This window comes from Lactuca virosa, chromosome 4 (assembly GCF_052849685.1).
Source record: "Lactuca virosa cultivar CGN04683 chromosome 4, Lactuca_virosa_CGN04683_v6, whole genome shotgun sequence".
NCBI classification, from domain to species: domain Eukaryota; kingdom Viridiplantae; phylum Streptophyta; class Magnoliopsida; order Asterales; family Asteraceae; genus Lactuca; species Lactuca virosa.
Window position 1 is genome coordinate 359,149,658 of NC_136429.1, and position 72,089 is coordinate 359,221,746.

A 72,089-nucleotide genomic window follows, 5' to 3' on the forward strand; every position below is an offset into this window, starting at 1 on the left:
ATTTTGTGAGCCAAGGACCCCTTTATATATTATGGAGGATTAGGGTTACATCCCTATAAACCCTAATACCCATGACCTTTCATTTACATAGGATCCATGGGTTAAAAGCTCCATGGACCATCCATGAAAGCTTAGCCCAACCTAAATGAACTTGGCCCATTCCATATATATAAGAGTCCATATTTAATTAGTTCTTTTTGATCACTTAATTAATTCTAAATTAATTCTTGATCACTACTAATTAAATAATATGATTCCATATTAATATATTAGAACTTATAATATATTAATATAAATCATAAATATACTATTCTCAAAAGACTATCCATATAAATTGTGCCGGTGAAGTGCAACCCAAATGGACCATGCCGGGTCGGGTCAAGTACATACCAAATATAGTTATGGACTTAGATATTAATCCAACAGTCTCCCACTTGGATAAGTCTAAAACTATTATTGAGTATGACTTCAAAACCTAAGTGGCAATCGTAGCTCTTAAAGCCGTTGTCGAACTATGACCTTGTCAATGACTTGTCCATTAGATAAGGGATCATATATTCCTCCATTCTAGATATCATATGGACTGAGACATGGATTATAATCATTCTCTCTGTCCATTTTTTGTTTCCCGATTTTCGATTTATGATGGCTGACTGATTGAACAAATCAAATCAATCCTGGCTTGGCCAAGCACTCACATGTGTCATCGCTAAATCATCGAGGGGCCCACATATATCGCTTTTATCCCGAAGGTAAAAGGAATGGATAAACTTCGACTCATATGGCTTGTTCTACTACTTGTTGAATCATACACAAAGGCACGTTTTATAACATCGAGTTACCAAATGCGTTTTCGTGCAATCAATGTATAACCAACTCATAGTAACAACTCATATCTCTAGGTTTGAAGAATATAAGATATTATCGTCTCATGATCACTCGTGATAAAATCCATGAAGTGATTCAAATGAGCGCGGGTTGAATCCAGTACTCAGAACTTATGAGCACTCATGAGTGTTGTAGCACCACTTTGTCCACCAACTTGGACCTCTACAAACCAACCCATGACAGTCTTGATTCATATCTACTTCCAACATATGACCGACTGTGGATGGTTTGAATAACTTAATCATTCAGGAAGAGCGACTTAGTTATTCTGGAAGTCAAAACATGCAAAGTGAAACAAAAGAATAAATGAATCAAATATGGTATCAAACCCTATGAATATAAACAAACACTTTTATTTATCACCATACTGATTACTCATTATTCATTGTTTCGGTTTTATCAACTTTATACTTGAATTAAAAACACTAGTTGTCCCATGCTCGAAGCATGTACACTATGTTTTTCTTAAACAATAGCTTTGCCATACACCAAGTATGCACTCTATGTTTGTCTATGATCCTTACTTTGTGAACTAGATCGATTGAACATAATTTCAATGATTCTCTTTTCACACTCCCAAATCGTTATCGAAAAAATGTAAGAATTCCAAATTCCTATCATTTATCGAAATCTGTTTAGATTTTAAACTTATATGCACTGACCCTCTTGTAATGAATGTGTACAAAGTCACAAAACTTGTCAACAATCATTACAGGGCATTCCAATGAAGATCAACTTCATGAAAATTAAGTCTCATATTCAAAGTACATAACTTTGAACATGCTTCTTGCATTAAGTTTTTCTAATCTTACACAGATAACTTCCACCTATGGAGACAACTCCATATTCTCATTTTGACTATCACTTCTGAATAAGAGATGCCTCTTTTCAGAATATGTCAATATGGTCCTTCCAAAATTAGCACTATACTTCCAACTGTCCCTGAGCAACCAATCTTTGGTAAACCTCAGATTGTCCTCGACAATTGCTTAATCATTTTAGTCATATCAAATTCTAGACCTTTTCCCTTCTTAATGCCTCTGGGCATTTGGAAAAATTTAGAAATGACAAATATTATAGCATATGCAATCGATCCTGTACCCAAAGCAAATGGTACACGATTCATGATGTCTCACATAAAGACATGATTCTAGACCAGTCTTTTGCTATAATATTTTTATTTGCCATGTTTTCAAAATTTGACTATGAAGAGGGATGCCGTAATCATAATCAAATTTTAAGAACGCAATATATAGAATTTCCTTAAGTTGAACCAATCCAACATGAAATTCATATATATATATATTCATGACTAAAGATGATTAAGGTCTCAATCTAAGCCTTTAGAACTGAAATGAAGTATATCCTCTCCCTTAATTATAGCAAAACAACTTTTTCAATCCCTGTAGCCTCACGAATTGAAACTTTTGTTTTCTATAATTAACATTCCTAACTTGCAACACTAACAATAATTATCATGCTCCCATTAACATGATGATTATTAGCATAACACTTATGCTCCCACTAGCTTTGACATGTACTCAGAAATCAGCTGGACTTCTAGAAATCAATACTTTATTGACTTTCTTACCAAAGTTCAGATTTCTGATACGAGATGCTTTGATAAAACTTTATCAAAATCATACACCTTTCCTTAGATAGCATACATGTGTGTCTAAACAATTTCAGAACTATGAAAAGGGATGTCGTAATCATAGTCTCAATTGTTTAGACCTTTTGCCATCTACTTCAAATCTACTTGGTGGAAGTGTTTCCTCACCATCATTTTCATGAATTGGAGAGAAACCTTATGACCCTTAGATTTTATGGTGTATGTGTTCTTATCCATGTGAATCGTCAAAACCATAGTCACAAGACAAGGATAATGACAAATCCAACCTCATATGGACTGAACTTATGCAATCTTAACTTCTTGCCACCTGGCAGTACAGGCCCTGCCATTGCTTCCAAGTTGTTATGCAACCAATTGAGAACTTTCAGAACTCCTATGCAAAGCCAACTTTAACTAGAATGGGCACAGAATATGTCAACACGATAGGTTATAAACCTCAAGTCGTGTGCTAGTGAAGAACCTCAGGTTTTATTCTTGATTAGTTCTTGAAATTCTTTTTAGGATCTTTAAGACTCCCACTATCCTCTTGACATAGAAGATTATCTTGCCAAATATTCAAGAGATAGTGTGGATTCTTTATCAAGACAAACACTTCACACAATTGGCCTAAGTTGGTCTTTGTTTTATCCAAAACATCACAACTTACCAATTTCAAATGTACAAGAGTAGGACAATTTTACTCTTACATTTGACAAGTGTTTTAAACCTTTCTTTAAGATATGTCACTCAAGTTACAGTCTTGGAGTATGACTCTAAGAATTGTTTTGGAACGAAGTATGACTCATCTTCCTGATCTAACCATTTCAACAATTCATGAGTCCTCTTCTTAGTCATAAGAATGCACTAAGATGGCCTTTAGAGGACTAATAATGATATGATTTCTAAATCATTAAGATGATCACAAACATGATACTAAAGTACTCTCCCATCTTTTCAGATTTGAGAAACTTTTATCTTTCTGCCTAATTTGATTCTTCCCATTCGTTCTGCTATACATTGAGACTTTTCCAATGTTTCAGAATTATACTTAAACTTGTAAGTATAACCATATTTACTAAACTTTAGTAAATCAAATAGTCTTAACGAGCTTTGTGGTGGACATGACCAGTGCACAAGAATGTGTACTCGATCCCTTTAGTCCTTCACTTGACTCACACATCCATGTGAACAAGTAATTAGTCTTGATTTTCCAATGCTTGAAAGTTCTCATTCATCATACTATTCAACTTGCATGATTCCAAGTTTCGGTCCAATTGAAACTTGGGTGATGAGGAACTTTCCTGATTTGGTAAATTTAGACACTACCACAAATGAAAGAATCAAATCCATTTTCCAATATTGCTGTCAGTGGAATCATATAAGCAACAATTTTCCACAAATGCCATTGTAAGGATACTTCAAATAAATAAAATTAAACAATTTTCTTTTATTTTAAAACTTTGCGGAAAAACTTATCCTTACAATCCACATGGAAAATTGTTGTTATCTATTCCTTAGCAATATATCATAACTTCTTAAGCAACTGCTCAAAATTCTGATGCGATCGAAATCCACCTTCGCGATCAGAATCAACGTATACTTCCTTTAAGATTTCTCTCTATTCTTTGATTCTTAAAACATCAACATGTGACCCAGTCACATCATGTAATGAGGATCTCAGAATAGAACTTAACAGAGTTAGATAATGGGCTCTACCTGATGTAGAGTCAAACTTATTGACTTTAACATCCTTAGGTAAATTTGGCAGCTTTGCAATCAACGCCCCTTCCTTTGGCAAAATAAACATATGGACCCTTTGGTAATGAGACTATCTCAGACTTAGCCTTTCTCTTTACCATTTGGTCAACCGGGTTGACTATGGCCAATCCCTTTCCATTGGGAAGAGAATGCTTTTTCTGGATTTCCAGTGTCACCATTGTCACTGTCCATAAATTTTTTGGGAAGTTGATCTTCTAATCAAATTTGCTTCACTATCGTTCCAAATCATTGTTGATTCAGCAGCACCAAGCAAATAGATATGATCATTAAGGTTCATGTCATAGTCTGTTTCATAGGAGTCCCAAAGGAACTCACTATGTGACTTAGAAAGTAGTTGAGCCACCAACTTTCTCAAGACTTTGACACCTAACTCTCCCGGCTTGTCAATATGTGACTACATCTCCAATATATGATCACACATAGACATTTGCTTGCCAATAGGGCTTGAGTGACCTTAAACTTTTCAAGAACTTGTGGGTTCGGGAGAATAATTGGAGGAGGTGGAGGAAGTGAAGTTCCAAGAGATTTGGGATGATCATAGATGTCTGAACTAGACATCTTTTGGGAGAAATTCAAGATAGTTGATTTAAAGTCCTTAATATAACACCCAATATGAAATATTAAGGCTAGGACCCAACACAATATTTTATAACTTGGAAGAGGGATGCTGTAATCCAAGCTATAGAATATTTGAAAGTAGGTGAATGACGATTCACCAATTTCCACCAAGATAAACGAAATGTATTATTAGGTTTTAATTGGTTTTGAAACTCCTAGATTATTTTGAGATTCATTGAACTTTTCAAAGGCATGTTTCAATCTCGAGTGTGCCCTTCAGGTTTTGTGACTGGGATGCCAAGGATCACAAAACAAGGTGTGAAGTAACCATGCAAATATACTTGGTACCCTTAATATTTACCCCTCAATCGATGTGCTGGTTAACCACACACGCTCCAACGATACTATGATAAACATTAAGTTACCCTTTGCCTACCTTGTTAAGTCCAGGTTAGTGTGCCGGTTAACCACACATGCTCCACTAACAGCTTAAACAAAGTGCAAAGTGTAATTTTATGGATTAGCACCTTATTCACGTTTTCCTAAGTAACTAAGATTGGGTATTAATAAAAGGTTTAGTTACATAGTATTTATCATTAATACTTTTAATGAAGGGAGAATTACGGTCCTTGTCCTACCTGTTCGGCTAACGACCCTCCACCAGTCAAGGAAGCGGTGGGTGAGAGTGGACACCCATTAAAATGCCATTTTATAGGCAGTAACCTTATACCCCCCTTATAGACCGGCTTCGTGAATGAGGCCTACTAATGGTAAGACGACTTGCTCTTATACATATAATATATTAAACTTTTAATATTATAATAGTATAAGGGTGTATTTTAGATATTTAAAATACTTGGTGGTTTAATCTATTAATTAAACTAGACTTTTAATTTAATTAAACTCAAACCATATATTTATGGATTAATAATACACTTTTAATTAAACGCTTTAATTAACTATTAATAAAGTCCATAAGAGTTAATTTGAACTATTCAACAAAACATCATAATTCCAATTATTAAACTCAAAATTAAAATCATTTAATTAATTGTTTAAGTTATGAACCCAAGAGTTTTAGAATTCAATTCTTTTTTTCATAAAAAACTTTTCTCAAATTCCAAAACTTGAGGGCAAGTTTTGTAATTCTTGAAAACCTTTGGATTCCATAACTTATGGAATTAATGGTGTTTTATGATGAAACTTTCCATGTTCCATAACTTAAGAACAAATTATGGAATTCTTTAAAACATTAACACCAAATTTTGTAACTCCATAAAAACTTTGAATCAAATTTTTTTTTAAAAAAAACTTTCATATCCATAACTTATGGAAGTTTCAAAAACCCTTAAGATCACAACTTTAAAAAAAAACTTTTGAGCTCCAAAATTTTATGACAAAATATGTAACTCCTTAAAACATTTAGATCAAACTTTTAAAACTAATAAAATAATCATATCATTTTATCTTTTACTAAATTTGACCTAATTCAACTCATATAACAAATGATTCAAATTTTACAAATAATTCGTTTTTCACAAAACAAGTAATTAGTTAAAATTTGACAAACGTCATGTTTTTTTTTCCTTTTTTTTTCCAACTTGAAAATAAAACATTTGCATCAATATAACAGAAAACAACCTGGCTCTGATACCACTGTTGGGTTTTGAGCATTCTAACACTCCTATGGTGTACATGCAACCCTATAAACCTTGGATCTTTGTTTTCTCTATTATACATGCAAATATTAACTATTCCAAGGTTTCATCCTAACTAGCATATTATGAAGCACCTATACTACAAAGTTCTAGTTAGATGACATACCTTTTGATGTAGCTTGATGTCTTCAAGCTTTAAGAGCTTAGCCCCAATAGTGTGGCAGCCTCAAATGGAATCACAAATCACCAAAACACATTGGAAGAACTTGAGAGAATATGTATGCACACTAAAATCGGCCCACTCTTATTTTCACACACTTGTGCCAATTTTGTGAGCCAAGGACCCCTTTATATATTATGGAGGATTAGGGTTACATCCATGTAAACCCTAATACCCATGATCTTTCATTTACATAGGATCCATGGGTTAAAAGCTCCATGGACCATCCATGAAAGCTTAGCCCAACCTAAATGAACTTGGCCCATTCCATATATATAAGAGTCCATATTTAATTAGTTCTTTTTGATCACTTAATTAATTCTAAATTAATTCTTGATCAATACTAATTAAATAATATGATTCCATATTAATATATTAGAACTTATAATATATTAATATAAATCATAAATATACTATTCTCAAAAGACTATCCATATAAATTGTGCCGGTGAAGTGCAACCCAAATGGACCATGCCGGGTGGGGTCAAGTACATACCAAATATAGTTATGGACTTAGACATTAATCCAACATCTTCTTCTTTTTGTCATCCCAGAACTTCCGCTTGGAATCAGCGGTTCTGGCGGGTTCTGAGATGGCCAGGATTGTTGTTGCGGCCGGGGTACGAACCCCATGGTCTATAAGCCGCCGTGCCAATCGCTTGGCACTATCAAATGTAGTGGGGTTTGAAGCCAAAACATTTCCCTGGAATGGTGGCATCAGCCCCCATATATATCTTTCTATCTTCTTCCCCTCTGTATGAACCATGTTGGGACAGAGGGCCACCAGTTCACAGAACCTGGCGGTATAAGAGACAATGTCGGAGCCCTTCATGGTTAGGCTCCACAGTTCCTCCTCTAGTTTTTGGATTTCGCCCCTCGGGCAGTACTCCCCAATCATCAGCTCTCTCAGAGCTTCCCAACCCATAGCATTAGCCACTATTAGAGATAGTGACTTGACATGGCTATTCCACCATGTTAGGGATTTATCCTCAAAGGTGCAAACAGCGAACTTGACCTTGCTCCCCTCTGAACAGGAGCAGATTTCAAAAATCGATTCGGTTTTCTCGAACCATTGCGAGAGGGCAATGACTCCGCCAGTCCTTCTGAAGGACTTGGGCTTGCAGTTAGTGAAGTCCTTATAGGAGCACTCTCTCAAGCGCACAGCAGCTTCACCATGAGTAGATTGAACCGGAGTTCCTCCTCCAGTGGAACCAGACGAATGATATTGAGCCATGGCTGTAGCCATAGCCGCGACTACAGCAACATTTAGAGCTGCCATATCGATATGAGGAGCAGGTGGTGTTGGTGCGGGAGGATCGCGTCTTGTTGATTTACGAGGAGGCATCTTTCAACTATAAGTTTACAAAGATGAAGATATTGATAAGAATTTAATAGAACGTTGATGAGAATGACTCATGTACTAACTCTCCATAGTCCAACAGCACAATTGAAGGATGATTTAGTACTAGTAGATGATAGTAATTGGATAATAATTTCCATGAGATTAGATATCTGTCAATAATACTGGAATTACGGATGTAATGAGTTCGGAAAAAATAACCTAGAGGTAGGTCTTACATCAACCAAGATGGGAAAATTTTGACAGACTACTACCTAATCTAGACCTAACGGGTCTAAGATTTACAAAGATAGGAATTTAGACTAGATTTTTTTTTACACAAACTAGGTTATATCCAAAAGAGAAGTCGATGAGACTCTATCGGCGACGAGAACTACTAGAGTGAGTTCTTGAATCCGACAGTAGACGTTCTATGTCCCTCATACGCCTATCAGATCTTGCTTGCTGAGCTCCAAGTTCCCTGACTTCAGCTTGGGTTTCAGCAAGTTCCCTCTGCAGAACTGCATTGCGGACCTGAGTCCTTTCATGAGCAGACTCAAGCTAGCGAATGTGGACTGTGTTAACACCAGCATTGGCGTCAATCTCTATGACTCGGTCGATAGTCGCTCGACCTTGTTCCGTGTTCCGAGAAATCCTATGAACCATGATGGGTAGGACCTTGTCAGCTGAACCTCCCTATGTGAGGTTGTAGAAGCTTCTGTCTCCATTGTAGTGAATGGGTTGACCCTGTTCCTGACTCCATCTATTCAAGTTTGTGGCCCACAGAGGTGTGGGTCCTTGAAATGTTGGACGAGGATTCAGGTTTGGGTCTTGAGCAGCTGGGGGTAGGTTGTTGACTTCTGGTTCTGAGTCAGAATCCTCAGAAAAGCCTTCAGCTTCGTGATCATCCAATGGGATTGGGTGATCATCTTCTGGCTCTTCTCCAAGCCATCCAGCATTGCCGTTGTTGGGGTAGTACGGGTCTCCGGGGATATGGAATCCAGCCATGATATCTACGCGAGAAAAAGGGATAAAGAAATAACTAAATAGACGAACTAATTAGATAATTATAAGATGATCTTTATCAGTTACCTCAACATTTGCGTAGTGCATACAAGTCATATGTAACCAAGACAGGATAGACCTTCGAATAAGTGACCCTAACTCTAAGCCCACAACCAAACAAGGAACAGGAAGTAAAGCAAAGATCACAGATTCTAAGTCTATGATATTCTAGATACATATAACCTTAGTGTATCCACTCAGCAACTATTGATATACTAATAAAGACCTTTAGTTCTCAGATAAGTAATTAAAGTAACACAAAATACTCCTATAGTATTTTAAGTTTATGTTCTGTTCTACTGTTCTCATTGTAGTAGTGTTGGTAAGTTTTTAGACTTGTTGCAACCTCACAACCACACTTAGGCACATGCTAGTCAACCCTCGGATAACATAGTTGATCAGGCAATATCTTCCCAGCTTTGACTATATGTCTCTAAGTCTACCTGTGCTGTCCAACAATCGTAATACTTTTGTTCTGTCCTAGTGACACTGATTTTAGTATGAATGCAGGTATGTATACTTGGTTAAATATTTTATTATTTAAAAGTATAAACTCTTTATCAGAGTATTTTAATCCCGCTGTGTTTATAGTTCGTATATCTTTTATGGGTTAATACAGTCGATTCACTATAAACAATGCTCTGATACCAATCTGTCACACCCCAAAACCGGAACGGCGGAATCGTTCGGGGGTGGAGGACGTCATGTTCAGTATCACAACAATGCAAAGTAGTAAACAAGCAACAACATCATCCATTGCATTAATAATATAATTTCATATAAGTGTGTTCTGTCAAGTTATATAGACACCAAAAATATAAATCAAAATAAATGATGAGTCTTGAACAAGCTCCATCTTCTCAAAACCTGGCACCGGTACCTGTCTACTGGTGACCTGAGAATACAAGTTATTTTGAAAGAGTTTATCAGCTTTAAAGCTGGTGAGATCATAAGTATATTAATGTCTGTATTTACATGAAGTGTTTGTAAGTCTGTAATTGCATAAGTTTGTAATTGTTTGAACTCCCCTAGAAAACCCTATGTTTCCTACTAAAAGTAGCCTTTTACCAAGGCATCTAGTGTCTGTGTGTGTGTGTCTCTTGTAAGAGTGTGTATTTTCCCAAATCCGACTATCATTAACCAAAAATATAGTTTTTACATTATTGTTTATTGTGTGAAGATCACAAAGTAAATGTAATGGGAAAATGAAATAGTACTGTAGTGTTGTATTAAGTAACTACTGCTGTACTAACTACCTTAAACCAATTGTTATTTAAAGTACCATGTGATCGGCCTGTATCCTGCTACCGACTCATAGAAAAACGACGATGTAAGACGTTGTAAGAAATGACGTTTGGCACCCGTAGACTTGCAAGTCCCACTGTAGCGAGCAGCAAGGTGTAGGATAGTCAATCCAGTATAGATCTATACACAAACTCATACGCTCCCCACTTAAGGAGATTCTGGATACAAAATTGTCATGACAGGTAGTGCCATACCCCGTTACGTGGCTCATATAAATGTAATAATGTTCTAGTATATGTATGTGCTAGCTGTATTGTGTGTTCTCTCCCTATCTAGCATGTATTGTTTGTTTCTCATCATAGTATTCTATTGTTTGTTTCTCATCATAGTATCTATTGTTTGTTTCTCATCATAGTATCTATTGTTTGTTTGTTATTGACTCATGTATGAACTGACTCATTGTATGTTTCACTGTTCTAGTAATAGTATTAGTATCTCCCTAAACTATACCTATTATAGTTTACTAGTAATGTTGTTTGAATGTATGAACATGTTTGCGTATACCTTTGCTACCCAGAGGTATTGAACTGAATGAAAGAAGGAACTTTTATATCTATATACATATACATAATATATAACTAGGATTCAAACGACCTTCGGACAAATAACCTGAACAGGAAGTAAGGTGAGCTATCAGTCCACAACCAAACAAGGAACAGGAAGTAAGCCGAATACCCTAAGTCCACAACCAAACAAGGAACAGGAAGTAAGGTGAGCTATCAGTCCTAAGTCCTTTCAATCCTACTTATATAACTATATCTATATAGATACACAAAATATAATTTAAAAGAGTTTAATAAAAGTATTTGATATGAAAAAGAGTTTGTAAAACAGTTTGAAGTAAAACAGTTTGATAACATAGTTTGAAAAGTAAGAAATTCATTTGTTTGGTAGTTATTAATCATATGTGATTGATATAATAACTATAATAGTTCAACTTGTATTCCCCCCCATAAAAGCATTTAAAAAAACATTTAAAAGGTTAATTAAGGGGTATGAACTCACCTGTAGTGAGTGGTTTGGATGATCGGAATGTATAGGATGCTAAGTGTCAAGTGAAGACTTGAACACACACACAAGGATCCTAGTTAACATATAATAACATATATACGTATCCAATTAGTCATAAAACAACTAATTAACCAAGTTTAAGACATCCTAAGACATGTAAAACACTTGATTTAAGTGCTATAAGTCCTAAGGATTGCATCTAAGGGTGGTAGGACCTTGTATTTGAGTTTAGGGTTCAAGGGTAAACTCCTTTGGAGTTTACGGTTTTGTGACCATCACCCTTTGAGTTTACGGTCGTAAACCCATGAGTTTACGGCCGTAAACTCATGGTACTTTTACCATTTTGTGATTTGAAACTTATAAGGTCATAAGAAGCATTCCTACTTCATGTTTAAGCCTTAGGAAGAGATTAGGGCACCATTTCACTCCTTTGTGGAGTTTACGGTCCTTGGACCACTTCTTCTTGGGTTTACGGCCGTAAACCCAAATGTTTTATGGTCTTTTTGATTTTTTAAGTCCTAAGCACATCAAGGTTATGTTCTACACTAGTTTCCAAGGTTTGGTAAGGGACTAGGGCACACTTTGGTACCCTTATTAGGGTTTACGGTCCAAGAACATCTTGGACCGTAAAAACCTTTGATCTTGTGTTTCCTTGGTGTTTTCTAGATGATTAGAAGTGTAGCAAGTCTTATAACACACTAGGGTAAGAGTACTTACTATGTAGAAGCTTGAAGAGGTGCTAAAAGTCCAAAAACACTAGTGTGTGTTCTTGGTGTTCTTGGTGAAACTAAGCACTTGAAGATCTACATAAATGGAATGATTTCACGGATGGAATCACGTAAGGTCACTAGATTAAGTAAGATATCGACTAAACAAGGCAAGAAACACTTACTTTCTTGAAGATCTTGAAGAAAAGTCGGATGATACTTGAGAGAGAAATGAGTTCTAGTTCTTGAAAATGTGAAAAAGTGAATAAAATGGCTAAGTGCCATATTTATACCCCATGGGGTTTACGGCTGTAAACACCTTGTTTAGGCCGTTAACTCCAAACTCTTGGAGTTTGGGGACATTATTGCTACACAAATAAACCCTAGGGCATCCTCTCTCCTGTTATCTCTTGAAGTACTAACTTTAAAACACTCAAACTGACTCCAAAATGCTTAACAGTTAGCAGAAACAGTTTTGACTTCTACTGAAGTGAATGGTTGTACATAATAGAAATTTCGGGTTGTCACACCTGCTTGGTCATCGGTAGTAACATGTGAGTGAATGGGGCTGCTTCGGCAATTTCCCTGTTCTTCTTCTTTCTCTTTTTCTTTTTTGCTTTGAAAGGAATCAATGGAGGAAAATGGATGTTTAGGTTTGATATTTCACAAGGAAGATAGAAGGAAGAAATCAGTAGGTGTTTTGTTATTTTATTCAATAGTAAGAAGAAGAAGGAAATCAGGAGTGGTTGTTTTCCCTTTGATTGACTGATTTCACAAGAACAACACCTCCAATGGAAGTGTTCTTTACTGGAATGAAGGTGAAGAAGAAAGATGTCACACCCTCAGTTGGCGGCAGAAACATCGAGCTGTGCACCATAGGGATATTGGATCACAGTCATTGAACATACATTGAATAGTACAAAATAATATAAAACATAAATGTCACTTTTATTGATAAATAAAAGTGTTACAACGGATTATTAGAATTCCTAAAGGTGCCTTAACAGGTAGGCACAACGATAAACGATAGAGGTCTTCCAGTTGCGTCCTTGATCAACTGCTGCTTTAGGGAGTGCAGGCTTTAGGCTCACGGTTTCCTAAGAATACTTGTGGTTTTGAAAACGTCAACATAGTGTTGGTGAGCTCACAGGTTTTGAGTGTTATATCTTTGAAAATACTTTTTATCCATAACTTTATTGAGTTATAAAAGTATTTTGATTTATATCGTTAAGGTATCTTCTAATAGTATTTTACTACTTCTAGACACTAAACTTTTAACGCTTTACTTTTTATAACATACTACCATTCTCTTTAGGTTTTCTCCTATCAAATCGAGTATAATATAATATTATATGTTGTATTATTATCTTATAGGCACATACCACCTATACTTTATATTCCAGAAGTATGCCCCTTAGATACTTCTATTAGAGTGGTTATATCTTTTATTTTAGAAGTATGCCCATTGGATACTTCTATTAGAGTGATTTTATCTTTTATTCTCGAAGTATGTCCCTTGGATACTTCTATTAGAGTGATTATATGTTTAATACAGAAGTATGCCCCTTGGATACTTCTATTAGAGTGATTATATCTTTTATTACAAAAGTATGCCCTTTGGATATTTCTATTAGAGAAATTATATCTTTTATTTTTCTTATTGAGTGATTTCCTGTAACTATCATAATATAAACCCCTATAATTTTATATTTGATAATTATGTCTTTTAGATCTCATAATTATTTTGTATATATATGTATATATTTTATTTTGCGATTTATATATATATATATATATATATATATATATATATATATATATATATATATATATATATATATATATATATATATATATATCCTAATTATGGTAATTTAGAAACATGATATTTGGCCAGAGTAACAAGTAGATGCGGTGCCATATCCTAAATTTGGCTAGTGCTACAACTGGGTATAATGTTGCTCTAGAGGTTTAAACAGAGTAACAATGATGTATACTAAATATCACTATTTATACGGGCAGAGTGGTGACGGCGTATAATAATTATGGATTTTTATACGGGCAAAGTATCCACGACGTATACTAATTATAGATATTTATACGGGAAGAGTATTGACGACGTATACTAATTGTGGATATTTATACGGGCATAATATCGACGATGTATACTAAATATCACTATTTATACGGTCAGAGTGACGACGTCGTATAATAATTATGGATATTTATACGGACAGAGTATCGACGACATATACTAAATATCACTATTTATACGGGTAGAGTGACGACGACGTATAATAATTATCACTTAGGATTGGCCATCATAATGACTAGACAAATTATCATTTCTTAAAACTAGGCAGAGTAACTACCGATATATTATGCAAACGTATTTATCGCATAACTACTTAATATATTGTTGATAATAATATTTTGTAAAATCGATAAAATAGTGTTACAACATGTATTCTCCCCTACATTTTATAATACGATAGAAAAAGGGGCCGTGAACTTACTTGTAAAATGTGAAACCATTGAAGTAGGGTAGAATCGGGACTCGAGATTTGGAGATCGCCTCGGGGTGGACTGGGCTCGGGAACTAACTTACTAACAACTAGAATATATAAATAATAACTTTTCTAATATTTTGGAAGGAATTCTTGAAGTACAGAACGAGAGGAAGGAAACAGATTTGGGGTGAGTAACAAATGAGTAGCAATAGGCTCTATTTATACTGAGAATGCGCGCCGTGCAAGGGAGATACGCATCGCGCCCTTTCAATGTAGCTCCATTGCTTGTCTGACACGTGTTCATTTCCTGCTGGTGCATCGTACCTTCTTTTAGAAGCAGGTGTGCGCTGCGCGTACCTCTTGTGTCGGGCGCTCTTCTTGAAACTTTAGAAATTCGTATATCCTTCATACAAACTCCGTTTTCGACGTTTTTATATCAACGCGTAGCTCTCGACGGGTACTACAACTTTTCTTTAGGTTGTATTGGCTAATTCCAACTTTTATTTTTTAGCCCTTATTTTTAAATGAGTTAATGATTTTATAAATTCATAACTCTCTCGTACAAACTCCAATTTTAGCGTTCCTTTTACCAAAATTTGTATTTTAAAGAGTAATATGATTATTGTTTTGGTGACTTTACCTCAAAGTTAACCATTCTCTCCGTACCTTTTGATGTTAATAACTTTAACTACGCGGCTGATTTTTATATCTTATAAAATTCATGTCTCCTTCATATGAACTCGGATTTTTACAAAGTTTATATTTTTGGGACGGGAAAGACGCGTACTTTCTAAATATATAATAAAATATATATCTTTTGTCACACTAATTTTTACAACATATGGACGATTCGATTGATTTTTCATATTTTTCTTAATACGAAACTTAAGATTTTTATCATATATGGATGTATTTTACATATTAAGTGTATTGTATTCGATGTTGGTCACTTTTCTTAAATATCGATCGGTGCCAAAAGTCACAATTGTTATATTTTCCCCCGTTTAAGGAATTTCGTCTGCAAAATTCAACTAGGAGTGCTTGACACGAAGACACTATTGGGATAATATTGAGAGTATATTTTTAATTATTATTAATCATTCTTATTGTTTAGTTCTACTGAAAGTAACATGACTCTCTAAAATTCAGAATTGATATAAACAATCACCTATCATTAGGGTATTTCCCTCAGATAATAATGATTTTATTTTATAAACAATCACCTATCATTTACGATAGTCGTGATTATTATTTTTAGGATCACTTATCATTAGGGTATTTCCCTCAGATAATAGTGATTATATTTTATAAGCAATCACCTATCATTTATGATAGTCGTGATTATTATTTTACCTTATAAACAATCACTTATCATTAGGGTATTTCCCTCAGATAATAGTGATTTTATTTTATAAACAATCACCTATCATTTATGATAGTCGTGATTATTAATCCATCAGTCAATTATTTACTGATGTATAGAGGGGAGAGATTACTTATTAAGCTTTTAGAGTGAGTGTGATCTCTAAGTACTACCGATACCAAGAGCGAGAGTGAGAGTGATCCCTCAGTTAAGTACTTACTGATACCAAGAGTAAGAGTGAGAGTGATCCCTCAGTCAAGTACTTACTGAGACTTTAGAGTGTCTATAATAACTGAAAGGTTTCTTAATAATTATTTTCAGAATTTTAAGAGGATCCTAGTATTACCACAAGTTTCTTTTACCTTTCATTATCATCCGTTCTAATGTTATCTAATTATCTGGTGAATACTATCACATGATCCTAAAATTAGACAGTTTTTCGACCGTCTGATTCCTCCTTATTACAGTTAGACTCAGACGAGAGCTGCGGAATAGGGATGAACCATACTTTCTAAAACTATTTAATTCTTGAATCATATAACCTATGTATTCATCTAAAATTAATAACATGCATTTCTTAGATTTACATTTTAGCGTGTTTTTATCTAACGTTTATAAAACTATATCATTATCTAGTTTGCTCGTAAGTTACCAATGGAAAATGCTCTTCCTTGAGCCTTACCCCTTTTATTTGCCAACCTTGGGCATTCTCTTTTGAAGTGGCCCACTTCTCCAAATTCATAACAATTGCAGTTCTTGTCAACACCAATTCCTTGGGTAGTGGCGAGTGGCAGACTCCTATAAGACTTAGTTGTGTGGCCCTTCTTGCAACAATTATTACAGATTAACTCTCTACATGCACCCACGTGATGGTAGTTGCACTTATTGAATAATGGAAGATCTCATGCATACTGCCTTAAAGGAGTGGGTGACGGAATGTTTGCTACAAAGACTTTCCCTATGTCTTGCTTCTCCCATGCTTTTTGCTCTAAATCTTCATCAGACTTTCTTTTGCTATTTTCTTATCCCAGGAGATCATATTTTATAGCCATGGTGCCCTGGCGAATTACCTGATTGGTCAGGGTAAAGGCCAGTCTCTTGGCACTATCGTAAGTAGTTGGTCTGGAAGCCGTAACCAGTCCTTGGATAGGCTAAACTAAACCCCATATGTACCTTTCTACTTTCTTGTCTTCTAGTGTGACAAAACTAGGATATAAGATGGAGAGATCATTGAAGCGAATGGTATAAGCTTCAATGTATGTATCTTGCATGGTAAGATTCCAGAGTTCATGTTCTAGCCTTTGCATCTCTTCTCTAGGATAATACTCTTCAATTAGGAGTTCCTTTAGATCGTCCCAGGAGATGGAATTAGTTGTCCTAACTCCCATGAGCTTGACATGGCCGCTCCACCATGACAATGTTGCGTCCTCCAAGGTACAAGTAACAAATCTAACTTTGCAATCTTCAGCGCAGAAGCTGATCTCAGATACTGACTCTATCTTCTCGATCCAACAAGTCAGTCCTACTACTCCTTCATTTCCTAAGAAGGGTTTGGGCTTGTAACCCATGAACTCCTTATAAGTACATGATCTTGGGTGGCTTCCATTACCACCCTGTGTACTATCTCGTCCGGTTCCTCCACCTTTTCCGGATTCGACATTCCTATCAGCTAGGGCTTCAGCGACTCGTTGAGTGATCAATGCCTTGATAGTTTTTGCACCAGGTTTGGCTGTGCCCTGGGGTTTATTCTGAAGAATATTCTCTGAAGCGTGTTTGGATCTTATTACAGTTATTGAAAGAGAACGTTTTAGTCTATGACGCCTTGTACGGATGCGAGTGGTAAAGGCTAAGCGCATGACTTAGTGTTAAAAAAATATCACAAAAATTTCTACGTTAGGAGGGGAAAGCTTCGATGTACTAAAAGGATATTTCTAGGGGGATAGTGACAATACACCTTTCTTGCATGACCGAACTTCTTATAATCTATAGAATTAGGGCATAACTTGGAAGCCTACCATACTAGGTTAAGGATCTATTGCTAAGCAGATCGAGTTCTTATCTTTATCACATAGGAACTCGCCTTTCGGCGATAACTTTTGCTCTGCAACTTGTGCCTAGAGCTTCAATCCTTTTATCATGTCTTAGCTCCTAACCTTTGGATCATATTAGACCGACTTATGGGTGTAACGCCCGGTTCCTAGTATGTGTTTAATTCATCATTTATTCGTTTTTATATAGAAACTCGACGAGTTGGAGGCCCCAAACTCGTCAAGTAGAGATAGATTGGGACGCGGGTTAAGAAGTCTACTCGACGAGTTGAGAAGCCTCAACTCGACGAGTAGGTATGGCAGAATGAAGCCATATCTTTAAGGGTTTTTCACCCTATTTAAACACCTTAATCCCCATTAGATGGCCTCCTTTACAGCCTCCATTGTCCCAAACCCTTGCCACGAAACCCTAATCCACTTTTGAGAGTTTTGAGCCATTTTTGTGCATTCTTTTTGATTTTGAAGAAGGAGATACTTGAAGAAGGAGCAAGGACGTGTAGCAGGAGAGTAGATCCAGAAGTTGAGCTTCATTTCTGGTTCATCTGAGGTATAAAGCTCCTATCTTTCCTATAGTATGATTAGATCTAGTTTTAGGCTGTTTTCTTCATGATTTGGTCCAAGTATGTTGGCTTTTAGGATTTGGACGTCCCATGTGGGCAAACCCTTCAGATCTAGGGTGTTTAGGGGACTTCATGGCAAAAAGGTGCCAACTTTATGGCTATAGAAATCCCATGCAACTTGTAGACCACCTTTTTGGTCTTTTGAGCCATATAGGCCATGCATGAAAGTAAAGATGGGAGCTTTACGTGATCAAATCATCCCTAGAGCCCAGATCTATGACCCCATGTGTGACAACTGTCAATTCAGGTCATTCTCGGACTCATGCATCTTTATAAAAACCATTCATGCACAACATGCCATGGCCTAGTAGTATAAGTTAGGTCAAAATCTTGCATAAACTAGGATCCAACTAAGATCTAGGACTAATATACTTGACTCTTACGATTCTAGTAAGTTGGTTAACTACAATAGGAAATGCCAATACCATAATTAGAATGAAACTTCAAACTTTGTTACAATTGAAAAAGGGTATAAAACCCTAAAAATAAATTAAAATATTCTAATTTCATTCCAATATGATGGTGAATATCAAACAATGTTCCAAAAACTCTAAAGAGCCCAAAAATCCAAATTTATAAACTTTAAAACCTAAAAACTCTATAAGATTTGTTTTGAACCTCCTAATATCAAATTTATATAATCAAATTATGAGATATAATCAAAGACATAAAAATTTAATTATCAAACATTAATCATAATTTATTAGTTAAAAACAAAGATTTTAAATAAATCAAGAATTACATAAAGAAACATTTTTATAAAAATTTAGGTTTTATAAAAATTGAAGGGAAATTTATTTAATTTGAATTAGGAGAGAGAGGGCCTCTCTTATACTCATAAAATCCGTCACCCTTTCCCCCATGCTCTCTCTTCCCAAAAACTTCAATCATTAAACTCATTCTTACACTTCAACTTCCCTCTTCATTCTCTCTCTCACACTCCACCCTTTCAACTCTCAAACTCTCCTCCTCTCTCTCCAAACCCACGAAAATCATCAGCCAAGAACACCTCTCCACACTCAAATCTTCATCTTCTAAGGTTGTTCTTCAAGGTATTCACGAAAATCCTTCATTTTCCCTTACTTTTCTTTGTTGTTTTAAAGAGTTTTCTTGCATTTCTCATTCTTCTACACCATTCTTAATGAACATTCATGAACATATCCATGAATGTCGAGTTTGATGATGATGGTGGTAGGGTTTCACCCAAGAACAACATGCATGTTGTTTAATGGTGAAATCCAAGGACCAAAACCTATGTCAAACACTAAAGTTCGGATTTTTACAAGTTTTAAAGGCTCATACACCTTATGCATTCAAGTATTTCCTTTACAAACATCACTATGACAAACATATGTCCATGCATGGTCTTCAAACCGTGATGCATGTGATGAACACCAAGCTAAAGAGCTTGATGATCAAAGTACATTGTTAATAGTGCATGTAAATGATTTTGTCTATAAAAATATCTAAAAGTTCTTTTCTGTTCAAAATAAAAAAAATTTCCAGATTCCCATTAAGGTAATATGAACATCTGGAAAATCCCAAAAGTTTTTATCATTTCCTTGATTTATTAAAATTGTTACAAGAAAACAAGGGCATAAATCACATAAAATACCAGAGGTCTATAAATCCTGAATAAATTCGTGGACGACCCCTATGGTGAATAATGAGCTCTCATTAAGTTTCATCGATTTATATTTCTGTTTAGTATGACTTTTGATTTTCTTTTTGTTTGTTCCAATAAATTGCAAAACCACTTTAGAGAGTGTGAAAATTGTATCTAACAATTTTCGCAGCTCTTACCTGAGCTAGGAGACTCAAAAAAATAATTTCAGAATTTTTCATCATGCCTTTTTATTTTTCCCAATTTTTGGTAATTATAATGGCCTAAAGATAGGAAAAATAGTTCTGTTTATCCAAAATTCATGAAAATTTACCAGAACATCATGGCGTACATTAGGAGGTTACATAACAATTTTGAGGATTTTTCTCTACTGTATACTATTTTTCTACTATTTTCTAAGGTTAAATACACTTAAATACATTTAAATACACATAAATACCCAAAACCGGATTATGCAATATGAAAACCATCTTTGGTATTTTTCCCAGGTTATTTACACTGTAAATGATATTACAAAAAATTTTGGTAATTTAATTTAACTGTTATTATTTATTCTCCAATTAATGATTATTTAAGAGGATAAAACAAAGAAAAATGGAAAGACCAACTGAAAAATATTTTTTATATTTTTCACAGTTTCTATAAGTATAATAACAGTGTTACAAAAATTTTGGGTAATTTTGGAAACTGTCTTCTATTTATTTCAATTTTTATTAGAATAAATGCTCAAAAATCATACAATTTGGGTTAAACAGTTGGAAATCAATTTTTATATTTTTCCTAGTTTAATAATGCTTAATAACAGTAATAGAAAAAGTTTGGGTAATTTTGGAAACTGTTTTCTATTTATTTCAATTTTTATTAGAATAAATGCACAAAAATCATAAAACTGGGTTAAACAGTTTAGAAATCCATTTTTATATTTTTCCCAGCTCAAGTATGTCTAATGGCAGTATTATAAAAAGTTTGGGAATTTTTATGCTTTTAATACTATTTTTCATGAATTTATGTTGTTATGAAGGCTTATAAATTTGGAAAAATAGTTAACCATATAAAAAATTCAAGGAAAATTTTCTGGAAAACCTCTATTGTATTTAGAATGAAAATACAAGGTTTGACAATTTTTGGAAACTGTTTGATAATATTTTACATTTTTAGGAATTTAAAACACCTTTAAATGTGTTGAAATACCCTAAATTAATATTACTAAATCTGGAAAATTAATATCCCAAATAGTATTAATTGCATAACTAATAGAATTTCATCATTTCAGAAAGATTGTAACCAATTAATATAAAACCAATATTAGAACATAAATTTGGCATTTCTCTATATGTAGAGTTTAGTATATTAGCATTAGATTTCGACATGGAAACTCACTAGTGTGTGTTTGATGTCGTAGGATCCCGGTAGTAAGGCGTTGGTGTATTCCGAGGCACCACTTGTACCTACTCGAAACATAGTGAGTATTCACGCACTCCCCTATTTTCAGTTTTTATGTTTTGGGGTGGAAAAGCATGTCCCGAAAAATTATTATTTGAATGTTGTATTTAAATTGATTTGTGTCAAACATGATTCCTATTTTATTGCTATATCTCTCTATGTATGTCTATGCAACACGGAACATGAGAACTTATCGTACTAAGGCCCTTCCCTTATCTCTAACCATTAACTCTTTGAGCCAATGGTCATTATGGATAGTGCTATTAGGAGTTGACAACTCCTCACTCGCCCTATTGCTGGAGTGCATGATACCATATTTATCTATGGAACGATAAGCATAGATCTTGATAGGGCTTCAATCATAGGTTTGGTTGAGACTCATTGTTTGCTCATACACATACAAACTCGTTTCTCGTTATAACAATAAACTTGTTATCAATCATAGCAATCAACTTTGTTTCTCATTAAAGCAATGTACTCGTATTTATGAAAAGCCTTATTCCAAATCTTGATTTTATAAACTTGTGAACTCACCAACTATTTTCATAGTTGACGCTCGTTTTACATGCTTTTTCAGGAAATAATTAGTAAGTGGATATAAAGATTCATCATAATAGAGCATGCTGCATCGTGTTGAAGTTATTTATGAAGTTATATTTTGAACAATGTTATTTTGGAAAAACTTGTACTTGTTTCTATTAAGCTATGGGTTGGAAACTTTTGAATATTGCTATGGTGATGTATCTTTATCTTTTGCAATGAAACCGTTATCGCTGTCATATCTTGCGTTTCCGCTTTAGCGGGGTGTGACAGAAGTGGTATCAGAGCTAAAGTTATAGAGAACATCAGTTTTCCTTTAAGAAAACACAACCTATAACCAAAACTTATAAAAATTCTTTTTACATCAAACATATTACTAATATAATTAGGTCGGGAATTGTATCGTTGGACCTCAATTAAACATAGCCTGATCACCTATGTTTAATTAAGGAAAGTTTTATACAAAGCTTGAGCTAATTATAATGGGAATATGTTCAACAAAATTTTTGAGAAAACTTTATTTCAAAAAAATTCAAAAAGGTTAATTTTGGTGTGTGTAAGCATTGCATATTATAGGCATGCATTGTCATTTATTTCATATCTCATTGAATCTATGTCTCAGTTCACTATGTCGACATCGTCATCTTCTCACGCTACCGCCTCAGCTGATGAGTCCGGCTACGTCACTGTTATCCCTCGACGTGATCCCCCCGCCTCGGTGGAGGAAGACCCCTCGGAAGACACGGAAGATACAAGAAACTCAGTGGAGATCAGCAATGACAACGCCCCGAGTCAGCAACGTGAGGCATCGCCTACATCGGTGTTGCCACAGCCACCACTTTATGGGCTTCGTATTCGGAGGACGGCGAGGAAGAGTGTTCCTATTCCAGGAAGGATAGCAACCAGTACAGCAGGACTTGGCACGGCAGGACCCAGTAGGGTGGGACCCAGCAATACAGGACCGAGAGCACCCCCACCACAGTGAGTCATAGGGATACCTGTCAGGCAGCCAGGTATGACCCCGGAGGAGTCCCGGAGAATGCAGTCGATGGCAGCGGGCCTATGTCACAGTCTCGCTGTGATAGCTGGGCATCGGGAAGTTTTGGATGAAGTGTTGACAAGGATGGAAATCCTGTTTCAGCATTCGATGGAGGCTGCTGACACTGCTAGTGCTGCTAGACGAGTGGCAGGTCGTGCGATGACCGCATATTATGTGCTTGGAGGGCTATTACTGATTGTGGTGTTGATGTTTCTTGTTGGGATAGCGATTAGTATTTGGTTCTGATTTCAGTATTTTATTTTATTTTGTCATGAAACGAAAACCCATGTTGGGTGTCTTTTGGGGAAAAACATTTAAAACTTTATTTTGGGAATTGATGTATTGCTTTGGTTTTAAGACTATTTCAAATGGTGATGAGAAGTTTATTTTATGTTTGAAAACTTTTACTATGAGGTCAAACCCTAGAATTTTCTTAGTCAATGGTCGAATAAAAAGATTTTTCTTTTCTTTCCTTTCTAAAATCTATATGCCTAGTATTAATGCAAACCATTAATTTGACAACACTTACGGTTTTCAAAATAGTAGTGAACTAAATATTATACATTATTTTATGTATTTATACGTATTTCTTCTCTTGTGTCTTAGAACCATGTCAGGAAGGCCTAATCGCGGGCGCCCACAGAACGAAACACCCGATATTGCTCAAATTGTAGCACAACAGCTCTTGGAAGCAATCCCAAACATTGTTACTCAAGTAACTGCGGGACTTAATGCTAACCAAGGAAGTAGTGGAGGAAACGGGGGGAAACAATGAAAGAGAATGCAACTACAAGTCCTTTATGGCCTGTAAACCTAAGGAGTTCCACGGAAAGGAAGGTGCGGTCGGGTTGCTGAAATGGATTGACAGCATGGAGTCGGTCCTTCACATTAGCAAATGCCTCGAGCGCTACAAAGTTGAGTATGCAACTTGTCTACTCCAGGATAGGGCATTGACCTGGTAGAATACTCTAGTGCAAACCCGAGGCCGTGCAGCGGCATATCAGCTAACTTGGGAAGACCTGAAGAAGCTACTGATAGAGGAGTATTGTCCCAAGGATGAAATTCAGAAGCTTGAATCTGAGTTCTGGAACCATTCTATGGTTGGAACACAAATAGAGAAGTACACAGTCCGATTTCATGAACTAGCAAAACTGGTACCTCACATGGTTACTCCTGAGGAGAAACGGATAGATCGTTACATCTGGGGTCTGGCACCAGAGATTCGGGGAATGGTTACTTCAGCAAATCCAACTACTATTCAGAGTGCAGTAGGTCTAGCAAATCGACTAACCAATGATGTGATAAGTATGGGAGCATCGACAAAGGAAAACTCTAGTAGCAAGAGGAAGCCAGCAGATCAGGGAGAGAAGAAGTATGGAGGCAAGTCAGGGAGGAAGCAGAAAGTCTCAAGAAACTTTATGGTAAGAGCCCAGGAGCAAGAACCAGTGAAAACTCAGGAACAGAAAGTCATGGAAGTGCAGGAGCGAAAGCAGTACTCAGGACCGCATCCGAAGTGCAATAAGTGTAACTTCCATCACAAGGGAGCTTGCCCAGTGTGCCAAAACTGTAAACAGACAGGCCATTACTCGAAGTATTGTAAGCTGAATAAGGATGGAAAAAGGGCATGTTACGAGTGCGAGAGTGCTGATCGTAGAGCATGTCCCAAACTGAACAAGGGGCCTGGTAACAATGGACAAGGCCAAGCTAGGCAAAATTTCCAAGGAAATCTAGGTGGACGGCCAAGAGGTGTAGCCTTTGTGATTGGTGCAGAAGAAGCTCGTCAGAACCCTGAAGTGATAACAGGTGCGTTTCTCCTGAACAATCATTTTGCATCAGTAATATTTGATGCGGGAGCAGATAGGAGTTTCGTTTCTTTAGCATTTAGACCGTTAATTGACTTGAAATCAAGAAAGATGAGGAATACTTATACTATTGAACTTGCTGATGGGTATGAAATTAGGGCTAATGAAATAATTCCTGGCTGTACTCTGAATTTAGCTGATAAACTCTTTAGCATTGACCTAATTCCTATAGAGCTAGGTAGTTTTGATGTAATAGTAGGAATGGATTGGTTATCCAAAAATAGAGCGGACATTGGTTGTTACGAGAAAGTCATTAGGGTACCTCTCCCCAATGGAGAAACCCTTATCATACACGGTAAGAAGCCAGGAAGAAGTTTAAACATTGTATCAAGCATGAAGATTCACAAGTACCTGAAGAAGAATTGTATTGCATTCATGGCCCACGTGCTAGAAAGAGAACCTGAAGCTAAGCAACTCAAGGAGATTCCAGTGGTTCAAAACTATCCCGAAGTGTTTCCGGAGGAATTACCCGGTCTACCCCCTCACAGGCAGGTCGAATTTCGGATCGACTTAATTCCCGGAGCGGCACCGGTAGCAAAAGCACCATATCGCCTCGCGCCATCCGAGATGCAAGAACTATCCGGACAACTTCAAGAACTTCTAGACAAAGGGTTTATACGACCAAGTTCTTCACCTTGGGGAGCCCCCGTGTTATTCGTCAAAAAGAAAGACGGGTCATTCCGAATGTGTATTGATTACAGAGAATTGAACAAGTTGACAATCAAGAATCGATATCCTCTTCCTCGAATTGATGACTTGTTCGATCAGTTGCAGGGCGCTTCATACTTCTCAAAGATCGACCTCCGATCAGGATACCATCAACTAAGAGTTCACGAAGGAGACATTCACAAAACAACATTTAGAACCCGTTATGGACATTATGAGTTCTTAGTCATGCCTTTTGGACTAACGAACGCACCCGCTGTTTTCATGGATTTGATGAATAGGGTCTGTAGACCATACCTAGACAACTTTGTAATTGTATTTATCGATGACATACTTGTTTACTCGGAAACCAAAGAAGATCATGAGAGACATATGAAGCTAGTGTTGGAGCTATTGAAGGAGCAGAAATTGTATGCCAAGTTCACTAAGTGTGAATTCTGGATTCGAGAAGTACATTTCCTTGGCCATGTAGTCGGCGAAAAAGGAATCCATGTAGATCCGGTTAAGATTGAGGCAATCAAGAAGGGGGAAAACTCCAATTACCCCAAGATTTAAGTGCCATTCACGACACATTCCACGTCTCCAATCGTAAGAAATGTTTAGTCGACGAAGCATTAATAGTACCTCTGGAGGAAATCAAGATCAATGATAAGCTAACCTTTGTTGAGGAACCGATAGAAATCCTTGACAGAGAGGTGAAACAACTTAAGCGGAGTAAGATTCCGATTGTGAAAGTTCGATGGAACTCAAAACGCGGGCCGGAGTACACCTGGGAGCGTAAGGACTTCATGAAGGAAAAGTATCCACAACTTTTCCCATGCGATGACAAACGATGACATAGAATGAATTTCGGGACGAAATTCTTTTTGAGTGGGGGATACTGTGACAACTATCAATTCAGGTCATTCTCGGACTCATGCATCTTTATAAAAACCATTCATGCACAACATGCCATGGCCTAGTAGTATAAATTAGGTCAAAATCTTGCATAAACTAGGATCCAACTAAGATCTATGACTAATATACTTGACTCTTACGATTCTAGTAAGTTGTTTAACTACAATAGGAAATGCCAATACCATAATTAGAATGAAACTTCAAACTTTGTTACAATTGAAAAAGGGTATAAAACCCTAAAAATAAATTAAAATATTCTAATTTCATTCCAATATGATGGTGAATATCAAACAATGTTCCAAAAACTCTAAAGAGCCCAAAAATCCAAATTTATAAACTTTAAAACCTAAAAACTCTATAAGATTTGTTTTGAACCTCCTAATATCAAATTTAAATAATCAAATTATGAGATATAATCAAAGATATAAAAATTTAATTATCAAACATTAATCATAATTTATTAGTTAAAAACAAAGATTTTAAATAAATCAAGAATTACATAAAGAAACATTTTTATAAAAATTTAGATTTTATAAAAATTGAAGGGAAATTTATTTAATTTGAATTAGGAGAGAGAGGGCCTCTCTTATACTCATAAAATCCGTCACCCTCTCTCCCATGCTCTCTCTTCCCAAAAACTTCAATCATTAAACTCATTCTTACACTTCAACTTCCCTCTTCATTCTCTCTCTCACACTCCACCCTTTCAACTCTCAAACTCTCCTCCTCTCTCTCCAAACCCATGAAAATCATCAGCCAAGAACACCTCTCCACACTCAAATCTTCATCTTCTAAGGTTGTTCTTCAAGGTATTCACGAAAATCCTTCATTTTCCCTTACTTTTCTTTGTTGTTTTAAAGAGTTTTCTTGCATTTCTCATTCTTCTACACCATTCTTAATGAACATTCATGAACATATCCATGAATGTCGAGTTTGATGATGATGGTGGTAGGGTTTCACCCAAGAACAACATGCATGTTGTTTAATGGTGAAATCCAAGGACCAAAACCTATGTCAAACTCTAAAGTTCGGATTTTTACAAGTTTTAAAGGCTCATACACCTTATGCATTCAAGTATTTCCTTTAAAAACATCACTATGACAAACATATGTCCATGCATGGTCTTCAAACCGTGATGCATGTGATGAACACCAAGCTAAAGAGCTTGATGATCAAAGTACATTGTTAATAGTGCATGTAAATGATTTTGTCTATAAAAATATCTAAAAGTTCTTTTCTGTTCAAAATAAAATTTTTTCCAGATTCCCATTAAGGTAATATGAACATCTAGAAAATCCCAAGAGTTTTTATCATTTCATTGATTTATTAAAATTGTTACAAGAAAACAAGGGCATAAATCACATAAACTACTTCCAGAGGTCTATAAATCCTGAATAAATTCGTGGATGACCCCTATGGTGAATAATGACCTCTCATTAAGTTTCATCGATTTATGTTTCTGTTTAGTATGACGTTTGATTTTCTTTTTGTTTGTTCCAATAAATCGCAAAACCACTTTAGAGAGTGTGAAAATTTTATCTAACAATTTTCGCAGCTCTTACCTGAGGTGGGAGACACAGAAAAATAATTTCAGAATTTTTCATCATGCCTTTCTATTTTTCCCATGTTTTGGTAATTATAATGGCCTAAAAATAGGAAAAATAGTTCTGATTATCCAAAATTTATGAAAACTTACCAGAACATCATGGTGTACATTAGGAGGTTACATACAAATTTTCAGGATTTTTCTCTACTGTATACTATTTTTCTCCTATTTTCTAAGGTTAAATACACTTAAATACATTTAAATACACATAAATACCCAAAACCGGATTATACAATATGAAAACCACCTTTCGTATTTTTCCCAGGTTATTTACACTGTAAATGATATTACAAAAGTTTTTGGTAATTTACTTTAACTGTTTATTATTTATTCTCCAATTAATGATTATTTAAGAGGATAAAACAAAGAAAAATAGAAAACCAACTGAAAAATATCTTTTATATTTTTCACAGTTTCTATATGTATAATAACAGTGTTACAAAAATTTTGGGTAATTTTGGAAACTGTCTTCTATTTATTTCAATTTTTATTAGAATAAATGCTCAAAAATCATAAAATATGGGTTAAACAGTTGGAAATCAATTTTTATATTTTTCCTAGTTTAATAATGCTTAATAACAGTAATAGAAAAAGTTTGGGTAATTTTCAAAACTGTTTTCTATTTATTTCAATTTTTATTAGAATAAATGCACAAAAATCATAAAATTGGGTTAAACAGTTTAGAAATCCATTTTTATATTTTTCCCAGCTCAAGTATGTCTAATGGTAGTATTATAAAAAGTTTGGAAATTTTTACGCTTTTAATACTATTTTTCATGAATTTATGTTGTTATGAAGGCTTATAAATTTGGAAAAATAGTTAACCATATCAAAAATTCAAGGAAAATTTTCTGGAAAACCTCTATTGTATTTAGAATGAAAATACAAGGTTTGACAGTTTTTGGAAACTGTTTGATAATATTTTACATTTTTAGGAATTTAAAACACCTTTAAATGTGTTGAAATACCCTAAATTAATATTACTAAATCTGGAAAATTAATATCCCAAATAGTATTAATTGCATGACTATTAGAATTTCATCATTTCAGAAAGATTGTAACCAATTAACATAAAACCAATATTAGAACATAAATTTGGCATTTCTCTATATGTAGAGTTTAGTATATTAGCATTAGATTTCGACATGGAAACTCACTAGTGTGTGTTTGATGTCGTAGGATCCCGGTAGTAAGGCGTTGGTGTATTCCGAGGCACCACTTGTACCTACTCGAAACATAGTGAGTATTCACGCACTCCCCTATTTTCAGTTTTTATGTTTTGGGGTGGAAAAGCATGTCCCGAAAAATTATTATTTGAATGTTGTATTTAAATTGATTTGTGTCAAACATGATTCCTATTTTATTGCTATATCTCTCTATGTATGTCTATGCAACACGGAACATGAGAACTTATCGTACTAAGGCCCTTCCCTTATCTCTAACCATTAACTCTTTGAGCCAATGGTCATTATGGATAGTGCTATTAGGAATTGACAACTCCTCACTCGCCCTATTGCTGGAGTGCATGATACCATATTCATCTATGGAACGATAAGAATAGATCTTGATAGGGCTTCAGTCATAGGTTTGGTTGAGACTCATTGTTTGCTCATACACATACAAACTCGTTTCTCGTTATAGCAATAAACTTGTTATCAATCATAGCAATCAACTTTGTTTCTCATTAAAGCAATGTACTCGTATTTATGAAAAGCCTTATTCCAAATCTTGATTTTATAAACTTGTGAACTCACCAACTATTTTCATAGTTGACGCTCGTTTTACATGCTTTTTCAGGAAATAATTAGTAAGTGGATATAAAGATTCATCATCATAGAGCATGCTGCATCGTGTTGAAGTTATTTATGAAGTTATATTTTGAACAATGTTATTTTGGAAAAACTTGTACTTGTTTCTATTAAGCTATGGGTTGTAAACTTTTGAATATTGCTATGGTGATGTATCTTTATCTTTTGCAATGAAACCGTTATCGCTGTCATATCTTGCGTTTCCGCTTTAGCGGGGTGTGACACCATGGCTTATCTTGCATTTTTGATGGCTTTTGGAGTTGGATCTAAGCCATTTTGAGTTAGGGTTAGGGGTCATTTCTTCTAGGATGGGTCTTAAAGGGTAAAGTCGGAAACTTTACCCACCTAGATGTGTATTCGGCCCAGATATGGAATATGGGGCTTAGATTCGAAGAATAATGGCTTAATACATTAAGAAAGCTTAACAAACTGAAGAACTCGTCGAGTTCATAGAGGAACTCGACGAGTTGGGTCGGAGTGTCCCGATTCTGAAAAAGGAAGGACTCGATGAGTTCAAGGACGGACTCGACGAGCTGATTTGGGAAGTCCCGATTCTGTTGATAGGAGGAACTCGACGAGTTCGTAAAAGAACTCGACGAGCTGGATCGAGATTTCAGGGTGTTATGATTTATGGAACTCGGCGAGTTGATGGACCAACTCGACGAGTTGAGTCAACCCAGAACATTGACTTTGACCAGAATGTTGACTTTGATTTTGACTTTGACCAAAGTTGACCCTTAAAGGGGTTATGAGTATGAAAAGGGAATTAAAGGAAATATTTTATGTGTAGGAATTTGAATGGGGTTGATTTCAGAGCCGATGACCATTCAACTACTTTACAACATTTGAGGTGAGTTACCTTCCCAGTAGAAGTGGGTCGAAGGCACCAATGCCGACTCACTAGTACTTATTATAGTTAGATGATTATCTTTGTGATAATTATCTGGTATTCCACTATCTGTTATGCTTTATGTGTTAATGATGATAGGATGTTATGTGGTAGTGGTAGGGGTGAAATAGTCCTCGTAACCAGTTGAAAGAGACCGAAGGGGTAGGCCAACACCTAGATAAGCTAGGCAGTATGTGATTACGCGTTTATAGGCTAGAATGCTATATGGTAGTGGTAGGGGTGAAATAGTCCCCGTATCCGGTTGAAAGAGACCGAAGGGGTAGGCCAACACCCAGATGTGCTAGGAGGTTACCGGTTGAAAGAGACCGAAAGGGGTAGGCCAACACCCATAAATGCTAGGCAGTTACTGGTTGAAAGAGACCGAAGGGGTAGGTCGGGCACCCAGATATGCCTGATAGTGTGTTATTTATATGGTATGCGGTATGATGGGGGAGATCACTAAGCTTTGTGCTTACGGTTTTCAGTTTTGGTTTCAGGTACTTCTTCTTCGAAAGGAAAGGAGCCGACATGATTGCAGCGCATCACATCATGATTTCCTCACATGAGATTCTTGGGAGTTATACTCCGATGCTGTTTTATTGTGACATGTTTTGACTATTGATACATTGGTTTTGTTATGAGTTGATACTATGGAGGTTTTCAGACAAATGGTTTTATAATATTTAAATTAAAAATGGAATTTTTAGCCATATTTTTTGGGATGTTACAATGGGGTTATTTTGATGATTCCCAACTCATCATTGACTTGCGATACGTGTGGCTAGGTATGTCAGAACTAAATGACGTCTTGAGGGAAAAGAATAGGTAGTAAATCCTATGTTGACTTCTAGCCTCTTATCCTCATGATGCGAGAAATCAACTTCCTACTTGGTGGGATTTGTCTCCTCTTCAGCAGGATCGTTCACCTCAAAGGGCCCTGAAGGGTCCTCGGAGGGCTCTTATGATGATTCAGTTGGCTCACTAATTATTTCTAAGGAATCATCCTTCTTGTGGGGTTCCTCGTCAGGGTTAGGGAAACGTATGGGTATCTTTGGTCTTAAGAGGGGATGTCATAACTTGATCTTTCTCTGGAAATGGTCTCGTTAATGCTATCTTCCCTAGATAGTACTGGTTTATATCGTTGGGTTTCTAAACTCTATGGAATTCTCTAGAGTTTAATCTATCAACAACCATATTCAAGATTAGTTAAATGTATGTCTAACCAAAATTAAGCATAAGTGTATAGGCTATGCCTAGTTGTGGTTCAGCCCACATTTCTTGCTAATCTCAGATATCGTATTTGACCTAAACTTTTGAGTCTGGGTTACTATATATTTGGTTGTATATGTTTAGGTGTTTTCTCATAAAAGGACTGAATTTATAAAAATGTTTATCGGAAGTTTTGTTTTTTATTTTATTAATTCTTGTTTTGTACTTCAAGACTATTAAGTAAGAATCGGCCAAGTAGGAAAAGTCGAAGGGCAAGACAATTTTAACGTATAGCTGTTCTGAAATCTAGCAACCCAAAACGAGAATTTCCAGCCTAGGCACCTCTTTCATAAGTAGTCAATCAGTATGGTAATTAATAATAGTATTTTTTATTGTTAGGTTTGAGGACAAACCTAATCGAAGTATAAGCCCCTAGGCTATAGTCGTATATCCTAAGGAAGTACTAGTTCGCTATAGCGAAAGTTCTGATACCAATCTGTCATACCCTCAGCCGGCGGCGGAAACACCGAGCTGTGCAACGTAGGGATATTGGATCATAGTCATTGAACATACATTGAACAATACAAAACGATATAAAACATATTTGTCACTTTTATTGATAAATAAACGTGTTACATCAGATTATTAGAATTCCTAAAGGTGCCTTAACAGGTAGGCATAACAATAAACGATAGATGTCTTCCAGTTGCTTCCTCGATCAACTTCTGCTTCAGGGAGTGCATGCTTCAGGCTCACGGTTCCCTAGGAATACATGTGGTTTTGAAAACGTCAACATAATGTTGGTGAGGTCACATGTTTAAGTGTTATATCTTTGAAAATACTTTTATGCGTAACTTTATTGAGTTACAAAAGTATTTTGATTTATATCGTTAAGGTATCTTCTAATAGTATTTTACTATTTCTAGACACTAAACTTTTAACACTTTACTTTTTATCACATACTACCATTCTCTTTAGGTTTTCTCCTATAAAATGGAGTATTAATCTTATCTATTGTATTATTATCTTATAGGGACATACCTCCTATACTTTATATTCCATAAGTATGTCCCTTAGATACTTCTATTAGAGTGATTATATCTTTTATTACAGAAGTATGCCCCTTGGATACTTCTATTTGAGTGATTTTATCTTTTATTCCTGAAGTATGTCCCTTGGATACTTCTATTAGAGTGATTATATCTTTTATTCCAGAAGTATGCCCTTTGCATACTTCTATTAGAGTGATTATATCTTTTATCTTTCTTATTGAGTGATTTCCTATAACTATCATAATATAAACCCCTTTAATTTTATATTTGACAATTATGACTTTTAGATCTCATAATTATTTTGTATATATATGTATATATTTTATTTTTCGATATATATATATATATATATATATATATATATCCTAATTATGGTTATTTGGAAACAGGATCTTTGGGCTGAGTAACAACTAGGTACGATGCCTTATCCTATGGGAAAATGCTGCTCTAGAGGTTGGACTAGAGTAAGAACGACGTATACTAAATATCACTATTTATACGGGCATAGTGGTGACGGTGTATAATAATTATGGATTTTTATACGGGCAGAGTATCGACGGCGTATACTAATTATGGATATTTATACGGGCAAAGTACCGACAACGTATACTAATTATGGATATTTATACGGTCAGAGTATCGACGACGTATGCTAAACATCACTATTTATACGGGCAAAGTGAAAACGGCATATACTATTTATGGATATTTATACGGGTAGAGTATCGACGATGTATACTAAATATCACTATGTATACGCAGAGTGACGACGACGTATAATAATTATCACTTAGAATTGGCTATCATAACGATTAGGCATAATATCATTGCTTAAAACTAGGCAGAGTAACTACCGACATATTATGCTAACCTATTTATCACATAACTACTTAATATATTGTTGATAATAATATTTTGTAAAATCGAGAAAATAGTTTTATAACATCTATTACCCCCCCCCATATTTTATAAAACGATAGAAAAAGGGGTCGTGAACTCACTTGTAAAATGTGAAAGCACTGAAGTAGGGTATAATCGGGACTCGGGACTCGAAGATCGCCTCGTGGTCGACCGGGCTCGAGAACCAACTTCCTAACAACTAGAATACATAAATAATAACTTTTCTAAGATTTTGGAAGGAATTATTGAAGTAGAGAGCGAGAGGAAGGAAACAGATTTGGGGTGAGGAACAAATGAGCAGGAGCAGACTCTATTTATATTGAGAATGCGCGCCACGCAAGAGAGGTGCGCGTCGCGCCCTTTCGACGTAGCTCCATTGGTTGTCTGACACGTGTCCGTTTCCTGCTCGTGCATCGTTTCTTATCTTAGAAGCAGGTGCGCGCCGCGCGTACCTCTTGCGTCGGGCGCTCTTCGTGAAACTTTAGAAATTCATATCTCCTTCATACGAACTCCTTTTTCGACGTTTTTTATATCAACGCGTAGCTCTCGACAGGTTCTACTACTTTTCTTTAGGTTGTGTTGGCTAATTCTGTCACACCCCCAGCCGTCGGCGGAAACACCAGACGGTGTAATGTCATTCCTTGTAACATAGTTATCAACTTCCTGAAAACACATGAATTTTAAAATACGTCAACATAAAGTTGGTGAGTTCACAGGTTTTGATTCCATATAAAATAACACTTTTTCCCAAGCTCAAAAGTATAGTTTTGAAAGTATCATTTTGACTCTCCAACATTTAGTATATATATTAGGTATAATGGTTCACTTATCAAATAAGTGATATACCTATAAGTTTCACATATTATGAATAGATGATTATAATCCCATACAAACTAAAGTTGCTACGTATAAATCTTATTTCAATTCTATACGAGTAAAACCGCTACGTATAAATCTTTTCAATTCTATACAAGTAAAACCGCTACGTATAAATCTATTTCAATTCTATACGAGTAAAACCGCTACGTATAAATCTATTTCAAATCTATACGAGTAAGTGTGCTAAGTATAATTGTCTACTTAATGAGCAAGTAGTATACCTATAAGTTCCTTGTATTTAGAGTATAAGTCTTTGGGAAACTTATACTTAACATTCATACTTGCATATCGACAAAGTGTAATGCTTCTAAAGTTGTGCTACCATGAGTCCGTAACCGCTGCTAGACATACAAACCTCTGATTAAAAGATATCACACCAATGGTTCCTCCATTGGTGCCACAATAAAACCGCCATTGGTTCCATAAAGGATTCCACCAAGGTAAATACTTCCCCCGTACGCTTCATCGACGCCGAGTCCATATCAATCAATAGGACAGTTCGTCACCCGCAGACCGTTGGGTTGTAGCTAGCAACCATGGGTGGGGTCGTCAACCCGCATAGATCTATAGTCCACCGTAAAACCGATTGGGTTGTAGCCAACAACCACGGATGGGGCGTTAACCCACATAGATCCATACACAACTTCCTCGCTCACACAGGATTAACAGTTACAGGTCAGAGGATTTCCACTAAGATTCCCAAGCTTAGTTGATGAAGGAGGTAGCTCATGTAGACTTTGTCGGTTTCCTATAGTTCTAACAACAAAAGCATTTTCGTGTCTAAAACCCTAAGTTATGCTTTTAAATATTACTCCTAATTTCATAATATTTAGGCAGTACAACAGCTATAACTTGAGGTAAAACCAGGTTTTATCATAAAACCAACAATAACAACATATAGCATACCAAGTTTTATCTTGACATAAAACCAATAATAGCAACATACTTTATAAATTAACATATAGAACTTCCGCATATAACTTCGGAACTGTATCGCACACAACATATATATAGAATCCTAAGTATAACTCAAGATCTACATTAGTATAATAACATGCTAACAAGTTGATAATAGTTGTATATATATTCAAAATATTATATTTAAACAACTATATCCCGGTTAGTATAACTATCTACGTTGATACTAATATACTATCATATAGACATAATATTAACGTATATACAATATTTAGCATGCGTTTTCCCCCGAAAATACCAAAAAGTGGGACCGTGAAACTCACCCTAGTAGCGTGATCTATAGAATTTAAACGGTCAGAGGCTAGTCGTTGTCAGGCTCGGGATGGAAAATGGCCTTCGGAAACGAGAGAGAGAGAGAGAGAGAAAAGAATTGGTGTAAGGATTGAATGAGCCGAACTTGCTATTTATAGGGTGTTCTGGGGCCATTCACGTTGTGAACATGATAGGTTCACGTCGTGAATTTCCATGAGTCATCCCATAGCCTTAACGCGTGTTTTCTAGCTCTGATTAGTGTCTGTTGACTCCTCACGCCGTGAGTTTTCATGCTCACGTCGTGAGTTCAGTCAAATTAGGGTTTCTGACAGCTATATCTTCGGAAGGTCGTAACTTTTGCATACGAACTCCGTTTTTGACGTTCTTTATATCCACGCGTAGGTATTTACGAGTACTACAAGTCTCTTTTAGACTCCAATAGCTAATTATAAGTCTATTTTAAATTCCTCTTATTATAGAGATTTATAGTGTTCGGTTTATCATAACTTCTTCACGCGAAGTCAGATTTAGACGTTCTCTATATTTTTGGAATCGTATGGACGTATACTTTGATTATATCATAAAAGTTCATACTTGTATTAGAATTTATCACGAATTACATAGTAAGTTTGTCACATTACTAGTTTAACAAAATCACATTACATGATTGGTATAATCACATGTGATTGTTATTGACCTATTTTGACTGGTGTTACAAATTCCAACTTTTTATTTTTTAACCCTTATTTTTAAATGAGTTAATGATTTTATAAAATCATAACTCTCTCGTACGGACTCCGATTTTGACGTTCCTTTTACCAAAATTCCTATTTTAAAGAGTACTACGATTATCGTTTTGGTGACTTTACCTCAAAGTCAAGCATTCTCGCCGTACCTTTTGATGTTAATAATTTTAACTACGCGGCTGATTTTTATATCTTATAAAATTCATGTCTCCTTCATATGAACTCGGATTTTTACAAAGTTTATATATTGGGAACCGGGAAGACACATACATTATAAATATTTAATAAAATATATATGTTTCGCCGCACTAATTTTTACAACTTACAGACGATTTGATGGATTTTTCCTATTTTTCTTAATACGAAAGTTAAGATTTTTTTTATCATATATTGATATATTTTACATATTAAGTCTGTTATATTCGAAGTTGGTCACTTTTCGTAAATAACGATTGGTGCCAAAAGTCATAATTGTTACAAAAGAAAACAGGATGTTGTTTTATGGTGTTTCATTGATAACTTTAACTCAGGAAAAGTTTCTAAAACATTTTCTTTGTGTAGTTTTGTATATAAGGGATGTTTACTTTGTGTGCAGCTTTGGATAACTTGAAGTGTGAAAGAAAACCATAGCTTTTAATTTGTTTTTTTACCCATAATTTTGTATATATATATATATATATATATATATATATATATATATATATATATATACATATATATTGTATTTTCTATTTGATTTTGTAGTTGAGTGTGTCATTGGTGTACCTTGTCTGAGACTTGTAAGCAAGCAATCCATTTACTTAATAAGTATGTAGTTTGTATGTGTATTGATGTATTGCTTCAATTATTCATTTATTTGTGTATTGTTTTGATGTATTGTGCTAGCCCATGTATGGGTGGTATAGTGTAGAGTAGAGTTGACCATTATTGTACTTTGATACATATCTATATATTTTAAACATGTGTCTATGTATTAATAACCTTATAAGTCATTTTATATATTTGATATACTTATGTGTACATTAATGTTTTTAAATTATATAACTTTGATGTATATGTAAAATGCGTGTGTTTATAAATAAGTATGACTCAAAGATTTATTATATATGATTGTTATTTTTCGTTGGAATTCATGAATAGCTTATGTATATAAACATATGTATAGGTCTCAAATCATTTAGGAACTAATTCATTCGTACTTTTATAATTATTTTCTAACTTTCTCGATTTGCATGCCATCGATCTCGATATCAAATAATTTTTTTGAAAAATGAAGAATAATGGTCTCGGTTACAAGGATTCCAAAAACCCGAACGAATTAATTTTTCGAGTTGCAGAACTTCGAGAAATCGCATTTAAAGATTCACGTTTAATTGGACCACGAATGTCCAGTTTTTCAATTTTTGCAAGTATTTTTGTTAAAAATATTTCGATTATAAAACTAAATATTAGGTTATATCCTGAGTCCAAAAATATTTTCGGAATTTTCATCTGAGGTGTGCAAGTCCCTCAACGGATAGAAACAGTTTTAGCAGTTTTAAGAAAATCAATATTATATTGGTTTCAGATTCTTAAAACAGTCGTATTTTTTGCATACGAACTCCGTTTTGGACATTCTTTATATTTTCGGAAATAGGGAAACATGTACTACGAGACTAAAGTGTTTCTTTTTCTCACACCTGCTTAATACGAAATTTCAGTTTTTCAGACGCATTAACTAGGGTTGTAGTTTGAGTTATTTGATTTGTTTGCTAGTTTACAAATTTGGAAGTAAGATAATATATGGTATCTTATAATAAGTTAAATTAAACTCATTTGTTTTATATTAGATGCACTAAAACTCAATGACTCAGATTACCAAGAGATTTACCGTGAATTGACTGTTCACAGTTTTTGACCTAAATTCCAGGATGTCACATGATCTTTCAGTCTCGATTCATTCAATAACTTAATCCATGCTTTATTGAAAAGAAGCACGTGTTGATCTACCATGTTCTCACGAGCTTCAAATCCTGACACTTGGTCAACTAGCAAGTTGAATTCTGACGGGATCGCATATTGCTCTTTCGCTGGTGGTTGAATGGATACACCAGCCAAACTTTTGTCAAATTTTCATTTAGGGCCATGAACTCTTCCCTTGACACCGATGGCTTTTTTTTTCTTCTGCGAGGATGGTGGAGGTTCAGTTTTGTTGGTGGAATGGTGTGAGGTGCTTGATTCCTCTTCTGACGAGTACATGTGAATTTTTTTCACTTTTTCATCCTTTTCTTCACTTGGATCAAAGACAAAGAGTGTCTTTTCACTGATTTCCACTTCATCACCATTTGGACCTTCGTTTCTTGGTTCATCGTTGACTCCTCCAGCTTACGCAAAATGAGCTTCATTGGATCTTCGCGTCACATCTTCCATCATCTTCAACCATTGTTAAATTTTCATAAAGTTATGAACGGCCTGTGTGTTGAAAACATATGATGCGAGGTATTGACCCATTATGGTTTCAGCTTCCTTGAATTTTTCTTGCATTTCATACACTTAATCTAATTTGGATTTTCTTTCATAAACAATCTTCTTAAAATTTTCATATCTTACTACTTCCTTTGCTGTCTTTAGTTTTGTAATTTCTCTAATTATCGAAAGATCTTGTATGCCCAAGATTCATTATAGAATCATATTACTAATGAAATATGATCCTATAAGGTCACACCTTATAGCAAGTTACTACAAACTGATTATTTATTAGAGTTATTTTGATTATTAATAAACATCAACACTTGTATTTAATTGGAAAAAACATTATTTTATGAAAATACTATTTTCCAACTTATTGAGAATTATTGTTTCTAGGAAATAGTAATAATAAAGAGAACGAAAACTATTGAAATATCATATTGTATGATTATTCAAGTCATGTATAGATAAGTGAACACTATGAGTAAAAACTTAGTTAATGTATGTAACTAGCTAGTTGAATAAAGTAAAGAGAATTTTTTTATCTCCTTTGACCTTATAGCTGAAAATCAAGATACATGGTCTAGGATTTGTTTTTTATTTGTTTAAACAAATCTCTGTGCATGTAAGGGTGAGGCTTTTGCTTTTGCTTTTACGTATCCTCTTACTTTTGTCTATGATATAAGATAATTCATGATAGGTATGAGTTAGTTCTTGATTGGATTTTCATTCCTCTTTTATTGTGCAAAACCGAGTGCTCTTTGCTCTCAAAGGGCTGCTAAATTATGAAGATGCAAGCCTCTTTATCCATTCTTCCTTTCTTTCAATTGGTGCTAAAGTTGAAGACTAATAAGTTTCTTTCTATTAAGACTTATTTGGCTATGTCTTAATAGCTTAAAAGGAACTTATTAACAAGTGAATTGTAACATCCCAAAAATACGGTCCAAAAATTTCGTTTTTAATTATCAATTGAACCATAGTTATCAAATCATCACATAAAATCATGAGTCATTCTATCTTAAAATATCATAAACATCTGTCAAACATATCAGAGTAAAAATATCCCAGGCTAAAATCATGGTGTGTGCACTACAGTCATCTCCAGCTCTTCCCCTTGCTACCGGAAGTACCTGAAACCAAAACTGAAAACTGTAAGCACGATGCTTAGTGAGTCTCCCCAAACTACCACATACCATACATATAATCACATAATCATATAATAACATATCATGGGCCTTGCCCGCTACATCGGGCCCCGCCCGACATCGGACAATGTCCGACATTGGGCCCTGCCCGACATCGAGCCCTGCCCGACATCAGATCGAAATCCGACATCGGGCCCTGCCCATCATCGAGAAAAGTTCGGTATAAATATAAACATATCAACAAATACACATAAATATCACATAACACAAACATATAAACATTCCTCGGGGCCCCGCCCGACATCGGACCGAAATCCGGAAGCATACAAACATTCCTCGGGCATTGCCCGACATCGGACCGTAGTCCGGAAACATACAATACAGACACATGAAAGAATCATGAAGAAATCAAGCATACAAACATTCCTCAGGCTTTGCCTGGCATCGGACCGAAATCCAGAAACATATAAACCTACATCGGGCACTGCCCGACATAGGACCTTGGTCCGAGACATACTAGCATACATATACGGGCCGACATTGGTGCCTTCAACCCGTTCATACAGGAGGAAACTCACCTCACAATGCTGAATGCAGAATCTCACGGTAAGGAATCTCTAACGGCTGCTCCAAGGACTCCTCGAGCTAACATTACCAAAATAATACTTAGTCAAAATCTAATACTCCTTCTTAGGGTAAAATGACCATTTTACCCCCTGATCTAATTTGGACCATAACATAGGCCCAATTCCATCTAACCTTTCCAAGCCCACTAATGGCCCACTAATGGCCCACTAATGGCCCACTAATGGCCCATTAATGGCCCAATTTTCTAAATTGGGCCCAACTCCTCAAATGGGCCTTCCCTTAAGGCCAAACGTGTCCTTAGCCCAATAACTGACTTCTAATGGCCCACTAAGGCCCAATAGCTAAGAAGTCCAAAGATTGGCCCAAACCGAGGCCCAAATGACGAAGAATCTGAATCCAGTGAGTACGGGGGGGGGGGGGGCGTACTCCTCTGTACACTAAGTGTATAGGCTGCATGGCTTGTACGCTGCGCGTACGGGCTTGTACGCCCAGCGTACTACCCTGTTAAGCCATAAAGTCCAACAGGACTTATTCCCTTAAGACCTTAAGCTCCACACACATATCTGAGTCAACTAAAGTGTAGCACCTGGTTCCTGGTACGTAATTTATTTAAGTAATTTTGCATTTTTGTCTTGGGACTCGACGAGTTGGCGGCCCAACTCGTCGAGTAGAAGCGGGTTAGACCCGGGGTTTAAGTGGTGAACTCGTCGAGTCGGCGGCCGGACTCGACGAGTAGACGCTGTCTGGACAAAAACCCTAATCTGAGGGTTTGCACCCTATTTAATCATCTCATTCAGCCCCCACTCGTCCCTATTGCTCCCAGAAACCCTCCATAGCAAACCCTAAGTGTTTTGGTGCAATATCTAAGGCTTTTGAGTGATTTTTGTGGGTTTTGACCCCAAGGAAGAAGGAAGAGCATAGAAGGATCAAGAGGAGACTGAAGGATTCGAGTTTGGTGCATCATTTGCAGTTCATAGAAGGTATAAAGTCTATACATTGCTTGTTCTTTGGTTAGATCCCTTTTTGGGGAGATTTAGGGCTTTTATAAGCCATTCTTGGTAACCAACCATGATTGCAAGCATGGTTGGGGGTTGAGGCTTCAGATCTAGGTCCATGGAAGAGTTACAAGGCGGAAAAGGGCTGCTTTTGCACCCATGGAAGGCCCCATGCATCTTAAGAGCTTCTTTTTGGGTATTTTAGGCTCAAAGTCCCATATATGCACGTAAAGTTTGTAACTTTACGTGCTAGATCGAGTTTAGGGACCTAGATCTATCTTTTAGACGAGAGTTGTACTCCAGAAATCAAAGAAATAAGACTTGGATTGTAACGACTCGGCGAGTCGTTCTTGGGACTCGGCGAGTCCGAGGCTAGACTTCCCTTTTCTGTTTTGGTTCATGAGACCCAGTTGAGTGAAAGAAAGGTTTTAGAGGGTCCATGGGAGTGACCCAAACACATTGGGATAAGCCATAGTCCTGGAGTTCATAGGACTCGACGAGTTCACGAACAGACTCGGCGAGTCCAAGGCAATCTCCCAACTCTTGAAGATGAACTCGACGAGTTGTTCATACAACTCGGCGAGTCGAGGACAGGACGTGTTCATAGGATGAAGAAGGACTCGACGAGTGTTCATACCGCTCGACGAGTCGGATGAGGGTTCATCTGAGGTTGTGTTAGAAGGAGAACTTGTCGAGTCGTTGCTAAACTCGACGAGTAGAGACGTGGATGAGGACAGTTGAAGAGATAGGGACTCGACGAGTTGGCGGCCCAACTCGGTGAGTCGGGTCAATTGGAAGTTGACTTTGACTTTGACTTGGACTTGGTCAGGGGTAAAATGTTTATTTTACCCTAAGAATAGATATCAGACTCTGATTAAGTGTTTTGTGGGGATTATAGCCGGAGGATTTCCGGAGCAGCAGCAGACAGAGATTTCCCGCACAGATTATCAGCAGCTACTCGTTCGAGGTGAGTTACCTTCCAGTAGCGGTGGGTCTACAGCCACAATGCCGGCCCACCAGTAGGAGTTGTATGTTAGATGATCGTCTTTGTGATATCATCTAGGTTTGCTACTACCTGATATGTTATATGCTGGCATGTTATGTTATATGTGACAGTAGTAAAGTCCGGTTGTTAGGACCGGAGGGTAGGTTAGACACCCCAGATATGTCTGACAGTATGTGATGACATGTTTATATGCTGGCATGATATGTTATATGTGATAGTGGTGGTAGGGAGGGAATAGTCCCCAAGTTCGGTTGTTAGGACCGAAGGGTAGGTCGGACACCCCAGAAACGTCTGACAGTATGTTTACGTTATGATATATGTGATAGTAGCAGTAGGGGGTGGAATAGTCCCTGAGGTTCGGTTGATAGGACGGAAGGGTAGGTCAGCACCCCAAAATGGCTTGACATGGGTAAGTCAGCACCCCAGAATGGCTTGACACGGGTAGGTCGGCACCCCATAATTGCCCGACAGTATGTAGGCGATGTGTCAGTATGGTATGTGGTATAATGGGGGAACTCACTAAGCTTTGTGCTTACAGTTTTAGTTTTGGTTTTAGGTACCTCTTCGTCTAAGGGGAAGGAGCTGGCGGTGTAGCAGCGCATCACACACACATGATTTCCGCATGGGGTTTTTTGGGATTGTGCTCTGATTTAGTTTACTTTGACATTATGAGTTTTCAGATACAATGATATATTTCTCTTTGAAAATGATATGACATGGGAATTGTTTTGGTAATTATGTGGAGGATTACTTATTTAAAAATGAAAAAAAATTGGGCTTAAAATTTGGGATGTTACATAAAGTGTCTTAATCCATAAAGTCGATTACTTGGTGGCTTTCAACCCACTAAATGGACCCAAACTTGAAATATGACAACTAGCTTCCATGGAAATGACAAGAACTCATGCATGACCACAAAAGGTCCTTCAAGATTGAAACTTTTCTATTCTTGGGACTCATATAGAACTAAGGGTGGCAACCCAAAGCCTAGAAATGGGTTTGAACTATAAAAATCCATTCTTGGGACCTAAAAAGGTCCAAAACACCATTAACGTAGATCTAAGCATTCATAAGGAAAGTTGAGAGCTTTTTACCTCAAATGAGTGCTAAACGGTGATGCTATCTCAGATCCTTGAGCTCAAGCTACTCAAGTTCTTCTTCTTCAACTTCTTCTTTCTCCTTCCAAGCTTCAAAACACCACAATGAGCTTCACAACGCCAAAAACACACAAAGATGAAGAATGAAAGGTTTCTAGGGTTTTTGAGTCAAGGTGGCTGGTAAGGAGGCTAGGGTTTGGGACATAATGTTGTATTTATATGGCTTAAACCCTAAAAATTAGGGTTTTGAGTCTACTCGCATACGCTGCACGTACGCGCATGAACCCCCCCTGTTGGGTTTTAGTATACTACAACATCTTATGGTGCACATACTACCCTAAATGCTTTGGATCTATGTTTTCTCTAATTATACATGCAATATTGTTTCCAAAGCATTAAGCCTACAACTAGCATGCAATTGACATAAACAAGATAAAATACTAGTTAGGAGTTTACCTCTTTATGTAGCTTGTAGAACTTGTTGTATTTGGCCTTTAAGAACTTAGCACCTCGAGTGTTGTGCCTCAAACAAGTCACAAACATCATGAACAATTGGAGAATATTGAGAGAGAAGCTAGAGCACCAAAAATCGTCCATATATTTGTCAATCACTCTTTCACACGATTTTGGCTAAAGGAGGGTTACATTTATAGTGTGGGCTTACTAAGCTTTAACTTGTAAACCCAATTCCATTTACTTAAGCCTTTAAGCAATCCACTAATCCATATGATGGGCCTTATGGACTAACTCTTCATGGACTTCCACGTAGAATTAGTCCATCCTAATCAATATGGATCATTGGTCCAAACTATAAATATTACTGATTAACTTAATCAGTCCCCGTTAATTTAATTAGTCTCTTTTGATCACTAAATTAATTCCAAATAAATTATTTATCAATGCTAATTAAATAATATGATTCCTTATAATATATTAATAAATCACAAATAACTTCTTACTCAAATATCCATCCTATCAAATTGTCCTGGTGAAGGCAACCTGAAATGGACCATTCTACTCTCGGGTCAAGTACATACCAATTATAGTTATGGGCTTGGACACCTAATCCAACAGTCTCCCACTTGGATAAGTCTAATAACTATTACTTCAAGTACGACTCCAAAACCCGACTAGAAATCGTAGCTCTCAAAAGCCGTTGTCGAACTCTAAACAAATCAAATGGCGCGACCATTAGATAAGGGATCATATATTCCTCCATTGTAGATATCGTATGAACTGAGACATAGATTATAATCATTCTATCTGTCCATCAATTGTTTCCCGATTTCCGATTTAAGAAGACCGACTAATTGAACAAATCAAATCAGTTCAGGCATGGCCAAGTACTTAGGTATGTCATTACTAAATCCTCGAGGGGCCCACAAATATCACTTTTATCCCCTTAGGGTAAAAGGAACGGATAAACTTCGACTCATATGCTTTCTCTATTTACTCATCAAATCACACACAACAATACATTTTATAACACCGAGTTACCGGTGCATTTTTATATTATCAATGAGCAACCGACTTGTAAACTGCAACTCATATGTCTCCGTTTCAAGAATATAAGATATTATTGTCTCATGATCACTTGTGATAAAATCCATGAAGTGATTCAAATGAGTGTGGGTTGAATCTAATACTCAAATCTTATTACAGGAGTACTCATGAATACTACAGCAAACTTGTGCTATGTCTAACACCTTAGACAATCCTACAGACCCATTCATGACAGTTTTGCCTCAATACCCACTTTCAAAGTATGATCGACTGTGGATGGTTTGAATAACCTAGTTATTCGGGAAGTCAAAACATGTAAAGTGAAACACAAGAATAATACAAATCATATATGACCCCTAAACTTTTGAGTGTAAATAAAGCACCTTTTATCTAATCGTCATATTGATTACTCATTATTCATTATATAATGTTTCGAATAATCAACTTAATACTTGAAATAAAACAATAGTTATCCCATGCTCCAAGCATGCACACTATGTTTGCCTATGGTACTTTCTTTTTGAAATAGATCAATTGAAAACATTTCAATGATGCTCATTTCACAATTCCAAATCCTTATGATAATTGTAAGAATACCAATTCTTGCCATTTACTGAAATCTGTTAGATTCTAAACTTATATGCAATAATCCTCTTGTAATGACTATGCACAAAAGTCACATAGACTTGGCAACAGACATTACAAAGTATTTCCAATGGAGATCAAATCCATGGAAACGAAGTCTCACATTCAAAGTATATTCCTTTGAACATCCTTCTTATATTAAGCTTTCTAACCTTACACAGATTTAAAGAATAACTTCCACTTATGGAAACATTTCCATATTCCCATTTTTACTATCACTTCTAAACAAGAGTCACCTCTTTTTAGAATATGTCAATATGGTCCTTCCAAAATTTTCACAATCTTTGGTAAACCTCAGATTGTCCTCGACGATTGCTTAACCACTTTAGTCATATTTTGTTCTATTCCTTTTTCCCTTTTAACACCCTAGGCATTTGGAACACGAGAATATTATAGCATATGCAATCGATCCTATACCCGAAGCATATAGGACACGATTCATAATGTCTTACATAAAGACATGTCACTTGATCAGTGTTTTGCTACAATATTTCTATTTGCCATGTTCTCACAAATCGAACTATGAAGAGGGATGCCGTAATCATAATTGATTTTGAGAATGCAATTAACATTTCCATATATATAGAATTTCCTTATGTTGAACCATTCCAACATAGCATTCATATACATCCTTGACTAAATTTGATTAAAATCTCAATCTAAGCTTTATGAATTGAAATGAAGTATAAATTCCTCTCCCTTAATTATAGCAAAGCAACTTTTCAAACCCTGCAAATTGAAACTTTTGTTTTCTATAATTAACATTGCTAACTCGCAACACTTAACGTAATAATTGTGCTCCCACTAGCATAATAATTACATTCTTATTAACATAATACTTATGCTCCCACTAGCTTTGACATCTTCCCAGAAATCAGCTGGACTTCTAGAAATCAATACTTATTGACTTCCTTACCAAAGTTCAGATTTCAGACACGAGATGCTTCGATAATACTTTATCTAGGCTTCTCAAACTCATACACCTTTCCTTAGATAGCTCACATGTGTGTCTAAACAATTTTAGAACTTACAATAATAAGTCTAAACTATTTATTCCTTTTGCCATTTCTCACAATTCGAACTATGAAGAGGGATGCCGTGATCATAATCGAATTTGAGAATGCAAATAACACAGTTGCTATCTCCTTAAATTCCACTTAGTGAAAGCGTTTCCTCACAATCATTTTCATGAATTGGAGAGAAACCTTATGACACTTAGATTGTATGGTGTATGTGTTCCTATCCATGTGAATTTGTCAAAACCATAATCACAAGACAAGGTTAGTGACAAATCCAAACTCATATGGACCGAACTTGTTCGATCTTAATTTCTTGCCACCTTGCAGCACAAGGGCCTACCATTGCTTCAAAGTTGTTATGCAAACAATTGAGAACTCATAGAACTCACAAGCATAGTAAACTTTAACTGGAATGGGCACAGTAACAAGAATATGTCAACACGATAGGTTACAAACCTCAAGTCGTGTGCTAGTGTTTAAAAATAGGTTTACTCTTGATTAGTTCTTGAAACTATCAAGATCTTTAAGACTCCCACTGACCTCTTGACATATAAGATTCACTTTGTCAAGAAACATTACTTGACAAACAAATATTAGAGTTAGTGCGGTTACTTATCAAGAAAAACACTTCACAAAATTGGTCTTAGTTGGTCTTTGTCTTATCCAAAACATCACAACCTACCAGTTTCAAATGTACAAGAGTAGAAACATTTTACTCTACATTTTATGAGTGTTATAAACCTTCCTTAAGATATATCACTCAATTTACAATCTTGGAGTACGACTCTAAGACTTGATTTTGAAACGAAGGATGATTCATCTTTTGATTTAACCATTTCAACAATTCACGATTCCTCTTATTATCTATACAAATGCACTAAGATGTCCTTAGAGAATCAATTGTGATATGGTTTTATAATCACTAAGATAATCAAGTACTATCCCTTCTTTTTAGATTGGAGAAACTTTTATCTTTCTGCCTAATTTGATTCTTCTTATTCGTTCTGACATACATCAGAACTTTTCCAATGATTCATAATTACACTTAATCTTGTATGCATAACCATATTAACGAAACTTTAGTAAATCAAAACGAATAGTCTTATCCTTCTTTGTGGTGGACCTAACCAAGTGTACCCAATCCCCTAGTCCTTCACTTGACTCACATATACATGTGAATAAGGGATTAGTCTTAATTTCCCAAAGATGAAGTTCTCATTCATCACACAATACAAGTTGCATGATTCCATGTTTCTATCCAACTGAAACTTGGGTGATGAGAATCTTTCCTTTATTTGGTAAATTTTGACACTACCACAAACGAAAAAATCAAATCCATTTTACAATATTGCTATTAGTGGAATCATATAAACAACAATTTTCACAAATGCCATTGTAAGGAATCTTAAAATAAAATAAAAAAACTTTTCTTTATTTATAAAACCGCGGAAAAACTTTTCCTTACAATGCAATTACAAATGAAAACTATATTGTTATCTATTCCTAAGCAATCTATCACAACTCTTAAGCAACAACTCAAAATTCTGATCACCGAACCATGCTATCGAAATCCATCTCTTCGTGATCAGAATCAACTTATTATTCCTTTAAGTTTCCTTTCTTTTCTTCGATTCTCCAAAACATCAAAATGTAATTACATTACACCATGTATTAAAAATCTCCATATAGGAACTTAATAGAGTTAGATATCGGACTTACCTGAAGTAGAGTCAAACTTTTTGACTTTTACCATCCTTATAATCTTTCAGGTAAATAGTGCAGCTTCGCAACCAATGCCCCTTCTCTTGGCAATAGGAACATATGGACGTTTTGGGTATAATATACTCGACTATCTCAGACTTAGCCTTTCTGTTTACCATTTGGTCAATTGACTTTACCGTGGCCGATCCCTTTCCATTGGGAAGAGAATGTTTTTATGGACTTATAATGTTACCATTGTCAATGTCAATGGAAATTTGGAGATTAGACCTTTCAATCAAATTTGCTTTACCAGTGTACCAAATTATTGTTGATTCAGCAGCAACAAGCAAATAGGTAAGATCGATAAGGGTCATGTCGTGGTCTGTCATATAGTAGTACTTGATGAACCCGCTATATGACTTAGAAAGTGATTGAAGAAGCCAGTCAACAGCCAACTTCCTTGAGACTTCGACACCAAACTCTCCCAGCCTGTCAATAAGTAACTTCATCTCCAAGATGTTGGCACATACAAACTTCCATCTTTTTGTTTTCTTGCCAGTAGGGCTTGAGTGACCTTAAACTTTTCAAGTCTTTGAACTTGTGGGTTAGGGAGAATATTTGGAGGAGGTGGAGGAAGTGAGGTATGATTTCCAGTCCCATTAATGCACAACAAAGGGATTAATCTTTCACCTTGATCACCACATGGGATATCATCTTCATTAGAAGGCTTTTTCCAAAAAAAAAAAGGAAGACCATAGTTGTCAGAACTAGACATCTATGAGGGAGAAGTTCAAGTTAGTTGATTTAAGTCCTTAATATAAAACCCAAAATGAAATATTAAGTCTAGGACCCAACACAATATTCTACAATTGCGAAAAGGGATGTCGTAATCCAATTGTAGAATATTTGAAGGTAGGTAAACGACGATTTACCAATTTCCACCATGAAAAACGAAATAGATTGTTAAGTTTTAATTGGATTGAAATTCCTAAATCCATTGAGATTCATTGAATTTTTCAATGGCATGTTTAAATCTCGATTGTGCTCTTCAAGATTGTGACTGGGATGTCGAGGATCAGAAACAAGGTGTGAATAACCATGCAAATTAGCTTGGTACACCCAATATTACAAATCATCTACTCAATGTGCCGGTTAACCACACACGCTCCATTGATCTATGATTAACATCAAGTTACCTTTTGCCACACATTGTCAGTCCCAAATTAGTATGTCGGTTAACCACACATGCTCCACTAACGACTTAACAAGGTGCAAACTGTAATTTCATGGATTAGCACCATTTTCACATTTTTCCTAAGTAACTAAGATTGGGAATTTATAAGTGTTTAGTTACTTGGTATTTTCATTATACTTTTAATGAAGGAGAATTAATGTCCTATCCTACCCGTTCGGCTAACGACCCTCCACTAGTCAAGAAAGCGGTGGGTAAGACTGGACACCCATTAAACTGCCATTTTATAGGCAGTAACCTTATACCCCCCTTATAGACCGACTTCGTGAATGAGGCCTACTAACGGTAAGACTGACTTGTCTTATACATAAATATAATTATTAAACTTATATTAATATAAGAGTATAAGGGTTTGAATTTTTACTTTTAAAACTCTAGGGTTTGGAATTAAAGTATTCAAAGGTGAGACTTTACAAATTCCAAAACTTGAGGGCACGTTTTGAAACTTGTCAAAACTTTTGGTTTCCATAACTTATGAGTTTAATGTGGTTTTTATGAAAAACTTTTCATGTTCCATAACTTGAGGACAAGTTATGGAAGACTTTAAAACCATTTAAAATGACTCTAAAAAAATGAGACCTTTCATTTTCCATAATTTATGAGCTTTAATAACCTTTTAAAAGAAAACCTTTTCATTTTCCATAACTTGAGGACAAGTTATGGATTCCATTAAGGCAATTAGATCATATTTTTAACTAACAAAAATTATCAAATAATTTATTCATGATCTAACTAAACTCATAAGAACAAGATAATTCATATCATCAATCTTCAAAAAATTAGCCTAATCATATAAACTAATACAAATCTTGAAATTATAACAATTATCTTTAAATTAGACAAGCATGATCATTACCTTATGAAAAAACAGATTTCATGGTTCAAAAAACAGTTTGGGGTAATGATCCTAATCCAATTTCTGGCCAAAATTCGAAATTTTGCACACTGGAGCACCAACTCGGCGAGTACATGAACTGAACTCGTCGAGTTGGTATATTTCTGAGTGGACTCGTCAAGTCACCCAGTGGACTTGGGGAGTTCATCAGTTAGAATGCAGAAAAACGATTTTTTCAGCTTTGAAACTTAAGCAAGCATCAAATATAATAGAAAACAACCCTTGGCTCTAATACCACTGTTGGGTTTTCGTATACTACAACATCCTATGGTACACATACAACCCTAAATGCTTTGATCTATGTTTTCTATAATTATACATGAAATATTTTTTCAAAGCATTAAGCCTACAACTAGCATGCAATTGACATAAACAAGATAAAATACTAGTTATGAGTTTACCTCTTTATGTAGCTTGTAGATCTTGTTGTATTTGGCCTTTAAGAACTTAGCACCTCAAGTGTTGTGCCTCAAACAAGTCACGAACATCATGAAAAATTGGAGAATATTGAGAGAGGCTAGAGCACCAAAAATCGTCCATATATTTTTCAATCACTCTTTCACACGATTTTGGCTAAAGGAGGGTTACATTTATAGTGTGGGCTTCCTAAGGTTTAACTTGTAAACCCTAGTCCATTTACTTAAGCCTTTAAGCAATCCACTAATCCATATGATGGGCCTTATGGACTAACTCTTCATGGACTTCCACATAGAATTAGTCTATCCTAATCAATATGGATCATTGGTCCAAACTATAAATATTACTGATTAACTTAATCAGTCCCCATTAATTTAATTAGTCTCTTTTGATTACTAAATTAATTCGAAATTAATTCTTGATCAATACTAATTAAATAATATGATTCCTCATTTAATATATTATACTTATGATATATTAATAAATCACAAATAAATTCTTACTATAATATACATCCTATCAAATTGTCCTGATGAAGGCAACCCGAAATGGACCATGCTACTCTCGGGTCAAGTACATTCCAATTATAGTTATGGGCTTAGACACCTAATCCAACACCCACATCCAATGCTGCACTATGCCCCGCATATGCCAAGCTTACGCCCAATGTACGTCTTCAGGCAGCCGAATCATAACGGCCCACTCGCTAAGGCCTAACTCAATAATCTATTATTTATCTCATAACCCAACAATTAATTACAAAGATATTAAATAATTATTATTACCTCAAGTCATTACCTCAAGTCACGGGTGTTACAATTCTCCCCCAATTGAATCAGACTTCGTCCTCGGAGTCCATTGCCTTGAACAACTCCGGATAGTGCTCCCTCATCTCCTCTTCGGGCTCCAAAGTCCGTTATGACCCCTTGCGGTTCAACCACTACACCTTTACCAACCCGGAGTCCATTGCCTTGAACAACCCGGACCACCCGAACCAAAACCATGAATAGATCGATGTAGATGGGGCCCAACTTGCCCCACTTCCTGAACCGGATGACACCTTTCCAAGGTGACACCTTCAGGAGAACCATGCCGCCGAACTGAAACTCCAAGTCTGAATGGCGCTTGTCGGCATAGCTTTTATGCCGACTCTGACAGTCTGGAGCCTGCTCCGGTCCTGCTGGATCTTTTTTATGGTCTTGAGTACCACCTCAGTACTCCCCATGTCTCTCTGACTAACCTCGCCCCAACAGATTGGGGTCCTATATTTCCTCCTGTAGAGCATCTCGAAGGGAGGTCGATCTATGCTAGTGTGGTAACTGTTGTTATACGAGATTTCTGCTAACAGAAGATACATATCCCAACTACCTCCAAAATCAAATACACACGCACGTAGCATCTCCTCTAGAGTATGAATCGTCGTCTCACTCTGGCCATCCGTCTGAGGGTGGAAAGCGGTACTGAAGTGAAGACGAGTACCCATCTCGTCACGAAACCGCTTCCAAAATCTGGAAGTGAAACGAACGTCTCTTTCCGACACAACCGAAACCGGCACCCCATGACGTGCCGCCACCTCACGTATGTAGATATCGGCTAGCTTCTCAGCCGATATACTCTCCTGGATCGGGATTAAATGAGCACTCTTGGTAACCGATCCACGATGACCCATATCGAACCCACTCCACGTGAGGTCCTAGGAAGGTTTGTGATGAATTCCATAGTGATATCTTCCCATTTCCACATGGGAATATCCAACGGCTGCATCTTGCCGTGAGGTCGATGGTGTTCGGCCTTGACTTTCCTTCAAGTCAAGCACTGCTCCACATACCATGCTATGTCCCGCTTCATGCAGGGCCACCAATAATCAGGGCGAAGATCCCGATACATCTTCGTCGCCCCGGGGTGGATGAAGAATCTCGACTTGTGCGCCTCATCTATCTGAACCTAGCGTACACCGCCCCAGTAAGGAACCCAGACCCTCTGATGCAGGGTCAACAACCCACGACTGTCATAATCGAATGAGGCCACCTGGCCTACGATCTGCTCACACTTCCGGCGCTCTTCCTTCATACCCTCGATCTGCGCCTTCCGAATCCGTTCCAGTAACGGAGTACTCACTGTCATCCTCAGACATATCTCTCAAATCGGAGCCGCTACTGCCTTGCGGCTAAGAGCATTGGCCACCACCGACGCTGTCTCATGTTCAGATTCGGCTGATCCATCAGGTACCTCAATCTCTTGTCGTCCGTGTAAATCATACAACGAACCCCATATAGGTAGTGTCGCAAAATCTTGAGGGCGAAAACCACAGCCCCCAACTCCAAATCATGCGTCGGATAATTCACCTCATGAGGCTTCAACTGCCTCGAAGCGTAAGCTATCACGTGACCCCGCTGCATCAGCAACACACCCATACCCGTGATTAAAGCGTCAGAGTAAACCATGAAATCGTCGACGCCCTCCGGCAAGGTCAGAATCGGTGCCTCGCATAACCGTTGTCTGAGAGTCTCAAAGGCTGCCTGCTGTTCAGTCCCCCAGTAAAATGTCACCGACTTCTTGTTCTGTTGGGTCAAGGGAACAAAAATCTTGGAGAAATCCTGGATGAATCTCTGATAGTAACCTGCCAGACCAAGAAAACTTCGAATCTCAGATGGAGACCTCGGAACCTCCCACTGCATCACGACCTCAATCTTGGCCGGATCAACCAGAATGCCCTTCTGGTTGACAAGGTGCCCCAGAAACTGCACCTCGCGCAACCAGAACTCACACTTGGAAAACTTTGCGAGAAGTATCACCCTCCTCAATGTCTCCAGCACCTCCTCAAGTGCTCCTCATGCTGCTTCTGAGTCTTGGAGTAAACCAAGATGTCATCGATAAAAACTATCATAGACCGATCCAGCATCGGTCTGCACACACGGTTCATGAGATCCATGAACGCGGAAGGAACATTGGTGAGCCCAAATGGCATCATCACGAACTCATAGTGACTATAGTGATTCCGAAAGGCTGTCTTCGGCATGTCGTCGTCCCTCACTCGCATTTGGTGATAACCCGATCGCAGATCAATCTTTGAGAACCAAGATGCACCCTGAAGCTGGTCAAATAAATCATCAATCCTTTGGAGGGGATAACGGTTCTCCACCGTTACCTTATTTAGCTCCCGATAATCTATATACATCTGATGCGACCTGTCCTTCTTCTTCACAAACAGGATTGGGGATCCCCATGGCGAACTCCTCGACAAGATAAATCCCTTGTCTAACAGCTCCTGCAGCTGTGTAGAAAACTCTTGCATCTTGGGAGGAGCCGACCGATATGGTGATTTGGCTATCGGAGCCGCACCAGGAACTAGGTCGATCCTGAACTCTACCTGCCTCTCCGGAGGTACCCAGGAAAATCGTCTGGGAACACGTCCGGGTACTCCCATACGATTGGTACATCATCCACGGTCGCCTTACCCTTATCCCAAGTATCCATAACATAGGCGACATAACCTGCGCAACCCTGCTGAAGGTAACGTCTAGCTCTCGCTGCTGAACACAAGGTCATCCCATATTATGGCCTCTCACCCTGAATCACTAACCCTCCCCCACTTGGGGTCCTAACTCATATGAGCTGTTGCTCGCAATGAATAACTGCCTCGTTAGGACTCAACCAGTCCATACCCACGATAACCTTATTCCCTCGCAGGGGAATGGGGACTAAATCCACGGAAAACTACTCATCAAACAACTGCAGTTTACATCCCCAATGAACCCTCGCAACCCGAACGATCCTATCATCAGCTATCTCTACATAAAGTAGACATTCTAGCTCTCCTGGAGCTCCCACAAATCACTTGTTGAGCGCGAGCGAAACAAAAGATCGGGTAGCCCCCGAATCAAATAATACCAGAGTAGATATACCGTTCACAAGGAGCGATCCTATAATGAAACACATAACACATAAAAAATAATCAATATAAATAAAGAGATAAGGAGAAGATACATACCCGTCACAACATCGGGAGCTGCACGTGCCTCCTCTGCTGTCAAGTGGAAGGCTCTGCTCTTCGCCGCAGGCGCCTCTGACCGGCCCTGACGGCCGTTGGTAATCCTCAACGTAGCAGGAGCGGGTGCCACCACTTGTCCTGCTGCTGCTAAATTCGGACACTGGGACCTCTTGTGGCCCCTCTGATTGCACTGGAAGCAAATCATATTAGATATTGTCGGGGTGGTGGCGGTAGCAGTACAGTTCCTGCTGACATGACCAGTTCGACCACACTTAAAGGAGCCCGAACTACCTGCCCCGCACGTTCCCTCGTGCAAATTGCCGCACTTGCCACAAAGGCTGCGGCCCTGCTGGATCCTCGATCTGTGATCTGATACCTTGGGATTTTTGCCCGCACTCCCTGTCTGAGCCCCCTTTGGTTTCCTCTTCTTTTCCATCTCCAAATCCAACTCTCTCTCTCTCTCTCTATAGCCCTCGCAATCATAAATTTTAGTGTCTTGCAGCTGGATCGGCTCACAAACTTGCGGATATCACTCCGCAACATCTCATGGTATCGGGCCTTTTTGATCTCCTCGTCTGCCACGTACTGCGGAACGAGAAGGCACCTCCCCCTAAACATGGCGGTAATCTCAGTCACCGTCTCAGTCGTCTGCTGGAGATCCCGGAGCTCCCTAGCAAGCTGTTGCACCTCGATCACAGGTGCAAACTCGGCCCTGAATTTGGCCGAGAAGTCACTCCAGGTCATCGCATCTAAAGCTGCATCATATCCAATGGCATGTCCAACCTCCTCCCACCAATCACGCACCCTATCCTTTAGAAGGCAGGAAGCAACACGGACCTTGTCCCCCTCGGGACAACGGCTAGTACGGAAGGCGTTGGCGACATCATCCAACCACCTGTTGCTAGAAATGGGGTCCCGAGCCCCATGATAGTCTGGAGCTCCACAAGCTCGGAACTCCCTGAATGTCATCGTGTGTGCCCCTAGCATGACCGCCATCTCGGTGCAGAATGCACCCAACCTCTCGTCAAGTATCTCCAAGATGCCCTCCCTGACCGAACTGAAGATCACAGGAGTCTGGTCCAATATACTGCGCGTGACCTTAGATGAAATGAACTCCCTCATCTGTACATCGAGCTGCCCGACTCCTAAGCTGGAGGCTGATCCCTCTCCGACACCTGAACTGCCAATTGGTCTAGTGCGTAGCGTCACCATATTGAAAATACACCATAAAACATCAGAATACTCATCATAACTCGAGGGATCACACACACTACAAGTTCCCTGGATTCATCTCATCCCTCCTTGATTCGAGTACGGATCCTCTACTTTCAGTAGTACGGGCCCATACTACCTTCCACATCTATTCGTACTTTCCTCAAGAGTTGCCTTGACCCCACCAAGTCCCTTGTACTACTACTGATCTTCAGGCTAATCTCATCCTAGGCTTGCCCTAGGGTAATCTCCGACTCGCTCTCCCCCATCAAGTGTACAAGAAGTCCCTGCTATCTCTCCCTAACTAGCTCACAAATACCATTACATATCACTAAGACCAGATAATTCTTCGAATGAGAGGTCCTACCCTACAACGGTTATGATGGGTTTTATGTACTCTAACATCCCTATGGTGCACATACAACCCAAATGCTTTGGATCTAAGTTTTCTCTAATTATATATGCAATATTCATTTTCGAAACCATGAAGCCTAACTAGCATCCAAAGGTGATATTTCAATCATAAAAAACTATTTAGAATATTACCTTTTGATGTAGCTTGTTGAACTTGGCCTTAAAAGAGCTTAGCACCCCAAGTTTGATGCTTTATACAAGTCACAAACACCAATAAACAATTAGAGGACAATGAGAAAGGTTTAGGAGACACAAAATCGGCTAGCCCTTCTTGAAATGCATGTGGTAACCGACTTTAGAGCTTAGGGTACACATTTATAGTGTAGAATTCCAAGAGTCATTTGTAACCCTAATTTTCACACTTAAGCTTCTGATCCAACAATTGATTTAGACTAACACTTCATGGACTAACTTATAAGCTTAGTCCATCACAAATCAATCATGGATCATTAGCCCAGACCATATGTATAACTGATTTACATAATCAGTCCCCGTTAATTTAATTAGTCTCTTTTGATCACTAAATTAATTCCAAATTAATTCCTGATAAATACTAATTAAATAATATGATATCTCAATTAATATATTATTCTTATAATATATTAATAAATAAAAAATAACCTCTTTCTCAAATATCCAACCTATTAAATTGTTCTGGTGAAGGCAACCCGAAATGGACCATGCTACTGTCGGGTCAAGTACATACCAATTATTGTTATGGGCTTAGACACCTAATCCAACAGTCTCCCACTTGGATAAGTCTAATAACTATAATTGCTAATGTAACTTCAAAATCCGATTAGCAATCGTAGCTCTCAAAAAGTCGTTGTCGAACTCTGATGCGTCCATTAGATAAGGGATCATATAATCCTCTTTTCTTCAAAATATCGTGCGGACAAATACATGGAACATAGTCATACTTATTGTCCAGCAGTTTGTTTCTCGATTTCCAATTTGTTTGACATAGAACTTAATTGAACACATCTATTGAGTCCTGACCGGGCCTGACACATAAGTCAAAACAAAATCATCGAGGGGCCCAAGACATCACTTTTAATCCTCTTAGGGTAAAAGGAACATATAAACTTCGACTTATATTCTTCTACTAACTACTCGTTAAATCATACAAAATAATACGTTTTATAACATCAAGTTACTAATGTGGTTACCTATTATAAATGTACAACCAACTCATAATCAACAACTCATATATCTTGGTTTGAAGATTATACGATATTATCGTCTCACAATCACTCGTGATAAATTCCATGAAGTGATTCATGCGAGCGTGGGTTTAGTCCAATACTCAAATCTTATTTCAAGAGCACTCATGAATGTTTGTATCAAACTTTGCTATGTATAACACCTTAGACAATCTTACAAAAACCCATTCATGACAGTCTACTTTCATAACCTACTTCCAAAGTATGATCAACTGTGGATGGTTTGAATAATCTTATTATTCTAGAAGTCAAAACATGGAAAAATGAAGCAATAGTCAACAATTGACACAAGACAGTAACTTTACTTATAAATAAAACCCCTTTTATTCAATCATCAAATGTCAATTACATTTTAGCTATTACAAGTTTCTAAATATATATATCTAATCATTAAAAACTAATATCGTCCTTCAGCCCGATACTCCTAGCGTGCTGAAAGTGCTTCACCCTACTCAGTCCCTTCGTAAGAGGATCTGTAGGGTTCTCCTCTGACGATACCCCCATCATTATGAGGTGTCCTTCTTCTACTCGTTGTCTTATGAAGTGATATTTTCTGTCGATGTGCCTGGATCTACCATGATCCCTTGGTTCCTTGGCTAAGGCAACCGCACACTCGCTGTTACAGAAAATCTCAATAGGCTCCTTTACAGCTAGTACAACTCCAAGGTTTTCGATAAAGTTCTTTAGCCACATTGCCTCCTTCGACGCTTCACTTGCTGCTATATACTCTGATTTGCACGTTGAATCATCTACAGTCTCCTGTTTGGAACTTTTCCAAGTTATTGCTGTTGGATTAGATGTCTAAGCCCATAACTATTATTGGTATGTACTTGACCCGAGAGTAGCATGGTCCATTTGGGTTGCATATCATCAGGACAATTTGTTAGGATGGACTTTTGAGAGAAGGTTATTTATGGTTTATTAATATATTATAAGTTATAATATATTAATATGAAATCATATGTTTTAATTAGTATCGATCAAGAATTAATTTGGAATTAATTTAGTGATTAAAAGAGACTAATTAAATCTATGGGGACTAATTATGATAATTAGTTATATTTATATGTGTTGGGCTTATGATCCATGTTGGACCAAGTTGATGTATGGATACATAAAGAGTTGGGCCACATGAACCATGGATCATAAAACCCATGGGTATGGATTATGGGTTATACCCATGACCCTTGGAATCCTACATATAAATAGGTTACTTCATAGCCAAAATCACCACTTCTTTTCTTAGAGAAATATGGAGGTGTTTTGGTGCATGGAATTCTCTCTCAAGAGCCACCTTTGTCCTAGGTGTGTTGTGATTCCATTTGAGGCATTTCATACTATTGGTGCTAAGCTCTTAAGGCCAAATACATCAAGACTTCAAGCCACATAAAATGTATGTTTCCCTAACTAGTATATTATATGGTTTATGTCAAATGCATGCTAGTTATAGGTTTAATGCCTTGGAAACCATTTGCATGTATAATAGAGAAAACATAGAACCAAGGTATTTAGGGTTGTATGTGCACCATAGGATGTTGTAGTATACTAAAACCCAACAGTGGTATCAGAGCCATGGGTTGTTTTCTATTATATTTGATGCAAATGTATTTTTTTTTCAAGTTCAAGAAAAAAAAGGAAAAAAAACATGAAGTTTGTCATATTTTAAGATAATTACTTGATTTTATGAAAAACTAATTATTTTTAAAATTTGAGTCACTTTACTACATGAGTTGAATTAGGTCAAATTTAGTAAAAAATAAAATGATATGATTATTTTATTAGTTTTAAAAGTTTGATCTAAAGAGTTTTTTGAAACCTCCATAAGTTATGGAACATGAAAAGTTTTTTTTGTGTTACCTTGTTTTATGAGTTAATTTAGATTGATGAAAAATATTATTTGTTAAGTTGTTTTCAATCCATATTAATCTAAAAGAAGTTCATAAAAGGTATTTTTGTAACTTTTCTTCAAGTCACATAAAAGGTCACATTTATGAATCTTAAAACTCATAAAAGTGACATAGGTTACACAAAAATGAAGAGTTTTTTTTTCCATTAAACTATTTTATGACTCCATAACTTGTCCTCAAGTTATGGATGTTTAAGAGTCACTTCTTTAAAAGTGTTATTAAAGAATAAGAGGTTACATAAAAATGAAGAGTCTTCATTTTAATGAACCATTAAACTCATAAGTTATGAAATGAAAGGTTTTGAATAGTTTCAAAACATGCCCTCAAGTTTTGGAATTTGTAAAGTCTCACACACATTAATGCTTTAATTCCAAACTCTACAATTTTAAAAGTTAAAATTCAAACTTTATGGACTTCATTAAATTAGTTAAAGTGTTTAATTAAAAGAGTTAATAATTCCATAAAGACATGGTTTAAGTTTAGTTAAATTAAGAGTATAGTTTAATTAATAGATTAAACCACAAGTATTTTAAATGTTTAAAATACACCCTTATACTATTATTATAATTTTAATTATATAGATATGTATAAGATAAAGTCAATCTTACCGTTATTAGGCCTCATTCACGAAGCCGGTCTATAAAGGGGTATAAGGTTGTTGCCTATAAAATGGCAACTTAATGGGTGTCCACTCTCACCCACCGCTTCCTTGACTGGTGGAGGGTCGTTAGCCGAACGGGTAGAACAAGGACTATAATTCTCCCTTCATTAAAAGTATTAATGATAAATACTAAGTAACTAAACACTTATAAATTCCCAATCTTAGTTACTTAGGAAAATGTGAATTTGGTGCTAACCCATGAAATTACACTTTGCACTTTGTTTAAGTCGGTTAGTGGAGCGTGTGTGGTTAACCGGCACACTAACTCATATTTAACAAGGTAGGCAAAGGGTAACTTAATGTTTATCATAGTATCGATGGAGCGTGTGTGGTTAACCGGCACATCGATTGAGGGGTAAACACTTAAGGGTACCAAGTATATTTGCATGGTTATTCACACCTTGTTTTGTGATCCTCGGCATCCCAGTCACAAAACCCGAAGGGCACACTCGAGATTGAAACATGCCATTGAACAGTTCAATGAATCTCAAAAGAATCTAGGAGTTTCAAAACCAATTAAAACCTAATAATACATTTCGTTTATCTTGGTGGAAATTGGTGAATCGTCATTCACCTACCTTCAAATATTTTATAGCTTGGATTACGGCATCCCTCTTCCAAGTTATAAAAGTATTGTGTTGGGTCCTAGCCTTAATATTTCATATTGGGTGTTATATTAAGGACTTTAAATCAACTATCTTGAATATGTCCCATTGTTGATGTCTGGTTTAGACAACAATGATCTTCCCAAACCAAGCTTTCCTAATGAATATGACTTCCCGAGTTTGGCTCATGGAAGTCATACTTCTCTTCGTTTACCTCCTCCAATTATTCTCCCTAACCCACAAGTTCAAGGTCACTCAAGCCCTATTGGCAAGCAAAGGTCTATGTGTGATCATATCTTGGAGATGTAGTCACATATTGACAAGCCGGGAGAGTTGGGTGTCAAAGTCTAGAGGAAGCTGATGATCAATCACTTTCTAAGTCACATAGTGAGTTCCTTTGGGACTCCTATGAAACAGACTATGACAAGACCCTTAATGATCTTATCTATTTGCTAAGATCAACTTCCTAAAACTTTATGGACATTGACAATGATGACATTGGATATCCAGTAAAGCTCTTTCTTCCCAATGGAAAGGGATCGGCCATAGTCAACTCGGTTGAGCAAATGGTAAAGAGAAAGGCTAAGTCTGAGATAGTCCTATTATCAAGAGCCCATAGGTATCTATTGCCAAAGGAAGGGGCATTGGTTGCGAAGCTGCCAAATTTACCTAAGGATGTTAAAGTCAATAAGTTTGACTCTACTTCAGGTAAAGTCCATTGTCTAACTCTGTTAAGCTCCTATTTGGAGATTCTATTACATAATGTGACTGGGTCACATGGTGATGTTAAAAGAATTAAAGAAAAGAGAGAAAGCTTAAAGGAAGTATATGCTACTTCTGATCGCGAAGATGGATTTCGATCGCATCAGAATTTTGAAGCTGTTACTTAGGAGTTATGACACATTGCTTAGGAATAGATAACAATAAGGTTTTGATATGGATGGTAAGGATAAGTTTTTTCGCAAAGTTTTAAAATAAAAGGAAATTTTTGATTTTATTTATTTTAAGTATCCTTACATTGGCATTTGTGAAAATTGTTGTTTGTATGATTCCATTGCTAGCAAAATTGGAAAGTGAATTTGATTCTTTCATTTGTGGTAATGTCTAAATTTACCAAATAAGGAAAGATTCTCATCACCCAAGTTTCAGTTGGATAGAAACTTGGACTCATGCAACTTGTATAGCATGATGAATGAGAACTTTCAAGCATTGGAAAAATTAAGACTAACTACTGGTTCTCATGGATGTGTGAGTCAAGTAAAGGACTAAGAGATCGAGTACACATTCTTGTGCACTAGTTAAGTCCACCACAAAAGATCGATAAGACTATTCGTCATAATTTACTATAGTTCAGTAAATATGGTTATACTTACAAGCTTAAGTGTAATTCTGAGACATTGGAAAAGGTTCCAATGTATGGCAGAGCGAATAAGAAGAATCAACTTAGGCAGAAAGATAAAAGTTTCTCAAATCTGAAAAGATGGGAGAGTACTTTAGTATCATGTTTTAAGACCATCTTAATGATTTTGAGACCTTATCACAATTCATCCTCTAAGTGCATTCTGATAGTTAAGAAGAGGAGTTATGATGAAGTGGTTAAATCAAGAAGATGATTCATACTTCGTTCCAAAAACAATTCTTAGAGTTATACTCTAAGATTGTAACTTGAGTGACATGTCTTAAAGAAGGTTTAAAACACTTGTCAAATGTAAGAGTAAAATTTTTCTACACTTGTACATTTGAAATTGGTAAGTTGTGATGTTTTGGATAAAACAAAGACCAACTAAGGCCAATTGTGTGAAATATTTGTCTTGATAAAGAATCCGCACTATATCTTGAATATTTGACAAGATAGTCTTATATGTCAAGAGGACAGTGGGAGTCTTAAAGATCCTGAAAAGAATTTCAAGATCTAATCAAGAATAAAAACCTGTAGTTTAACACTAGCACACGACGTGAGGTTTATAACCTATCGTATTAACATACTTTATTTCTGTGCCCATTCCAGTTAAAGTTGGCTTCGCATATGAGTTCTTAGAGTTCTCAATTGGTTGCATAAGAACTTGGAAGCAATGGTAGGCCCTTGAGCTGCCAGATGGCAAGAAATTAAGATTGAGTTCAGTCCATATGAGTTTGGATTTGTCATTATCTTTGTCTTGTGACTATGGCTTTGACAATTCACATGGATAAGAACACATACACCATAAAATCTAAGGGTCATAAGGTTTCTCTCCGATTCATGAAAATGATGGTGAGGAAACACTTCCACCAAGTAGATTTCAAGCAGTGGCAAAGGTCTAAACAATCGAGACTATGATTACGGCATCCCTTTTCATAGTTCTTAAAATTGTTTAGACACACTTGTGAGCTATCTAAGATAAGGTGTATGATATTGATGAAGTTTTATCAAAGCAATCTAGTATCAGAAATCTGAACTTTGGTAAGAAAGTCAATAAAGTATTGTTTTTCTATAAGTTTAGCTGATTTCTGAGTACATGTCAAAGCTAGTGGGAGCATAAGTGTTATGCTAATAATCATCATGTTAGTGGGAGCATGATAATTATGATAAAGGTTGCAAGTTAGCAATGTTAATTATAGAAAACAAAAGGTTTCAATTGGGAAAAAGTTGTTTTGCTATAATTATGGGAGAGGAAATTATACTTCATCTCAAATCTAAAAGTTTAGATTGAGGTTTTAAATCGTATTTAGTCAACGATATATATATATATATATATATATATATATATATATATATATATATATATATATATGAATTTCATGTTGGAATGGCTCAACATAAGGAAATTCTATATATGGGTCCATTATTTGCATTCTAAAATTCGATTTAAAACCTCAATCTAAACTTTTAGATTTGAGATGAAGTATAATTTCCTCTCCCTTAATTATAGCAAAACAACTTTTTCCCAATTGAAAAAGTTGTTTTGCTATAATTAAGGGAGAGGAAATTATACTTCATCTCAAATCTAAAAGTTTAGATTGAGGTTTTAAATCGAATTTTAGAACGCAAATAATGGACCCATATATAGAATTTCCTTATGTTGAGCCATTCCAAAATGAAATTCATATATATATATATATATATATATATATATATATATATATATATATATATATATATATATATATATATATATATATATATCGTTGACTAAATACGATTTAAAACCTCAATCTAAACTTTCGATTATGATTACGGCATCCCTTTTCATAATCTGAATTATGAGAACTTGGCAAATTGAAATGGAAATATTATAGTAAAAGACTGGTTTAGTCTTTATGTGAGACATCATGAATCGTGTCCCATATGCTTCGGATATAGGATCGATTACAAGTGCTATATTCATCCTTTCTAAAATTTTCCAAATGTCTGGGGCATTAAGAAAGGAAAAGGTCTAGAATTGGATATGACTAAAATGATTAAGCAATTGTCGAGGACAATCTGAAGTTTACCAAAGATTGGTTGCTCAGGGACAGTTGGAAGTATAGTGCTAATTTTGGAAGGACCATATTGACATATTCTGAAAGGAGGCATCTCTTATTCAGAAGTGATAGTCAAAATGAGAATATGGAGTTGTCTCCATAGGTGGAAGTTATATGTGTAAGATTAGAAAACTTAATGCAAGAAGCATGTCCAAAGCAATGTACTTTTAATATGAGACTTAGTTTCCATGGAGTTGATCTCCATTGGAATACCTTATAATGACTGTTGACAAGTCTTTGTGACTTTGTACATATTCATTACAGGAGGGTCAGTGCATATAAGTTTAAAAACTAAACAGATTTCGATAAATGATAGGAATTTGAAATTCTCACATTTTTCGATAAGGATTCGGGAGTGTGAAGTTAGAATCATTGAAATTATGTTCAATTGGTTTATTTCACAAAGTAAGGATCATAGACAAACATAGAGTGCATACTTGGTGTATGGCAAAGCTATTGTTTAAGAAAAACATAGTGTACATGCTTGGAGCATGGGACAACTAGTGTTTTTTAATTCAAGTATAAAGTTGATAAAACCGAAACAATGAATAATAAGTAATCAGTATGGTGATAAATAAAAGTGTTTATTTGTATTCATAGGGGTTGATACCATATTTGATTCATTTATTCTTGTGTTTCACTTTGCATGTTTTGACTTCCAGAATAACTAAGTCGCTCTTCCTGAATGATTAAGTTATTCAAACCATCCACAGTCGGTCATATGTTGGAAGTAGATATGAATCAAGACTGTCATGGGTTGGTTTGTAGAGGTCCAAGTTGTTGGACAAAGTGGTGCTACAACACTCATGAGTGCTCATAAGTTCTGAGTATTGGATTGAACCCGCGCTCATTTGAATCACTTCATGGATTTTATCACGAGTGATCATGAGACGATAATATCTTCTATTCTTCAAACCTAGAGATATGAGTTGTTACTATGAGTTGGTTATACATTGATTGCACGAAAACACATTTGGTAACTCGATGTTATAAAACGTGCCTTTGTGTATGATTCAACAAGTAGTAGAACAAGCCATATGAGTCGAAGTTTATCCATTCTTTTACCTTCGGGATAAAAGCGATATCTGTGGGCCCCTCGATGATTTAGCGATGACACATGTGAGTGCTTGGCCAAGCCAGGACTGATTTGATTTGTTCAATCAGTCAGTCATCATAAATCGAAAATCGGGAAACAACAAATGGACAGAGAGAATGATTATAATCCATGTCTCAGTCCATATGATATCTAGAATGGAGGAATATATGATCCCTTATCTAATGGACGCGTCATTGATATGTTCAGAGTTCGACAGCGGCTTTAAGAGCTACGATTGCTAGTCGGGTTATGAAGTCGTACTTGCAATAATAGTTTTAGACTTATCCAAGTGGGAGACTGTTGGATTAGATGTCTAAGCCCATAACTATTATTGGTATGTACTTGACCCGAGAGTAGCATGGTCCATTTGGGTTGCATATCATCAGGACAATTTGTTAGGATGGACTTTTGAGAGAAGGTTATTTATGGTTTATTAATATATTATAAGTTATAATATATTAATATGAAATCATATTTTTTAATTAGTATCGATCAAGAATTAATTTGGAATTAATTTAGTGATCAAAAGAGATTAATTAAATCTATGGGGACTAATTATGATAATTAGTTATATTTATATGTGTTGGGCTTATGATCCATGTTGGACCAAGTTTATATATGGATACATAAAGAGTTGGGCCACATGAACCATGGATCATAAAACCCATGGGTATGGATTATGGGTTATACCCATGACCCTTGGAATCCTACATATAAATAGGTTACTCCATAGCCAAAATCACCACTTCTTTTCTTAGAGAAATATGGAGGTGTTTTGGTGCATGGAATTCTCTCTCAAGAGCCACCTTTGTCCTAGGTGTGTTGTGATTCCATTTGAGGCATTTCATACTATTGGTGCTAAGCTCTTAAGGCCAAATAATCATGAAATGCAGCTATGGCTAGCATAACCCATATGGATTTATTCTTCGCTACTGGTGAGAAGGTCTCGTCATAGTCAACTCCAGGAGTTTGAGTAAAGCCCTTCGGAACCAATTGCACCTTATAAGTGTGTAATTTCCCATCCGTGTCGGTCTTCTTCTTGAAGATCCATTTGCACCCGACCGTCTTGCGACCTGGTACATTGTTAACCAAGTTCCAAACTTAATTGTCATACATGGACTGAATCTCGCTTTCCATCGCCTCTTTCCATTTTGCAGACTCGGGGCCTTCCATGGCTTCCTTGCAGTTGTTAGGTTCATCCAAATTTACTAGTGTACTATCACTGATAAATGCATCACCTTCAGTAGTAATGTGGAAACCATAAAACTCAGGTGCCATTCTAACTCTACTGGAACTTCTTAGAGGTAAGGACTCGTCAATTGGTTTAACTGGAGTTTCCTCCTCGGGTTGAGAACTAGTGTTTGAGGTTCCTTCATACCTTAACTCTTGAAGCTCTTCAAGGTTAATTTGCCTCCCATTGTTCTTTTGGCATATGAGTTCTCTTTTGCGGAAAACCCCTCTCCTCGTAACGAAGAAAACATCGTCACTCGGTCTATAGAAGAGATATCCAAAGGATTTCTGTGGGTAGCCGATGAAAATTCAATGCTCACTACGAGGTTCGCGCTTGTCGTGAGTATCTCGTCTTACAAAAGCCTCGAAACCCCAAACCTTGTAATGTGCTAACGAGGGAACCTTCCCTATCCACATTTCGTGAGGTGTTTTGGCAACCTTTTTAGTTGGGACTAGATTAAGGATACGGGCGGCAATCTCTAACGCATACCCCCATAATGAGACAGGTAACAAAGCTCGACTCATCATGGAACGAACCATGTCCAACAAGGTTCGATTGCGCCTTTCAGCCACACCATTAAGCTATGGTGTCCTAGGTGGCATAAATTGTGAAACGATTCCACATTCCTTAAGATAGTCGTGGAACTCGATACTAAGATACTCACCACCTCGATCGGATCGGAGAATCTTTATCTTCCTGCCTAATTGATTTTCCACATCTTGTTTAAACTGTTTGAACTTTTCAAAGGTTTCTGACTTATGCTTGATTAAGTAGATATATCCATATTTGCTGTAATCATCACTAAAAGTCACAGAGAAGCGGTTTGCATCCCTTGTGGCGGATCTAAAGGGTCCACACACATCAGTGTGTATGAGATCCAACAAACCCTTAACCCTTGCACACGAACCAGTGAAGGGTGACTTGGTCATCTTTCCAAGCAAACAAGATTCACATGTGTCATACGGCTTTAAGTCAAATGACTCCAACACTCCGTCCTGTTAGAGTTAGGCTATGCGCTTCTTGTTGACATGTCCAAGATGACAATGCCATAAGCATGCTTTATCCAAACCATTGGACGAATCGATATGCAACATATTATTTCCTAAATTATCTACAACCATCACAGTTTCATATATACCATTACAAGGCAATGCTTCAAAATAAAATTTACCATTATAATAAGCATTAATACTACCAATCTCATTATTAAATGAAAAAGTAAAACCTTGTTCATACAAACCATGAAAAGAAATAACATTTCTTGCCATATCAGACGAGTAGCAACACTTATTCAATTCTAAATTTAACCCACTACTAAGCACTAAAGAATAAACTCCAATCTTGGTGACAAGCGACTTTTTCCTATTCCCAATGATCAAGTTCATCTTCCCGTGCTCTACATCCCTACTTCTTTTTAGACCCTGCAAATCAGAACAAATGTGAAAACCACATCCTGTATCAAGGAACCAAGAATTAGTACGTGATGAGTTATTAGAAAAAATAGTGTAAATACCTACGAAGGTGGGCTTGATCTTCCCATCCTTTATGTCCTTCAAGTATTTGGGGCAACTTCGTTTCCAGTGACCTTTTTCATGACAATGGAAGCACTCTGCCTCCTTTGGATTTGAAGAAGGTTTAGCAGAACCAACTTTGGTCCCACTAGAAGAGGATCCATAATGGGATTTTCCCTTGTGGATCTTACAAGGAGCCTTCCTCTTTTTTCCCTTCCCATGTCCAATTTCCAAGACAGAGGCAGTAGCAGTAGGAGTAGGTACAACAAAGTTGCCTTTCAAACTACTTTCAACAGTTCTCAGAAGGCCTTGAAGCTTGCATAGAGTGACCTCCTCCTTGTTCATATGATACGTCATACGAAACTGATCACAACAAGAAGGTAGAGAGTGTAGGATAATGTCAATGGCCAATTCTTCATCGAAGTTGACATTCAGCTTCAGCAAGCGGTCCACAAACCTTTGCATCTTTTGCAAGTGGGCCGTGTGGACTCTCCATCCTTCATTTTAGTTGTGATCATGGAGGCAATGATTTCATACCTTTCCTGCCGAGCACTTTGATGGTACCTTTCCATCAAGTCTTGGTACATCTCATAGGGCCAAAACTCCTCATAAGACTTTTGAAGCTCATCATTCATCGTAGCAATCATAATACACGGCACCTTTGTCGCGTCCCTCTCATGAGTCTTATATTCAACAATTTGTTCAGGAGTCGCAATGTTTTCATCAATCTCCTTTATCTCTTTATCAAGGACATATTCTTTGTCCTTGTATCAAATATCCATGCAGATTTTTCGAATCCAATCATTGAAGTTGGATCCATCAAAGATGACCGTCCCACATAAGTTCATGAGGGAGAAAGAGCCGGAAGAGTTTGGGTTTAAAGCAATGTTTGATGTAGACATCTGAAAAAGACAAAGTTTAGATTAGATAAGGATCCTTAATATAACACCAAAATGAAATATTAAGGCTAGGACCCAACAAAATATTCTACAATTCGGAAGAGGCATGCCGTAATCCAATTGTAAAATATTTGAAGGTAGGTAAATGACGATTTACCAATTTCCACCATGAAAAACGAAAATGAAGATTAGGTTTTAAATGAATTGAAATTCCTAGATTCTTTAAGATTCATTGAATCTTTTCAATGGCATGTTTAAATCTCGATTATGCCCTTCAAGTTTGTGACTGGGATACCGAGGATCACAAACAAGGTGTGAATAACCATGTAAATGTGCTTCGTACTCTTAATGTTACATATCACTTGATCAATGTGCCGGTTAACTACACACGCTCCATTGATCCATGATTAACATCAAGCTACCCTTTGCCACCCTTGCTAGTCCCAAATTAGTGTGCCGGTTAACCACACACGCTCCACTAACGACTTAGCAAGGTGCAAAGTGCAATTTCCATGGACTAGCACCATTTTCACATTTTTCCTAAAGTAACTAAGATTGGGAATTTATAAAAGTTTAGTTACTTTATAATATCATTATACTTATTAATGATGATTAATGTCCTATCCTACCCGTTCCGCTAACGACCCTCCACTAGTAAAGAGTGCGGTGGGTAAGAGTGGATACTATAACAACCCGTTATTTTCAATCTTGTAAAAGTCAAACAAAGTCAACAAAGGTCAAACATATCTAATAAAAGTCAACTTTGTTGTTTTGTTAATTTAATAAAGTTAAATTAATATTTTTGATATGTATAAAAACTTATTAAAAAGTGTTGCAAAAATGAAATTTATTCCTATTAACCGAAAACCTTCGCAAGGGATAGCTAGCCTCGGATCGAAAGTGGTTCTCGGTCGTAAACTCTTTGGACCACAAACCTTCGCATCTAGAACATTCACCTCGCACCGAAAACCGTTTACGACCAAGAACCTCGGACCGCAAACATGCGAGACCGAAAACCCTTCCCAGCAAAAAACTTCCTCGGTGGTTTTCCCTTTTTCGGCCGAAAACACACAAACTGTGACCACCCGAAATTTTCTTTTGTACAAACTCTACAGTCAAAAACGTTAATTAAAAAGTCAAAATCATTTCTACTAAATTTTAGCTCGGTTTAAAGTCCGTTTGAGTATTTTAAATATTTACTCTTCGAGAGAATAAACGAAAGGAAGTATTTTTTTTAGGATTATCGGGGAACAAATAAAACAAATAACACCTTAAGGAAGTATTTTCGGCCAAACATGAGGGGTTTGGGCCGAACACCCTCCTTTGCCCGAGAACTCATGCTTAAGGCATGAGTTTACTCCTCCTTCCCTCATTTCTTACTTCCAAACTCAAGAACACCCACTTTCTCTCTCAAGTATCATAAAAAGCTTCTTCCAAATCTTCCAAAAATGTAAGTGTTTCTTCTCTTGATTTGTTGATACAACACTTCATCTAGTAGTTATACATGATTTCATCCATGAAATCTTCTCTTTTCTTAGATCTTCAAGTGTTCTTCAAGAACACCAAGAACAACAAGAACACACACTAGTGTTTTGGGCCGAAAACACCCTTCTTTTCTTCCATATTGTAAGTATCTGTCTCCTATACTTGTTATCTAGTAAGGATACTTGATTTAGGGCCTTGAAATCGTCATTTTCCAAGAACAAAAGGAGTTTTCGGTTAGTGCATCTCCGTAAACCGAAAACCCTAAAGAAAGGTGCCTTTAAGGCCTTGAAATTCACTTAAGGCTTTGGATGAAACTTAGAAACCCTATGCATGTTTGAAAACCCTTGAAAATCACCACATGCACCAAGGATCTTAAGTTTTCGGTCCGAAAACCCTGAAAAACTGAGAACCCTTCAGACCGAGAACCATTCGGACCGAGAACCATATTCGGACCGAGAACCATTCGGACCGAGAACCATATTCGGACCGAGAACCCTTCGGACCGAGAACCCTTCGGACCGAGAATACCATTAGGACCGAAAGCTTCTAGGGACATACCACTTGGACCG